Source organism: Arachis ipaensis, chromosome B07, assembly GCF_000816755.2.
Source record: "Arachis ipaensis cultivar K30076 chromosome B07, Araip1.1, whole genome shotgun sequence".
NCBI classification, from domain to species: Eukaryota; Viridiplantae; Streptophyta; class Magnoliopsida; order Fabales; family Fabaceae; genus Arachis; species Arachis ipaensis.
Window position 1 is genome coordinate 65,243,284 of NC_029791.2, and position 72,089 is coordinate 65,315,372.

Here is a 72,089-nt window from a genome sequence, read left to right on the forward strand (position 1 = left end):
AGGCGTCCTTATTGAGTTCCATTGAGTCCACGCTGAACTTGAAAATTTCCAAGTTCAGCGTGGAGGAGGCAGTAACAATTCCACGCTTTTCCTTTGAATCCACACTGAACTTGGAAATTTCCAAGTTCAGCGAGGAATGGTGCATGGTTCTCCCTTAGTGCGTGGATTCCACGCTGAACTTGGAGAATCCCAAGTTCAGCATGGACAAGGTCGAATTGACTGGATGGAGGATTAGTTCCACGCTGAACTTGGAAAATTCCAAGTTCAGCGTGGAGTGGTCAGCAATAATTCTTCGTTTTCTCCATTCTCTAGCCTTGACTTAAACTCTGTGAAATTCATCCAAAATGCTACCTGAAATAAATAGAATTACACACAGCTCAAAGTAGCATTCATAGTGGTTAAAATGTATTAATTCTTGATTAAACTTAACAATTCAAGTGCAAATTCACAATGAAAAGATAGATAAGATACTCATGCATCACAACACCAAACTTGAATTGTTGCTTGTCCTTAAGTAACCAAAATCAGTACATGATTAAGATGTGAATTTGCATGAGAAGTGGGAGTTTAGTTATGCTCATGTCTCTCCTTAAAGTGGGGTTTATCTATTGCAATACTGAATAGTTTTGGCATCTCACTCTCCATTGAATCAGAGGAATGTCATTGTCATTCGGAATTAGAATCCGGATAATATTATGAATTCTCTGATCTTTATACTTCAGTTTAATCCTTGAACACAGCAGATATCCTTCAATTCTCTTTTAATTGGTGCTTTGCACCTTGAGCCTAGCCGTGACTTTAAATGTTCTGTCTTAAGGGTTACTTGACACAAAAACACCACAAGCACTTAACTGGAGAACTCTCTTTAAGTTCTGATTTTTCTTTCAGTTACTCCCAAACAGTGGTGCTCAAAGCCTTTGGCATACTCTACTAAATGTATTTGGTCTCGACTCTAAATGTTTTGTCTCAAGGATTACTTGACACAAGAACACCACAAGCATATGACTAGGAAAATAACTCTTTGAGCGTTTAAACATGTCTGACCTCCTTAGTCATTGATGCTCAGAGCCTTGGACCTTGCTTTTATTTTTCTTTTGCTGTTTCTTTTGCTTCAAGGATTAAATGTTTGGTTACTTCAGAGAATTCATAATAGTTCTCTAAATTCTTGTTCCTCATATACCAACATCCTTTGATTCAAATTCAAATATGCACTGTTCATGTCATGCATTCAAAACCACAACAATCCCACCATATTTAAGTAACAAGACTAATCTTAAATATAAACTCACTTTCTCATGCATTACATGTTTTTCTTCTTTCTTTTCTTTCTGATTTCAAGCTTAGTGAGTAATACATGAGACACCCTTTCAGAATAAAATCAAATAACAAAAAAAATAGTAAATTAAACTAGAACCTAGGAATTGAAATAACAACTGATCATGCAATAACAAAAATAGCAGAAAACAGGAACCTAATCATAATAAGAATGGGAGAAAATATAGAATGAAAGGAACTTAACCACCTCAGTTATCCTAGTGGCCGTTTCATTCTTCAGGCTGTGCTCCTCCATGAAGATGATTCGTCTCCCTTTGGTGCCATAAAAATAAACAGAAAAGCCATAAACGAAGTGACAACACTAAACTTAAAAGTTTGCTTGTCCTCAAGCAAAGAAAATCTGAAAACAGAGAGAGACATAAAAAGTGCACGGAGGAGAAAAAACAAATATTATTGCAAAAGAAGGAGAAAATGATAAAAGAATAAGAGAAATTAAAATAATTAAAATATATATATATATATTGTATTTTTATTTATTTATTTATTTATTTTTGTTTTATATAATTACTCTTTAATTGGATAACTTTTACAACAATTTTTTTCTTTCTATGAGACGTCGTCGCAAGAAGGCAACTATCGTGAACACAAATCACAACACACTCTCTAACTCCCGTACTCATCATTCAAAGCAATATATGATATGTTATCTATGAGGCATTTATAAACTATGGTGTTATCATGTATGCATAAATAAATAAAATTCGTATTTAAACTTAAGTCATTTATCTGTTTGTGTGGTATATTGTAGTGTAAAATTACTTTCAATTTGTGTTGTGCAATGATATTATGGTTTAATTTAAGCTTTTACTTTAGAATTGTATTATAATTTTATTTCATCATTTTCTCTTAGATATCAAGTTGACGTATTTTTATTTATTATTATTGAAATGGATGTGATATAAAATTTACAAAAAAAAATTTCTCACACTCAATTTATTTTATTGTAGTCTTCTATCTCTTCTATTTCTTTTTATTTTCTCAATATACTAAAATTGTATTTTTCCCAATGGAAGTGAGGTGTCGATTCTTCATGAATCCATTTTCCCGCCAAGATGAATGCACTATTTTCTCTTCTAAGTTTATTTTATAAAAATATCTTTATTATAATTATACTCTAATTAGCTTTTAATGAATAATACATAATTATACTAATTTAGAAAAATATCTTTATTATAATTATATAAAATCAATATTTAATGCATTATTAAACTAATTATCAATCGAAAATATTTGTAAACATTTTAATTATATTCATTTTAATTATATTGATATCCTTCTAATTCTTATTCATTATCCAATGATTTTATTAGTGGCAAGTTGTTAACCCATTTATATTGATAATAATAATAATTTTATTAGGATAAATATCAAATTATATTCCTAATATAGAAATATAAAATTTAATTCCTTCCATTTTTATTTTACCACTATAAAAGACTATGTATGCTAGAAGAAAATATCATTCGTTTACTAATTACTCTTTCATTTGATAGCTTTTACAACAATTCCTTTTCTTCCTATGAGGCGTCGTTGCAAGAAGACAACTATCGTGGACACAAACTACCACACTCTCCAACTTTCGTGCTCATCATTCGGAGCTATATAAGATATGTTATCTGTTACGGATCCGGCCCACGGATCCTACACCCAGAACGGTCCCCGAACCCGGTTACCAGGGTCCGACCCCCTTCGCCCTTCCAAAAGGCCCGGAACCAGCCCACTAGAGCTCCTAACCAACTTTCGAATTCAAACGTCTCCCTTATCTTAGCCAAATAAGATAAGATAAGATATTCACCATCACCTATAAATAGAGGACCCAGGTCCCTCCAGGTATTCATTCATTCCTCACACCTTATACCTCTTAGATCCATTCTGACTTGAGCGTCGGAGTGTCTTTGCAGGTACCTCCCCCCATTGCTCCAGTCACGTGATCCGGCATCTGCCTCAACCCGCAAGTTCTCGATCCATCTCTCAACCCGTACCAGAGACATCTTGTACATTGGCGCCGTCTGTGGGGACTTTGCAACGTTGTGGCGGCATGACGGATAACCCAGAAGAGCAATCATCAAACTCAGATTTCTTGCAACTGAGAGCAAAAAGGAATAATGTTTCCTTAACTTGCATCACCTTTGCATGTTTATACATCCTTTCGCCCTACTCCAACGGCGAAATCCCAAAGGAATAATGTTTCCTTAACTTACATCACCTTTGCAGGTTTATGCACCCTTTCGCCCTACTCCAACGGCGAAATTCCAAAGGAATAATGTTTCCTTAACTTGCATCACCTTTGCAGGGATAACACGCCTTCGCCCTACTCCAACGGCGAAATCCCATAGGAATAATGTTTCTTTAACTTGCATCACCTTTGCATGTTTATGCACCCTTTCGCCCTACTCCAACGGCGAAATCCCAAAGGAATATGTTTCCTTAACTTACATCACCTTTGCAGCGATAACACACCTTCGCCCTATTCCAACGGCGAAATCCCAAAGGAACAATGTTACTTGCAATTACCTTCTTAGTGATAACACTCTTTATGCACCCTCGCCCTACTCCAACGGTGAAATTCCAAATCCTCTGAGCCCAAAGTCTCGCCTCCCTTTAGTGGGACACCTCCACCTCTTGGACCCTCTCATTCACCACTCCCTCATCCATCTCTCCAAGTGCCATGGCCCCATCTTCTCCCTCTACTTCGGCTCCATGCCCACCGAGGTTGCTTCTTCTTTTGAACTCCTCAAGCTCTTCCTCCAAACCCACGAGGTCACCTCTTTCAACACTAGTTTCCAAACCTCTGTCATCCGCCGCCTCACCTGTGACAACTCTGTCGCCATGACATCATGAACGACCTCCTTAAATGCTACCACCGTGGCCAAGCTCAAACCTCTCAGGAGCCAATAGATCAAGAAAGTTCTCAAGGTTCTTGCACAGATACGGGGGACAACCAAATCGTGGCGGCATGATGGAGAACCTCGAGGAGCAATCCTCCACCCGACACCCTAACTCAAACCCACAAAGTCCAACTCCCGAACTCCAAGATAACACTCCTCCCACCCACAGGAGGATAATAAACGCGGCACATCACCAACCAACCCCAACCCAGCAACAACCAAGAGAGGACAACTGTCCTCCCACTGAAACCCGGCCACCTGATGGCCTGGGAGAGAAGGCGGTCCAGATAATCCAAGAGTTGTGCCTCAGGGTGCAAAACCTCAAAGGCCGAGTCACACCCAAAGAACGGTACCACCCGGAGCATACAAGCCAAGCGACCTCCAGGACCTAATCTCATCGCGATACCAGGAACACCAGGCCCCCTGAGCAACAATACTGCAAACAGCACGATCGCAGCATTTTCCTAGACACGAAACACCGACGCGGAGAAAATGACCGACGGCACCATCGGGAGGCCAAAGGAGCAGGAAACATGCACGTGATAATGGAAGCCATCCCGTTCACAGAAAAATCCTTCAGAGCCAAACTCCTGAAGGACTTCAACAAGCCCACTGACATGAAATAGGACGGGACCAACGATCCCCGAGAACACCTAACGGCCTTCGAGGCCAGGATGAACCTGGAAGGAGCCGCCGACATGATCCGGTGTAAGGCCTTCTCGATAACCTTAGCTGGCCCTGCGATCAAATGGTTCAACACCCTCCCCAACGGATCCATAACTGGCTTCCATGATATCTCACGGAAGTTCATGGCCCAATTCACCACCAGAATCACCAAAGCTAAACACCCCATCAGCTTATTAGGGATCACACAGAAACAAGACGAATCCACACAAAAATACCTGGACCGCTTCAACGATGAATGCCTAACGATTGATGGACTCACGGATTCCAGGGCACAGGACACAAGACTGTTTTGACCTTAAAGACGCCCTCAAACAAGCTATAAGAGACGGCAAACCCCCAGAGTTCGCCAAAATCATCAGAGAACCAAAACGCGCGGAAAAAGACAGGTCACCTGAGAGGGAAGGACGCAACCTGAGAACACAAAAACAACCTCCCAGGGAAAGTCCAGAAGACGACCCGGCCATAGTAGTAAATGTCATCATGGGCAAGGATGTGTCAGGCAAGTCAAGATCAACACTAAAAAAGGACCTCAAAGTCTTGGCCGTCAGAGATCTAGCCCCAGCTACCACTGCCGACAAAACGATAACTTTCTTGCCCGAGGATTGCCAGCACAGCACCTCGGTCGAAGACGCACCTTTCGTCATCTCGGCGAGAATCGGAACAGGACTAGTTCGGAGAATACTGGTGGACACCGGCACAGACTCCAACATCCTCTTCCAAGGTGCCTTTGACAAGCTCGGGCTCCGCAACGAAAATCTCCAAACACACCGCAACGGTGTCACGGGACTCGGAGACAACTTCCTCAAGCCAGACAGTTCCATCATTCTTCCCCTTACCATAGGGACGGGAAGCCAGAGGAAGACAATCATGTCCAAGTTCGTGGTCCTCAAGAACTCCACCGCTTATAACGTCATCCTCAGAAGGAAAATAATCAACGACCTCTCTGCCGTCATCTTTACCAAATACCTTCTAATGAAGTTCACGGCAGAAGATGGCTCCGTCGGAACCATCCACGGAGACCGGGAAACCACGGTAGAATACGACAACATCAGCCTAGCCCTACGCAAGAGATCCCGAGACGCGGCAGGAATCTTCCTTTCCGATCTTGATGCACACCAAAATCCACGTAGAACCATGGGAGGAAACGACAAAGAAGCAAAGTAGGGCCTTGCAGACAAGGTCAGGAGTATAGCACACCTATGTGAGCTAGTCCTAAAATAGAGAATAAGCTTAAGGTATAATGGCAGCACGGTACGATGAGACTTCGGACCAGGAGACCTCGTCTTATGACAAAGCAACATCGGTCTACCCACTCCCAATAAAACGGATATCTAGATAATAAAACGGGTATCCAAATAACAAAAATAGCGGCCCGGGGATCGATCACTCCGAGGCCAATAAAATAGATATCCAAATAATAAAACGGATATCCAAATAAGTAAACGGCTACCCGGGAATCGATCACCCCGAGGCCAACAAAACGGATATCCAAATAATAAAACGAATATCCAAATAAGTAAACGGCTACCCGGGAATCGATCACCCCGAGGCCAACAAAACGGATATCCAAATAATAAACCGGATATCCAAATAAGCAAACGGCTACTCGGGAATCGATCACCCCGAAGCCAATAAAACGGATATCCAAATAATAAAACGGATATCCAAATAAGTAACGGCTACCCGGGAATCAATCACTCCGAAGCCAATAAAACGGATATCCAAATAATAAAATGGATATCCAAATAAGTAAACGGCTACCCGGGAATCGATCACCCCGAAGCCAATAAAACGGATATCCAAATAATAAAACGGATATCCAAATAAGTAAAGGGCTACCCGGGAATCGATCACCCGAGGCTAATAAAACGGATATCCAAATAACAAAACGGATATCCAAATAACAAAAATAGTGACTCGTGAATCGATCACCCGCAAAGCCAACAAAACGGGAATCCAAATAAGCTAAATAAACAAAGTCTTGAAATCGGCCCACCAAGAGGCCTAAAATAAGTTCACAATAACGTCCCAAAAAAGGCCACACAAAACAAGCATGAGCTGACGGTCTTCCAACTCGCGGAAAGCCATACTGACCAACATCCTACCAATTGGTGCATGATGATGTCACGCCTTTTTCAGGCCCCTTACAGTCTCCCGAACTACAGAGAATCGGACTCTCCAATGACTTAGCATTGAGACCAAGAAAGCATACTCTCATGCTCCGGGGGCAACTGTTCCAGACCCGATCTCCGGGCCCTTCTTCGGAACGGTCATCAAACCCGGCATGTGATGAGACGCCCAAACAACGCACTCCTGGCCTGACCATGAAACGGCTAGGAACTCCCCAAATCCTCGACCTCGATCAGAAAACCAAACAACGATCTCCTTGCCAAACCACAATGGCGAGGAAAATGTTTCTCCAGCGATGAGACCGAGCACCCTCACTCTCTCGCTCCGGGGGTAACTGTTACGGATCCGGCCCACGGATCTTACACCCAGAACGGTCCCCGAACCCGGTTACCAGGGACCGACCCCCTTCGCCCTTCTAGAAGGCCCGGAACCAGCCCACTAGAGCTCCTAACCAACTTTCGAATTCAAACGTCTCCCTTATCTTAGCCAAATAAGATAAGATAAGATAATTCAAACGTCTCCCTTATCTTAGCCAAATAAGATAAGATAGGATATTCACCATCACCTATAAATAGAGGACCCAGGTCCCTCCAGGTATTCATTCATTCCTCACACCTTATACCTCTTAGATCCATTCTGACTTGAGCGTCGGAGTGTCTTTGCAGGTACCTCCCCCCATTGCTCCAGTCAAGTGATCCGGCATCTGCCTCAACCCGCAAGTTCTCGATCCATCTCTCAACCCGTACCAGAGACATCTTGTACATTATCTATGAAGTATTTATAGACCATGGTATTATCATGTATGCATAAATAAAAAATATTTCATATTTAAATTTAAGTCATTTACCTGTTTGTGGTATATTGTAGTGTGAAATTACTTTCAATATGTGTTGTGTAATGATATTATGTTCTAATTTAAGCTTTTACTTTAGAACTGTATTATGATTTTATCTCATCATTTTTTCTTAGATATCAAGTTGACGTATTTTTATTTATTATTATTATTATTGAAACGGATGTGATATGAAATGTATCAAAAAAAATTCTCACATTCAATTTATTTTATTGTAGTCTTCTATCTATTCTATTTATTTTATTTTCTTCTTATTCATTTTATTTTTTTTAAATGTTATATAATTTATTATAATTTATACCAATCTCCTTAGTATACTAAAATTGGGTTTTCTCCCAACTTATGATGGTGAGGAATATAAAAATACAAAATTTTATTCCTTCCATTTTTATTTTACCACTATAAAAGACCATATATGCTAGAAGAAAATATCATTCATTTACCAATTACTCTTTCATTGGGTAGCTTTTACAACAATTCTTTTTCTTCCGATGAGGCGTCGTCACAAGAAGGCAACTATCATGGACACAAATCAGCACATACTCTTCAACTCCCGTGTTCATCATTCAGAGCAATATATGATATGTTATCCATTAAGCATTTATAGACCATGGTGTTATCATGTATGCATAAATAAAAAAAATCCATAATTAAGCTTAAGTCATTTACCAATTTGTGTGGTATATTATAGTGTGAAATTACTTTCAATTTGTGTTGTGCAATGATATTATAGTTTAATTTAAGCTTTTATTTTAGAATTGTGTTATGATTTTATCTTTTATAAAACTGTATACTAACATTGATATACTATTATTTCAGGTATATGTTTTACAGGCATCAAAGAAAAGTGTTGAGTTATTTTTTAGTAGATTTAAATTATTTATTGTTTATTAGAGAATTTTGTGCATTAGAATTTTTTAATAATTTATTATTTATTTTAAGCTAATTTTGATATGTCCTTACTTGACAGTAAAACAACATTTAAAAATTTGTTGGTGGGTCTAAGTATTATTAAGTTATTTATGGTCACATTGAGTATATATATTTGATTTATTGAAAAAAGTAGATTACTAAAACTAATTAATAACTATTTTAGAGTTAATATATTTAACACTAGATTAAGAAAAAACAAATAATACATAACATATTATATTTTTATTAATCAAATTATTATAATTTAAATTAATTTTAACAAAATAATTTAAAATTTTAATTTTAATCTTATCGCGTGCATGGCACGAGTTAATACACTTGTTAATATATAATAGGAGAGTAGTAGTAGGTTCAATGCTTGACAAGTGTATAAGCTAATTGATCAACAAGTGTTTTATTTAAATGATTGACAAGTGTCTTGCTAATTCAAAATTCAAAAATAAAATATAACAAGTATAATAATTCGTGTCATGCACGTGATAACACTTCTTTGAGTCCTTTTAATTGAGTCCTTGCACTAAATTTTTTTTAATTGGATCCCTACACTTTTTTTTTATTTAGGTCCCTATACCAATTCTTTTTTTTAGTTGGGTCCCTATAAAATTAAGCCAATTACTACTAAGAGGGACTTAATTAAAAAAAAATTAGTGCAGAGACCCAATTAAAAAGAAAAAAATATAGGGACCTAATTGAAAATTTCACGAAATTATAGGGACCAATAGAGTAATTAAACCATAAATAAAATATATAAATAAATGCTAAATCAATATGCTTACCAATGCTTTTGTTAAATTTTGTAAATTAGAAAATAATTATGTATTCGGTTGTTTAGTGATCACATAAATAATCAAGTAATTAGATTATAAATTGATTCTAAAGCGTGCATCTTATTTTTTTCTCATTTTTAAATGAAAGCGAGAATTAAAAAAAATAAGTAGTAGTACATTAAAAAAAAAGATTTTCCACCACAGCACATAATTATTACCAAAAGATATTTTTCATATTAAAATATTAAAATTTTACATACTGCAAATCATGAAGATCAATCACAATGTATTGGTCATTTCTCTTTATTTTTGACTATGATATAAATTTTTCTTTTCCAGTCAAGAGTCTAATAACATCTAATTGAACAAAAAAATTGAATTAAAAGTACCAAATTAAGGACAAATGAGTGAATAATATAACAAATTATAACTTTGTATGTGTGTAAAATAAAGAGAATTTACTCATTTATTTTATGTTAAACGATAAAACTAATAGTAGTATATTAATAAAAGGATATACCTTTAAAAAAAAGTCATAATATAATTTCAAATATTTTTATAAATATATTGTTAAAATTTTTGTTATCAATAAAATGATGCTATTATACAATTTCTCGACGAAACTTAAAATTAAAAGGAAAACAGTTTTGTGTGGGTTAATATAAACTAACTACGTACCAAATAAGTAGCATCGTTCATTTGTTTGTTTCAGTATATCAGTATGGGCAAGCGAATTAAAATGATTATCTAGAATTTTACAATTGTCGGCCGTATGTACTAGACATGACTCATTCTTAAAAGATATTTTGCACGTGTGTGCAGTCGGAAGATATATTCCACTTGATTCCTCAATCTCAAAATTTGGGAAGAAATAGCCTTTCTTTCTACCAATTCATTTTCAAATATTTTTATCAAATAAATCTTGATTGAACAATGAATTTTATCGTACTGCAAAACAAATTAAATATAAGTTATTAGCATCTACAAAGCTATTAAAAGGAATTGTCTTTGATATGTGGAATGGTGTACTTATAAAATTAACTTAAAATATGAACTACAAAGATTTATAAGAATTTAATGTTGATGCACTAATAGTGTAAAGTAGTTTTACACGTGCATCTAATTACGTAATGACATATCACTAAAAATAACTATTTTTCACATTGACCGCGTGAATGATCATCCAAAAGAACGGATGTGATTGCACGACTGTGTACGTAAAACACTTTTACACCATTAGTGTATCAAAATTAAACTCTATTTATAAATTGAATTTGGAAACAATTGCTCAACCAAATAAAAATAACAAATTAGAAAAAAAGAATGCTTTGACTCTTAGATTTAGACTCACAAATCGCAAAAAAAAACACTATATATATAGCCTTTAGTAGTATAAAATAATTATAGAAATTAATTATTGATATCAAATATCAATTTACCACTATTAACGTTAGTATCATATTTATGGCAATTAAAATTATAAATTTATATATCTTTAAAAATATTTCTGATTAATAATTGATAAGTAGTTTAATAATGCATTAAGTATTGATTTTATATAACTATAATAAAGATATTTTTTTAAATTATTATAATTATGCATTATTATTTAAATGCTAATTATAATATAATTATAATAAAGATTTTTTTTTAAAATAAACTTAGAAGAGAAAATAGTACATTTATTTTGGTGGAAAAATGAATTCATGAGGAAGTGATACCTCATTTCTATTAGATGGGAGAAAATTCAGTTTTAGTATATTAAGTGAATAGTTGTGCTTGAATCATTGTTAATATATATATGTAGCATTTAATAAATCCGATGAAATAATGTGTAGCAAAGTAAAATATATAGGAGTATATATGCGTTGTGATATGTTGTCAAAAGCAAAGAAGGAAAAAGAAAAAGAATGAAATGAGCAACTGCAGAAAAAAGGTAACACCATAAAAGGACTAAAAGCCAATCGTTCAGTTGAATCAATCTAAAATAATAGTGTTACATTTTTTTGCATCTTCGTTATATTATTTGCTGATAAATAAAATGCTCCTCATTTTTTCAAGTAACAATAGAGCACACGAGACAGAGATTCAAATACAAATAATTAAAAGAAAAAATTTTGTTGAGGGAAAAATTGAAAAAGAGAAAGATATTCATCAGCACATACATATATATTATTGGTCACAAATACAATAGGACAATTATTTGACCAAAAATTGATTTATTACACAACATTAATTTGTAAATATCGTTACGTGTTAGATAAGCATTGAGAATCGTAAAAAATGACCTCTTTTCTATTAGTGCTGCCGAAACAACAACGTTAATAATAAGACTGAAACCAAAGAAGAAAAGAAAGAAGAAGAGAAGATGGTGATGAGAATCGAAGAGTAAAATAAACAACTTTGTATGCAGCTATTATTATAGTTTGTGAAATTGTTTAGGACAAAGAAATAAAAAAAGTAAAACGGAAAACCACCTTCGAAAAAATATGAAGAACCACTGTTAGGAGGCTTTAGGTATTTATATGTTCGAGAATAAGAAGACCCATCAAAAAAATTTATTATTCACATTATAATCTCTTACCATAATTCTCGTATAATAATTTATTCTATTAAATTAGATTCATTATTCCCATGTCTTTTGTTTCTATTATTATTTACAAAAGTCAAATATAATTATGAATTTTTAGATAATTATGATATTTCAAAATATTATATCCCTGGTAAGTACTTGTAACATTATTACTATTTGCATTGCTCAACTTTAACTGAGAGACATGGCTGAGGCTCTATTACCAATTGATGAATAAAAAATCGGGACCATTTAATAGCCATCTCTTAATTAAAAGTAAAAAAGGATTGATGAATATATAGTTGTTTCCGTAGGATATTGTTTAGTTTGAAATATTAATTCATGTCTACTAAAATATATATAATAATTTACATTCTTACATGTAACGATGACGTTCTTGATTCCTTACTCTTGACAATTGAACTTCATACACATTTAGTAAGGAGTAAGGACTAATGCTTCCAACAAGTGCCAAATTATCATTATCATTATCTTGCAACTAAGATTGTCCATTCTCCGCCAATTTTTAAACCATGTGTGCAAATATAAATTCTAAAATTATGGGGAGCTCATTTGATATTTTGATTGACCTTATACTTGTTTTGTAATGATCCTTGTCAATATATTTCGGGTGTGCTGAATTTGAGTGTCATTACCACAGAAAATTTTTTTTGTCACTCAGTGTAATATTTAGATATAAAAAATCAATTTTATAATTTTCATTTCTTTTTAAAATTTGCTAGACATATTTTTATAATATAGGTGGTAACTAGGTATATCATATTTACCCTTGCTTAATTGATAATAATGTATGTGTATGTGAATCTGAATGTTGGACATTGTTTATAACTGTCTTGGTATTTTAAGTAGTACAATTTCATTAGTATGTAATATAAAACTGTTTTTTTTTTTTTTCAGATTTTAGGTCGTGTAGCAATTTAAACATTTCTAATGTACATATGCAGGTGGTGGCTCTTGCATAGCAGAAGTTCTACAAGCATTGCTCCTGTCGAAGAAAGCATATGAAAACGGTATGCACAAAATTTTGTTGTTTTGGATTTTTTGTTTGGATAATAGATCTTTGTGGTAGGCCAGATTTCAGAAAACGCTAATCATAAAGTATGAATTATTAGATAAAATACTCATTAGAGAACGCTGATCATTAGTAATGTGCTAATCGTCGATGTAACATAGACTTGTAGTATTTGTGTTGTTTAAATTTATATTATGTTTTATTATTTTTCAAGAGAAATTTGTGTATAAATATTTTAAATTTAATGAAATATTTTTTTGTAGTAATTAATTTTAGTATATTTGTATTATGTAGAATAATAATAATTGTTGGTAAAAATAATTTGAAATTAAAAAAAAAAGACAGGTTATTATTTCTAAAAGAGTGAGTATAATTTAAAAAGTCTTAAGATTTTAGTGGCAATAGTAATGGCAACTAAAAGTGAATAACATTACAATTTTAGAATTATTTTTAGCGGCTATATAAATTGCCGGTAAAATGGGTTTTGGCAGCAATAGTAATAGCCACTAAAAGTGAAGAACATTGCAATCTTAGAATTACTTTGGGTGGCCATATAAATTGCCAAAAAAATGGCCGCTAAAAATTATATACCTTTTGCGGCTATTAAAAATGTCTTTACCGGCAAATGTTATAATTGCCGCTAAAACCTTTTAGCGGCAAAGCATAAGACGGCTAATGTCTAATTGTCAGTAAATGTATTAGCGGGTATTTTTATTGCCACTAAAAATAACATAAATGACTGCTAAAAGTGATTTTTCTAGTAGCGGTCTCCAAACCCGGTTACCCGGGTCCGACCCGCTCCGCCCTTCTGGAAAGTCCAGAACCGACCCATTAGAGCTTCTAACCGTTAATCAAATTCAAATACTTCCCTTATCTTGGCCGAATAAGATAAGATAAGATAATCACCATCACCTATATAAAGGGGAGTCCCTGGCCCCCTCAGGTATGTCATTCACTCTACACACCTTATACCTCTCAGATCCATTCTGACTTGAGCGTCAGAGTGTCTTTGCAGGTACCACCCCCCATTGCTCCAGTCAAATAATCTGGCATCCGCCTCGACCCGCAAGTTCCTGATCCATCTCTCAACCTGTACCGGAGGCATCCAGTACATTAGCGCCGTTTGTGGGAAACTTGCAACATCATCGCGGAATGGCGGACACCTTCGTGGAGCGATCCCCAAGCCATCATTGGTAACTCCCGAACGAGGAACCCAACCTCTGAACACCAAGAGACTACAACCCATGGAAGGATAGCAAGCATTATTCGCCAGACCCCAGCGCGAAACAGGGAAAACAATCCCGAAATACCGATCGTCAAAAACCTGGGAGAAAAAGCAGCTTAGATAATCTAAAACCTCTGTCTCCGAGTGCAAGAACTCGAGGGACGAATCCCAGCTAAGGAAAAACACCACATCGAGGATGGAAGCCATGCGACCTCCCGATTAAGATCCCGCCACGAAGCCACACACAGCAGGTCGCTCGAACGGCGACACAACAGCAGAAACGATTGCAGCACCTCTCACGACCAAAGACACCAGCACGGCGCGAATGACAGAAGACACGCCTGGTCGTCCGAACGGCAACACGGCAAGAGGCATAACCGTAGCGTCTCTCGTGACCCGAGTCCTCGACACGACACCGACGACGACGACGACCGACGACACCGAGAAGCCAAACGCACAAGAAACGACCACATAATCATGGGAGCTACTCCCTTTACTAAAAGAATCCTGAAAGCAAAACTCCCCAAGGGTTTTGACAAACTCACGGACATGAAGTACGACGGAACTAAGGACCCCCAAGAACACCTAACGGCCTTCGAGGCCAAAATGAACCTGGAAGGAGCCCCCGACGCGGTTCGATGCAGGGCCTTCCCAGTAACCCTAGCCGGACTCGCGATTAAATGGTTTAACGCCTTTCCTAATGGATCCATAACTGGCTTCCACGATATCTTGCGGAAATTCATGGCCCAATTCACCACCAGAATCACCAAAGCTAAGCATCCCATCAGTTTGTTGGGAGTTACCCAGAGACAGGACGAATCCACGAGAAAATACCTTGACCGATTCAACGACCAGTGCTTGATGGTTGACAGACTCACGGACTCAGTCACAAGCCTCTGCCTAACCAACGGAATCATGAACGAAGACTTCCGGAAACACCTCACCACTAAACTGGTTTTGACCATGCACGAGATCCAAGGCGTCGCAAAGGAGTACATAAATGATGAAGAGGTAAGCCAAGTTGTAGCCGCCAATAAACGACAGCACGGCAACACACAGCATGACAACACTACACCTCGACATAACCCCCCACCAAGAGAAAACCAGAAGGAACATCCCAAACCAGCAAACATAAACCGACCTCCCAGAGTCAGAAAATTCTCCAACTACACACCCTGACGGCCCCGATCACCGAGATATACCACCAAATAGCAGACCGAGGTATCCTCCCAAAGGCCCAACAACTCAAGGAAAGAACTGGCGGCAACAAAACCTTACACTGCGACTATCACCGAGGTTACGGACATAGGACACAAGACTGTTTCGACTTAAAAGACGCTCTCGAACAACCAATAAGAGACAGAAAACTCCTCGAGTTCGCCAAAATTATTAGGGAACCAAAATGTGTAGAAAGAGACAGATCACCAGAGAGAGAAGGACGCACCCGAGGACGCAGAGACAAGCCCCCCAGGGAAAGCCCAGAGACAGACCTGACCATAATCGTAAACGTCATCACAGGCAAAGACACCCCGGGTAAATCAAAATCATCACTCAAGAAGGATCTCAAGGTCCTGGCAGTCAGAAACCAAACCCCAACTGCCACCACCGGTAAGGCGATAACATTCTCCCTCGAGGACTGCCAACATGGCACCTCGGCGGAAGACGCCCCCTTCTTCATTTCGGCGAAGATCGGAACCGGGCTGGTCAGAAGAATACTGGTGGATACAGGAGCAGACTCTAACATCCTTTTCAGAGGAGCCTTTGACAAACTCAGACTCCGCAACAACAATCTACAAACACACCGCAACAGAGTCACTGGATTCAGAGACAACTTCCTCAAACCAGACGGTTCCATCGTCCTTCCCCTCACCATAGGGACGGGAAACCAAAGGAAGACAATCCTATCCAAGTTCGTGGTCCTCAAAGACTCCACCGCCTACAACGTCATCCTCGGAAGAAAAACAATCAACGACCTCTCCGCCGTCATCTTCACCAAATACATTCTCATGAAGTTTATAGCAGAAGACGGCTCCATCGGAACCATCCACGGAGATCGGAAAATTGCAGTAGAATGTGACAACGCCAGCCTAGCCTTGCGAAAAAGATCACGCGATGCGGCCGACATATTCCTAGCCGACCTGGATGCCCGACAGGACAGACAACCCAGGCCAGAATCAGAATGAGACATGGAAAAACTGCAAATAGGGCAAGCCAAAGAAGAGTACACTTTCATCAACAGGAACCTCCCGTACAATCTTAAAGAAGATCTCTCACACCTCCTAAGGTAGAGGCAGAGACTTGTTCGCATTCACACCCGTCGGTATGCCAGGAATAGACCTCGACCTAATGTCTCACCGACTAGCCGTAGATCCCAAGGCTAAACCTGTGGCACAGAGGAGACGGAAAATATCCCCTGACCGAGCAGTCGAGGTCAACAAACAGGTTAAAGCCCTCCTCGAAGCGGGCTTTATCAGGGAACTACCTTATACGACCTGGTTGGCTAACATCGTGCTAGTCAAAAAAGCAAACGGGAAATGGCAGATGTGCGTCGACTACACAAACCTAAATAAAGTCTGTCCAAAAGACGCCTTCCCCCTACCAAATATTGACGGGCTGGTAGACGCCGCATCCGGCCACCAATATCTCAGCTTCATGGACGCGTATTCCGGGTACAACCAGATACCCATGCACCGACCTGACAAAGAGAAAACGGCCTTCATCACTCCCAACGGCACATACTACTACACAGTCATGCCCTTCGACTTTAAAAACGCCAGAGCCACTTACCAAAGGCTCGTCAACAAAATTTTCCAAGGCCTATCTAGTAACAAGCTAGAAGTTTACATAGACGACATGCTCGCAAAAACCGAATCTGGCGAATAGCTCATTAGCGACCTCAAGCTCGTAATGGATACTCTGAGGAGGCACCAAATGCGCCTCAACCCGACAAAATGTCATTCGGGATGGAAGCAAGGAAATTCTTGGGGTTCATGATCACACAACGCGGGGTAGAGGCAAACCCCGAAAAGTGTAAAGCCATACTCGAAATGGCAAGTCCAAAAAACCTCAAAGACATCCAGAAACTGACCGGCCGGCTAACCGCCCTATCTTGCTTTCTTGGCGCATCGGCACAAAAGGCGATCCCCTTCTTCAAACTTATGAAAAAAGGAACCCCCTTCAAATGGGATACGGAATGCGAAAAGGCATTCCAACACTTCAAAGCAGTATTGGCGGAACTCCCGTTCTCGCCAAACCCTAAACAGGGAAGGTCCTCTATCCATACATGTCCATAACGGAAGGTGCACTAGCCACGACACTGGTCCGAGAAGACGAAAACAAGGCCCAGCGACCTATCTACTTCATAAGCAAAGTCTTCCAAGTCATGGAATCACGCTATTCCCGCCTCGAGAAGCTCTCCTTCGCGCTCCTCACAGCTTCTCGACGCCTTCGCCAATACTTCTAGGCACACCCCATTACAGTCTGAACATACCAAGCAGTCAGACAAGTACTGCAGAAGCCTGACCTAGCGGGATGAATGCTAGCATGGTCCATCGAATTATCCCAATTCCAGATGACATTCGAACCCAGGACCGCGATCAAAGCACAGGCCCTGGCAGATTTCATCGCCGAGATGACACCAGGAAACCCCACCACGAAAACCTGGAAGCTATACGTAGACGGCTCATCCAACATCACCTCCAGCGGAGCTGGAGTGATACTCGAAAGCCAAAACGGGGTCATAATCGAACAATCCGTTCCGTACGAGTTCCCTGTCTCCAACAACCAAGCAGAATACGAGGCTCTCTTGGCTGGCTTAACTCTAGCCAAAGAGATCGGGGCAAAAGTCTTAGAGATATGTAGTGACTCACAGGTAGTCAGCTCCCAAGTCAACAGAGACTACCAAACACGAGACCCCCTACTCCAACAATACCTCACCAAGGTAAATAAGCTAAAAGAAGAATTCGATTGAGTAACCATACAGCACGTTCCCAGGGAACGAAATGCAAGAGCAGACCTACTCTCAAAACTGGCCAGCACCAAGCCAGGACAAGGCAACCGGTCGTTAATTCAGGAAGTCGTCCGAACGCCGTCCGTATCAACCACGACCGACACCGTTCTACCGATCTACGACCCGGAATCATGGACCTCCCCTATCCTACAATACCTCCTCGACGGAGTACTACCTGAAGACCCCAAAGAAGCAAATCGGGTGAAACGGGAAGCTGCCAACTACACCGTCATTTTAGGACAACTGTATAAACGAAGATTCTCGCAATCCCTACTCAAGTGCGTCGAGCCCGAAGACATGGAGTACATACTCCGCAAAATCCATGAAGGCAACTGCGGCCATCACATCGAGGGCAAAACCCTAGCCCAGAAGGTCGTCCGGGCTAGATACGTCTGGCCCTCGGTTATCAAGGTCTCCATGCAGCAGGTAAAAAACTGCAGCAAATGCCAGATACACGCCGACTTCCACCAGGCCGCCCCACACCAGCTCAACGTCATAACGGCGGAACGGCCATTCGACTACTACACCAAATGGACAGCTCCGGTATCTCATCATCGCCATAGACTACTACACCAAATGGATCGAGGCCAAGCCCTTGGCCTCCATCACGGTAACCCAATGCCGAAAGTTTTTTTGGAGACACATAATAACCCTGTTCGGGATCCCCAAGATCATAATTTCAGACAACGAAACCCAATTCACAGACAAAAAATTTCGAGAATTCCTGGAACGGCTTCGCATATCCCATAGTTTCAGCTCAGTAGAACACCCCCAGACAAACGGATAGGTGGAATCCGCAAACAAGATAATAGTTAAAGGACTCAAGAAACGACTCAACGGGGCCAAAGGACTATGGGCCGACGAACTCGGATCAGTCCTCTGGTCATACCGAACCACACCCCAAATCTCCATAGGGGAAACCCCGTTCCCCCTGACATACGGCATAGAAGCCGTTGTCCCAGTAGAGATTGGAGACCCAAGCCCCCGGAGAACAATCGAAAGTAACGACGAAGAGGCAGAACGGGACCTCACAGAGGAAGTGAGAAGCATAGCCCACATGCGAGAACTAGCCTTAAAGCAAAGAATCGGCTTAAGGTAATCTGACGGGAGTTCGCACCCGATGACCTCGTCCTACGACGAAACGATATCGGCGCCCCCACCCCCGGATAAGGGAAGCTCACCCCCAACTGGGAAGGCCCACACATAATCAAAGCAGCAGTAGGAAAGGGAGCATACAAGCTCGAAAGACTCAACGGCGCCGAGATCCCGAGGACTTGGAACGCCACCAACTTACAATGATATTACGCGTAGGCTCATTCCCTACCTCCAAGTTCCTATGTTACTTATTACGACGGAGGGTTTTAACAAGGCCCAACTTAAATAAAATTTCCTTAATACACCTGCCCCGCTTCTCCCCATACTTTCATAACGGCAAAAGAATGCACGGCCAACATCGAAGACCGATCACCCTCGAGGCCTAAAAATGGATATCCACACATGACTAAATGGCCTACCGACATCGAACGGCTAGCGAAAAGCCAAAACAAATGGCTAACAAACTCGAACGGCTACCAAAAAGCCAATACAAACGGCTTGCAAAATAAAAGGCCCGACCGACCCAAAAAGCAACTATCCACAAATATCTAAGAGCCAACAAACATGGCTCAATAAATATAAAACGACCCAACCGGCCCAGTCATCCAAAAAAGTCAACAATCCAGTGACACAACATGGCCACACGGCCAGCCAGATCTCAAAAAATTCACAAGTCATAAAATCAGCAGAACAAAAGAAAAAACCTACTTAAAGATCCACAATACGACCATCCTGAACAACCCTGAACGCCACCATGACGGACACATCGGCACTTAGAGCGAGCACCTGAGCCTGAGCTCTCATTGTCTCCTCGGCCACCGTCACCACCTCCTTCACATCCGCAAGAAGCTCCGTCTTCTCCCTCTTCAGCGCCTCCACCTCAGCCTTTGACCCCGTGATGCGTGAGCATCTTTCCTATCTTTTTCTAGTGAATTTGCATTTAATTTGTTGAGTTTAATCAAGAATTAATTATCTTTTAGCCACTATGGATGCTACTTTGAGTCTTGTGAAATTCTGTTTATTTTAGGTAGTATTTGGTTGGATTTGATGGAGCTTCCACAGAAAAAGAGAAGAAGGCTATATAGGGCAGGAATGGCTTAGAGGATGGAGATTTGGAGATTTGATGGAGATTTGATGGAGATTTTAGGCTATGCGTGCGCGTACCTGATGCGTGTGCGTGATTTGGAGCTTTTCATGGCGACGCGTGCGCGTACCTGACGCGTACGCGTGAAAAGCGAAGTTGCACAGCGACGCGTGCGCGTACCTGACGCGTACGCATGACTCGCAAAGAAGACCATCGACGCGTACGCGTGACTGACGCATACGCGTGACATGCGCTACATGCAGAAAACGCTGATTCCTATTAATTCTGATTTAAACTTTATTTTTTATTTTAAAATGGAAAAGATATTATTTTAGTTTTAGAAATAGATTTTAAATTAATTAGGATTAGATATAAAAGAGAAAAGAAACTTTTCTTCTGAGAATTCCATATTCCAACATTAGTTCAATTTTCATTCCACCTCAGTCCAATTTACAATCCTTATTTTCTCTCTGAACCATGAGCAACTAAACCTCCACTGTTAAGGTTAGGAGCTCTGTCTATTGTATGGATTGATACTATTATTTTTCTATTTTAATTCATGTACTGATTTATATTTCAAGAATTGTTTTCGTTCTTTATCTTATGAATTTGGGTGGAATGGAAGTATGACCCTCTTTCTAATTGAGTTCTTGTATAACTTGGAAAAGCTCTTTACTTGAACAACAGCTTGAAAACAATTTCTCCTAAATTCTAATTATCTGGACTTAACGGGATACGTGACATATAATCCTCTTATATTTGGGTAATTAGGATTTTTGTGTCATAATAACTAGAATTAAACTTCACCCCCTAATTGGAATTAATTGACCAAGGAATTGGCAGTTGATAAACCCTATTTTATGATTCATCTTGTACTCAATTAAGTGTTTTTATCAATTTTTCACCCACTTATTCATAAGATTTGCATGATTTTACAATTCCTTCCTTATTCCATGATATATGTGAAAACATGTTTCCTATGCTTTAAAAATATTAATTTTAATTATCCTTTATTACCATTCGATGCTGTGATCTGTGTGTTAAGTAATTTCAGGCTTCATAGGGCAGGAATGAATTAGAGGACAGAAAGAAAACATGCAAAAATGGAAGGAATGCACAAAATGGAGTTTTGGAGAAAATGCCAGCGACGCGCACGCATGGACGACGCGGACGCGTGCCTAGCGAAAAATGGCAGCGACGCGCACGCATAGACGACGCGGACGCGTGCCTAGGCGTAGAGCATAAACGACACGAACGCGTGACTGACGCGTACGCGTGACAAGGAAAATCTCCAAATGACGCACACGCGTGACCCACGCGCACGTGTGACGGACGCCACGTGCAGAAAACTGCAGAAGTCGCCCCCAGCGATTTCTAGACCCTTTAAATCCAAGCCCAGAAACACAGAATAGAAGCTGAAGAATGGGGGAATCAATAGAGACAATTCATACAACATTCATTATTCACAATTTTAGGTTTTAGATGTAGTTTTAGAGAGAGAGAGGCTCTCTCCTCTCTCTTAGGATTTAGGATTAGGATTTCTCTTAAAGGTTAGGTTTACTTCTTCTGCATTTCAGGTTCTATGTTCTTTTAAATTTAGTTTCTCTTATCTACTTTTATTTATTCTATTACTTTAGTTGCTCTATTTCTCTTGTTAATTACTTATTTAGCCAATTTGGCTTATGAACTCTTCATGTTAGATTTGAATTTATGTTTAAATGCAATTTGAGGTATTTCAGATTTATGATTGCTTTCTTCTATTTATGATATAAATAATTTGAATTTTCCCTTTTGGCTCTGGTTGAGTAATTGGTGATACTTGAGTTGTCAAATTCAGCAGTTGATTGAAAATTGGAAATTGCTGATTGATTTGGATCCTTCTAAAGCTAGTCTTTCCATAGGAGTTGACTAGGACTTGAGGAATCAAGTTAATTAGTCCACTTGACTTTCCTTTATTTAGTAAGGGTTAACTAAGTGGGAGGAATAAACAATTCTCATCACACCTGATAAGGATAACTAGGATGGGATTTTCAGTTCTCATACCTTGCCAAGAGTTTTTCTAATTATTAATTTATTTTTCTTGCCATTTAAATTACTTGTTTTCTATTTCAAAAACCCAAAAATACACCTTATTCCATAATCAATAATAAATCACACCTCCCTGCAATTCCTTGAGAGATGACCCGAGGTTTAAATACTTCAGTTATAAATTTTATTGGGTTTTGTTACTTGTGACAACCAAACTTTTGTATGAAAGGATTCTCTGTTGGTTTAGAAACTATACTTACAACACGATTATTTTTACAAAATTCTTTACTAGCAGAAATCCAGTTTCGTCAGCGGTTGATGAATTTTAGAGGAGACTAGAAAGGTCTAAGGAATTAGGGTCTAGTCATATATAGTTTGCCATGAATTAAATCTTGCTTGATTAAAATAAATTAATAAGAAAAGTCAATCCGGAAAATAGATAACTCTGAAGCCTTAACTGCCTTCTACATATTTTATTCCCAACTTATTTATTTGCCTGTCTTCTGTTTAATGCTTTTTGAACCCTTAAACACTATTTTCTGTTTGTCTAACTAAGTAAATCATTTAACCATTGTTGTTTAGTCCATCAATCCTCGTGGGATCGACCCTCACTCACCTGAGGTATTACTTAGTACGACCCGGTGCACTTGCCGGTTAGTTTGTGGTTATAAATTCCGCACCACCCTGCAACCTCAGCTTTCAGGGAGTTCGCTTCAGCAATGAGCACAGCAGCCTAAGATTCAGTGTCGGAAGCCCTCTTCCGCTCCTCGCCCAGCTGAGACAAAAGCAAAGTCTCGACCTCAAAAAGACGAAGGATCTCAGCCCCGGCCTCCTCGGACGACTTTACGGCTTTCTCCTTAGCCACCTCCGCAACCTCAAGCTGCTCCTTCAGCTTGGCTACCTCGGCCTGGGAATGGCGCAGCTTCTTGTCCAAAAGGCCAACTTGGGCCATCACGGGCTCAGCCTTCCGAACAATAACCGCAGATCGAAGGAGGGAGCGATAAACAGACTTGGCCCAGAAAGCCACGTCACAGTCATCAAAAAACCCCCCAGTACCATGCATCAGATGTTGGTCAATGAAAGCCGAAGCATCGAAGTGCCGATCCATCTCGGAAGGCACAACACCCTCCTCCTCTAGGTTCTCAATACTAATCTCCTCGAGCCTCTTTTGCTTCCGAGAAGCCTCGGCTGCTGAGACCACAATTACCTCTTCCTCGGGCGAGTTCATAAGACCCGGGGAAACCCGAGCTTCAACCCTCACCCCAGCTGAGATCACCTCTTGCGAATTAACCTAGGAGTCCGCAGCTGGATTGGACACCAGGGTGGAAGGAGAAGCCGATGACGCTTCCTCCCGATCCATAGCAGCCTTGAGTCTCGCCAGCGAGGTCAAACCACCAGCCATCTCAACTAAAAAGAGAAAGGAAAAATATAAGTCCCAAACTCAGCAAAACACCAAAAAAAAAACACACACCAATATACGACTGGTAGGCCATGGGATCCCCCATGACGTCCCGAGGATTCAATGGTCGTTCCCCAAACAAATGCCAGAGGACACTGGCAATATCCTTGTCCTCGAGAGACAAGCCATCATAGGTAACTCTCGTCAACACTGACGGCCCGGCACCAAAGTTCCAATAGGTCAAAAACTGACGTTCACCTTCCATCGTCAACCAAAAAGGATGATGTCCTCGAACAGGGTGCACCTTGAAATACTCCCTTCTGAATCCATGAAAGGAGTCCTCAAACAACCCGAATATACGTCGATGGGGTTGAGCCCTAAACGACATATACCCTTTCTCATGTTTCCCCTCCCTGGTCAGAGGAGTGCACAAGAAAAGGAAGAGGAAAACAGGAACGGAAACCGGAAGCTCAAGAAATTCACAAACAAGCTCAAAAGTACGAATAACCACCCAACTGTTCAGATGAAGCTGGGACGGCGCCATAGAACACCGACTCAGCAGTGCCTGAACAAAGGGCGAAAAGGGGAACCGCACACCGAGACGGGTGAACATTGATTCATAGACCCACATCCAGTTCGGAACGGTCCGAGAATCAAGTTTCAAATAACAAACCCTCTCGTCGGCATCGGAGAGGATGAGCTCGTAGAGACACTCGGCATCACCACCCCCATAAATCGTCCCCTGATCACGGAACCTCTGAAGATCCGTTTCCATCATCCGCGACGGAACCCCCTAAACGTCGCTGGTCACCCACGCGTAACGGGAAGGAACACCCCGAGAGGGAGCAACTGGAGCACCCACACCCTCATTCCTCTACCAATTCATACATAAAACAGGGAGGAGCACCACCATCAAGCCTAACAAAACTACGCAAAAATAGGAAAGACAGCCAAAAACCTACCACTCACTACAATCCACGCAGTGGTGCTCAGCCCCTTCAAAAGACAAAACCAATACCTCTACCCAAAACACACTAGAGAACAACAAGATAGAAATACACAAAAACAAGGGAAGAAAGTAAAGCAGAACACAGAGAAAAAAGGAAGAGAGAACACCAACTTGATAATTCAAGAAAAACTTGAAAGGCGCTTGAATAGGAAACAGAAGCACGACAGCAGAAGCACGACAGCAGAAGCACGGCAGTTGAGGAACGACAGCAACGAAGCAGAAGCGCAACAAAAACAACACAGAGAAAAAACCAGAAGGAAGAAAGTAAAGTCCACAAAGAAGAGCAAAAACTGAGAAATGAAAGGAAGGAGGGAAGTGAAGGCAAAAAACCAAAACGGTTTCAAAACTGGAAAAGGACAAAAACAGCCCTGGAAGCAAACAAAGCACAGAGGGCAAAATTGGAAAGCAAACCAAGCGTCCCCTCATAATAAATGCACCTCTTCGAAAAACGCAACTGATACACGCCCTAAAAAGTGAAACAGGCGTAGGAATATGGAAAGTTCACGTCAATCGAACGATGCGAACTCCAAAGAAGACGANGACGTGCCGACCCCCTGCAAGACCCGTCGACCTGGAACTCCGCTCCGATAGACCGAAGAAGGCCACCAACGGCCAAAGCCATATCCTCTAGCGACAGAGACTGACCCCGCTTGCTCTCCCGCTGCGGGGGCAACTGTTACGGATCCGGCCCATGGATCCCACACCCGGAACGGTCTCCAAACCCGGTTACTCGGATCCGACCTGTTCTGCCCTTCTGGAAAGTCCAGAACCGGCCCATTAGAGCTTCTAACCGATAATCAAATTCAAATACTTTCCTTATCTTGGCCGAATAAGATAAGATAAGATAATCACCATCACCTATATAAAGGGGAGCCCCTGGCCCCCTCAGGTATGTCATTCACTCTACACACCTTATACCTCTCAGATCCATTCTGACTTGAGCATCGGAGTGTCTTTGCAGGTACCACCCCCTGTTGCTCCAGTCAAATAATCCGGCATCCGCCTCGACTCACAAGTTCTCGATCCATCTCTCAACCCGTACCGGAGGCATCCAGTACATTAACCAAGTAAGCTCTAAAAATGGAATCATTCTCAAGTAAATCTTGCATATTTTATAATTAGTAATGATATAATTTTTTTATAATGGTAAAAATCAGTCATGAATTGAATTTCTTTCTCACATTTTTTTTTCATTATTTCTTATGCATGCATACATAATCATTTATGTATATGTGACATGAATTTGCGTTTCTGCAGTTATGTTTCATACATACATACATCACAGTTTGCATGTTATTCTAATTAATGCTCTATTTTGAATTCAAAGTAATGAGTAAAACTATAAAATATTGACTACTTGCACCAGCTCAAAATGGCATACGTGACATTTTGACAAAATCCTGGCTCATTTTTTCGATATTCCTCTCACTTGATGTTATATTCCTATTCAACCATGTGTCTTCTTGTGATGCTTTTTACTGGCATATGATGTCCTAATTAATGTTATTATGTGCCTTCAATTACTCTACTTCATTTCTTGGTTTGAATTTAAAGTATAGCAACATTACTAAAAGTATTTATAAACACTGATAAAAATATTTATAAATTAAAAAAAATTAGCATTATATTTATAAATGATGGATTTTGTACGATAAAAATATCTAAATCAGGAACAGATTTATATTGATTAGTGTGGGGCAAATGTCTCCACTAAATTTTAAAAATTTTATATGTAGTGTATAGTAAAAATATTTTTTGCCCCCATAAAGTAAATAAATTTGACCCATCTATATTTATTTTCTTGGTTCACAACATCTATATATAAATAAAAAGAAAAAAGAAAAAGAAAAAAAATTACATGATTTTATTATATTATAAAATATTATATTAATTATTTAATAAAAATAATTAAATAAATAATAATAAAAAAACTAATAATAGTAACCTAATCAATTTGAATCATTTCAATTTTTCAAAGTGTTGTTTAAAAATTATTCAAGTAATTTAGATATCTAATGTTGTCATTTGTTTCTTCTCTTGAACATTGTTTTGCTCCACTGACTGCGTGAATACGTGATTGTTGTCTCCATTTCTAAGAATAATATCTTCCGTTTAAATATATTAAGATGGAAATTCAGGTGCAATTAACTTTATGTAAAGTTGATAATTGAGAGTTACTAGATAAAAATTTAGTCAAATCAGTCAAATTATTTAACTATCCTCAACTAATAACTTTACTACCAATTCTGATTCATCTTTCTATATGATTTTATTTAAGATCTTTTTAATGAAGTGAGAATTAGTTCATATATGTGAAAAAAATTAAACTCATACCTTATTACATGTTTCTTTTTTTCTTATTCTTAATTTTACCACAAAATCAAAGAAAAATTATAGCCAAAGCAACAGTAGTGTGTTGTGTATATATGGTTTCACTACTATTTTTACGAGCGGTTTTTTATTTTGTTTCATGAATTGATTTTAAAATTATATTTGATTAGTGAATTTAATTTTAATTTTGTGATGTTGAATTATTAACAGATTATTGTTTAAATGATTATTTTATTATTTTAATTTATTTATGAGATAATTTGAAAATTAATTATATTTTATAATAATAAAATTTTCTGGATCTGTCACTGATCTAAATCATAATTTTTTGTTGACTTTTTAATAAAATTTCCAAACTACTCCTATCCTCAACTTTAACTCACTTTTTCAATTTTCCATAGCCCAATCTGCACCTTTAAAATCTTTGCTATGGAGTCCAAAACTACTCCTAGACGAGACTGAAATCAATAATGATGGTAGTGGTGGTAGAGAACCTCGATCAGTTCCTGGTAGAAAAATCTACAATGGTGAACTCTTTTCTATTTTCTTCACCACATCCCTTCACACAAAGAAAGACCCCAAATTAAGAAAGAAAAAAGAAGAAAATATCTAAAACGGTTAAAATTTATTCCTTTATGATTCTTCATCGGTATTGGTTGATTCTGTTGTTAATCTTGGTGCTGCAATCTTCTGTTGCATTACTATCCAGAGTTCCCACCATGAAGGTTCATCTCGTCGGTCCCCAAAAACGCAACATTACCATTCAATTAGGTGTTGCCACCGCAGCCGCCGCCGGAAAGAAGCTCTGTCCCAGCCGCACATTTTTAGTCGCATCCTGGAGCTCTTGTTTTGGTCTGATGCTGATGTTGCCATTGAGGAGGCCTCCGATTACTTTGTCACCGAGACCAAAGAGGAGGATGAAGAGGTTGGAGGCGGCAAAGGCGGGGCAACACTGGCAACGCAAGACAAAGGAGGGCCAATGAGGGAGGCTTGCGTGAGTGGGTGAGTGATGCTTTGCGGTGAGTTGGAGGTCTCTGAGGTGGCCGAAGAAAAGCATGAAAACGATGGAACGGGAGTAAAAAATGAAAGGTATAAGTGCGATGGGAAAGGCCATGAGAAAGAGAAATTTGAGTGTGATGAAAAAGGTTAGGGGAAGGTTAATAGAGCTGTGAGTAGAAAATGAAAAATTTGTGGCTGTGGAGTTAAGGTTGAGGGTGGGGTAATTTGAAAATTTTATTAAAAAGTCAACAAAAAAAAATTAGAATTTAGATACTTTTATCGTACGTAAAATCCATCTTCCATAGATACGTTAATTTTCTTAATTTATGAGTATTTTTATCAATATTTATAAATTTTATGAATATTTTTTGTGGTTTTTTCTTCCAAATAGTAAGTAATAGGTGTGGTGTTGTTAGTCATTTCATGATACTTTGAAGTCAGATTTTTAATTAATATACCCGTCTAAAAGCATTGAGTTGGATAGTGGTAAATGAAACAATAAAAGAGTGATATTTAGGAGCTTCACTGCATATAAGATATAACCCCATATCTATCTAGAGGTGATTTAAGAACATAGAATCTAAAAATAGAAGAAAAAAAATTCAAGTGAGTATAGCATAAACAACACAAGTTTAGCATTTAGCAGCGTGCTTCATATCTAAATAAATCTTTTTGGTCATCAAAATTTGTTTAGAAGGTCCTTTTTGAATTTTTTTTTTTCATTTGATTTCTTCAGTTCCTTTATTTTATCCTCCTCATTCTTCTTTTAGTATGTGCACTGCTATTGTTTCTTTTTATTTTTCTCCTCATTTTTTTCTTCCTCTTCCTCTTTTGATATAGTTCTCATCATTGTCATCACTATCACTACCACTACCACCACCTCCTCCTCCTCCTTCATTTTTCTCATTTGATTTTGTCAATTTCTTTTTCTTATCCTTTCTTCTCAGTATGTGCATCGCTACTACTTTTTTTTTCTTTTTCTCATTCTTTTTCTTCTTTCGTTATCATCGTCATCATTGTCGTCACTACCACTACCACTACTACTACCTCCTTCTCCTCCTCATTCTTTTTTCTCATTTGATTTCCTTTGTTCCTTTTTTTATCCCTCTCCTTCATCATCATCATCACCATCTTCTTCTTCTGGTGAGTAACACAAGAAATCTTTAAAGAACCACAAGTATATAAACCAATTCACTCAACTAACAATATATTTAAATGTGTTTTAAATTCAAAAGGCACATCAAATTGTTGCAAATAACGCATAAAAGGCTAAATCTCTTATATATTATTTGATATCATACAATTAATTTAGTGATAACAAAAACACATTATTTTGTTAGAAGCAACATAGAAATTTTTTGTAAATAACACAAGAAATCTTTACAAAATCACAGGTCCAAAGCCGTAACTCATTCAATTAACAAAATACATTCAAATGTGTTTTAGAACCAAAAAGTATATCAATTTGTTGCAAATGGCTGAAGAATATCTAAACCTATTATATGAGTTTAATACCACTCAACTAGTTCAATGATAAAAAAAAAGTACGTCATTTAGTTAGAAATGACACAGCTAAGAAATTTCTGTGTCACGATTAAGAAATTTCAGTGTCAAAATTACGAAGCTTCCTGCATCATGGTTAAAAAGTTTTGGTGCTATTTTTCTGATAAATTATGCACAGTTCAAAATTCTCCTTTCTCTTCCTTCTCTTTTTCTTCATCATCATCATCATCTCACACATTCTCATAATTCTTGTTTCACCCTTTTAACAAGAACCTATGTTACGGTGAAAAAAATTCGATGTCAAAATTAAGAAACTTCATGTGTTATGGTTAAAAAGTTTCGGTGCTATTTTTCTAATAAATTTTGCACAATTCAAAACTCTTTTTCTTCTTTCTTGTCTCACATTCTCATAATTCTTCTTGTGTCACCTTTTTAATAAGAATAAAAACAGAAAAAAAAAAAACAAACAAAGAGAAAATAAAAAATACGAGTAAAGTATCATTTTTGTCCCCAATGTTTGGGGTAAGTCCCAAAGTGGTCCCTAACATTTTAATCGTCCTATTTAAGTCCCTAACGTTTCAAAACTAACTCAATGTTGTCCTGCCGTTAGAGATCCGTTAATAGAATTGACGGCGGGACAAAATTGAGACGATTTTGAAACGTTAGGGACTTAAATAAGATGAAAACATTGGGGACAAAAATGATACATAGAAATAAATTTTAATTTTATCTTTTATTTTTATGTATCGTTTTTGTCCCTAATGTTTTCGTCCTATTTAAGTCCCTAACGTTTCAAAATCGTCTCAATTTTGTCCCGCCGTCAATTCTGTTAACGAATCCCTAACGGCAGAACAACATTGAGTCAATTTTGAAATGTTAGGGACTTAAATAGGACGATTGAAATGTTAGGAACAACTTTGGGACTTACCCCAAACGTTAGGGACAAAACCGATACATTATTCTAAAAAAATACTACAATAACCACTAGGACACTACAAGAAAAACAGTCTATTGCCACGCTTTTAAAGCGTGCCAAAAAGTGAAAAAAAGTATAGCATCAGCTTCTCACCATGCTTTCTGAGTTATCAAAACGCTTTTGAAAGGATCACATCTGCGAGTATACCAGTTGCTCTATCGACACACTTTTATTAAACTATGGCCACGGTTACTTTGTTGTCATGCTTTAAAAGTGTGGCTGTATATATAACCCTATAACCATGTTTTCTAAGTGCGCTCTCTGGTGGAGATTCAACCACACTTGGAAAGCGTACTAATAATTGAAGATATGACTACGTTTTTTAAATTGTGTGCCTATATGTGAACCTATTGCCACGCTTTTAAAGCGTGGCTATAGCTAAATCTAACTAAAAAAATCTTGATATATGCTTTTACATGTACTCTAATGCCCTCAAAAAACAATAAAAAACCTTGACAATAATTGCATCAAACATAAATTTTTTCCCTTAATAGTTTATAACAAAATGTAATAGAACAAATAGCTAAATTAGCAAATGATCAAAGAAAATAAAATAAAACAAATTAAAAATCCAATTTGTAAACACTCAAATTTATGTTCCTATACTTGGTAAAAGCCTACAACCATGTCATCTCTATACATGCAACGACCACCTACACGAAATTTACAAACATAAACAAAAAAGAATTTTTAAAAAGAGAATTAAGAAATGTGATATTGAATCACCCCAAACTTCACAAATAATCTGCAAGTATGATCATATAAACAACGAAAAAACAGAAGGTAAGCAAATTATAAAACAATTAGGGAAAATACAATAAATCCTGCACGATTTTTATATCAATCTCTTAAGACATTTATACTTACTGTATTAGGTTTGAAGGCCCCCTAGAATAATCTAGGAAGATTTGCTCCCTAGAATAAACAAGCAGATGACGATGATGAATATTGATGAATCAATAATATATTACGAACTATTTAAAGTTATATAGGTATTACCTGTTTTGTCCCCAAATCCAGAGCCTCCCAGTTGAAATGGTACCATCATTTTCACGAGGCTCTACAATGCAAGCAGAACAATGTGCTTCGTAGGACACAAATTTCATGAACTCTGACTCTAATTTCTTCACTTTCTTTGGATATTTCCTTCGCTCCTCAGTTCCATCACCCAGTTGACCAAAGTCATTAGCCACTGAAAAACATCATATGCATAGTGTTAGCCTCTTATCACTTCTATATTTATTGAACATTTTAAATTTGTCAATTATGAAAATAAGTTCTTTTAAAGCTGCATGATTTCTATGCAAACTGTTCCAGTTTTACAACGGAACAATATGCCATCGACTGATGCATGTAGCCATTATTTCTAGCAGAATAAAGCTTAGTGTTTTTGTTATCATTCATAGCTTATTGATTAGTCATCAAGTAAAAATTAATTGCAATTACTGGCCTCCCGATAAGGCAAGTTTTTCCTAGAAAAATAAAATCCAATCCCAAAATTAAAATACTTTTAGTTCCTTTATTTTGAAACATGGCTATAGAAATGAATGCACGATCCAATCAATTAATTAAATGAAAATGCTAGTGAGCAAGCATGTCCAATTAAAAAGTGGGATTTAGAATAGACGTGCAGTTAAGCAAAGTTGGGGCCATGTTTTATTTATCAAAGACATCTGAATAAAATCAATGTCCATGGTTTTATGTTTATCATTGTTTTAATTAAGGAAAACGCTTTCTTTGAAAGGATGTCTATAAATGATTGAGGGTAACACGAAACAAAACATAAGATACTCCATACCTTATTTTTTTCTCTTCCATTAATTTTTCTTTATGTTGATTCTTGCAAGTGTTGGTCCATGAATTAGGTCGCTTTTGGGCTAGCTTGCTTGAAAGCAACAGTGGGAGTTATTCTACAGCTCCTCCTCTGATTATCTTGGAAGAGTTCTCCAACGAACCAGTCAAGTTTCTCGAAATTACTTTGCTCGCCGATCCGCTTCCCTCCAAACAGCACTGACTCTACATTCTCCTGCTTCAACATCTCATTCGCCAACCCAATCAGCATTTTTACATTCTCAGGACTTGAATCTGTATCCACATTGGGTCAACATCGCCCCATCCTAGAGCTGTTTGCCTGTCCTCATTTTTTTAAATTGCTTAGAAAATCTTTCAAGTTGAAATTAAATACAGTACCCGAATTTAAGTACAAATGAATGAATGAAGTACACAGAAAAAACAGTTAAAGAAAAGTATTGAAAGATGAGAAACACACATCCATCATTAATCATGAAAGTAAAAGCAACCTAACAACTTCTTGTGGTGTTTAGAATATGATCGAAATTAGAATAGCCTTTATTAGTTTACCTAAACATTGAGTGGCTCATTGAAACCCCTGCAACCAAATCAATGTTCATAGATTTGAACATGAAAACCATATACTTCCCTATACATACACAGAGCTCTGAGCACCTAAACTGAAATCTTCCTAGAACTTTAAACACTTTAATGTTGAAAAAATGGAAACCTAGTTCTGAACTAATGAAACTTATCTCACATCATATACCAGATCAGTTGAGGTCAGTGAGGCAAGGAAAAGTATCGATACATTAAACAGCCAGATTTCATGGCAAGCATTTACGATGAGCATTAGCCAATGCAAATGAAACTCATCTTCTGGGGTTAGCAGTCCAATTTCTCATGCCTCCACCAATAGTTAAACTCAAAGCCATAGCAAAAATTTCCATGTAACTAAAACAGAGAAAGGGGAATCTCAGGAGGTGACGGAGTTGTGGCTCCAACAAACAAATTTGCATACATTGAAACAGACAGAGAATAAATCTGTAGCTTCTTGTGTTATGGTGAGGATTGAGCGTCGATTGAGGGTGGAGCAACGATTGAGGGAGGAGCGAGAGAGAGTGACCGCCGAGGGAGGCCTTGCGAGCGAGAGTGGCACCGACGGAGGGCGCACCAATGGAGGGTGCGCCGACGGAGGCAGCATCGATGGATGGTTGCGAGAGCGGGCCGCGAGAGAGGGCTGGTTGTTCTCAGCGATGAGGAGGGCTGCGAGGGTTTTTTCCCTTAGCTTAGTCAGGTTCTCTGAAAAAGAATTAAAAGTGTATTGGAGGAAAAATTGGTGGGAAATCTAAATCTTTCATGGGAATCTGATGTCCAAATAATTAGAGAATAGGGCGCGCTTTAAACGTGACTGTAGCGAAAAAAAAAAAAACTAGCTGCGCTTCAAAAATGTGCCTGTTTTTCTGTATGGTTGGTAAGCGTGAATGCGTGATATCTAAAAATTGTCAAATTACTGATGAATCGCTACTCTCATAAAATTATGATTGATTCTTTTCGGTCATGCTTTTAAAGCATAGCGCGGTAAGAAAAAGGGCAGCTAAATCTCTAATAAATTGCCATCTTCATGAAAATATGGCTATTAACTTCTTTTGTCCACGTTTTTGCAGTGTGACAAAATGCGTGGTGACATAATTTTTTTTGTAGTGAGAGGAGAAAGAAAAGGAGAAGAAATAAAAAAAATATACAGCAACATACAATAGCAATAAAAAAATGATAATGAAAAGAAAATACGTGAACAAAAAAAATAACACAATGAAAAATGGTGATTTGCGCATGTTATATAAATGACTTATGTTGGGTTTTGACTAATTTAATGGACAAATGACAAAAATGAGAAATGCTAGAGATAAAATACAAATGACAAAATAACTTTATAATAATTTAATTATTTTTATTATTTTATGTAAAGAGAATTTTGTTTATTAAGGTCTAAAAAATAATATTAAAATTAGTACTATCAAAAATATTTTAAATTTAATATTATAAAAGAAATTTATATAAGGACTAATTTGATTAATTTTTAAAATTTTAGAGATGAAAATGACTTACGTCTAGAATTTCAGAAACTATTTTTATTATAAATAACTTTTTACATGTCAAGTGACACGTGGCGTGTTAGGTGTCACTGGCCTGACACGTCAACCAATCATTTTGTGACACGTGGCATTAACCTACCACATCATTATGCCATGTAGCACTTAACGTGATACGTCATTATCTAACTAACAGAAGGACCAATTTGACTTATGTTTTATCTTTCATGGACTAATATGACTAAAAAAATTATTTGATGACTAATTTAAAAAATAAGTAATCTTTTAGAGACGAATTTGACTATTAATCCATTTCTCAACGTATAAAATTGCGGGTAACATTGGCCATGTTGGCTCTCCTAAGGCTAAATCTATTTATTGATACAAAGTTTGTTTATAAGATAAGTTTGCTTTTAGTTTTGAACAAATATAATTTTTTTCTATATAGTAAATGAAAGGTAGAAAATTAATTTTAATAATAAGTCTGTTATCTTTTACTTGAAAACAGAAAAAGGAAACTTATATTGGTCACACTTGTTTTTGCATCATTTTTATAACAAAAATACAATTATGTTAAAAAAAAATACAAATTGTTGTTAGTAAAGGCTTGCGATTGGCTACGAGCATCGTCCAAATTTATCCTGTATTGTGCTTCCTCTCTTTTCAATTTGAATGTTGATCTAAAAAACGGACGGTTGTATAGGCTTCCTATTCTTCCCCTTTCTTTTTTAATTTGTCTTTTGGCGGCTATGGAAGGTGGCAGTAATTCATTAAAATGAGGAATTAACGGGAGGAGCCGAAAATAGTTGCATGTTGAATGATTGAGAGGAAGTCTAGACAATAACGTGGTCTTAATCTTGTCTCTGTAAGTCTATATAGACCATACACAGCACTAGTTCCTATATGCATGATTAACTGTTTAGAGAATCCCAGAATTTATTGTGTCAATCTTTCTCTGCTAAATGGATCAAGAAATGGACACATTGATATTCAACATGGGTTCACTTGGAACCAATTTTCCACAAAAGTATTAAATAGATTTGCATGTTTGAATTTGTTTATTCAATAATTGATGCAAACGTAACTTGCGTGTAATGAGAGTATTGTGATCAATTTGCAGGAAGAGAGGATTGTCAAGGTATTACTCGGGTAAATCGAGATCATTTACATGCATTGCAGATGTTCATTCAGTGGAGGATTTGAAGAAGCCAGAGCATCCTGATGCAAAGAAAAGGAAGAAGCATTCACAAACACACCTCAACCTTCCTCCTTATTATCCATGTAGAAGGGCACCAAGTTGCACTCAATTAACGACACCTTATGTCAATCCCTAGAATATGAATTTTGCCCCCTCCAATACCTCCATCATCATCACATCACTCTCCTATCTATCTATCTATCAACATCCTTTACATTAACTGTACAGTAACATCAGTAGAGAACAGATCAAATAAAATTTTTGTAATTTTTTGAGTATATATAATAATCCTTATCCTTATGTATATATGCATGAGCCTATGACAAGAAATGAAATTGCACACTCTGAATCTCTCGCCAAGACTTCAGCCTATTTTAAAGCGTATGTATGTTGTTATTATCAATAGTAGTATTTTTTATATCAGACCTGCTTATGATTTCTATTACCATCACTCTCTAGACATGGAAGGTACGGTAGACATTTATTGCAATATTATTCTATTAATGGAGAACTGCACGGTAGATCGATAGAACAATAATGAATGCGTTAGTTTGCTTAAGCGATGGAACATGATAACGAAGAATCCAGAGAGAAGATGGAAGTGTGAAACTGGAACTAGTTAAGACTTAAGCCAGTTAAGCGTATCTGGAAAGAGGGAATGGGCAGCATGCTTGAACTAAACAAGAAAGATCGACGCTCCCAAGCGCCACGTGGACTCTAATTTGTAATTACCAAACTGCCCTCACGTCGTCGTCAACGTTCCGCTCCCACTCGAAATTGTTGGTTCAATTCCGCTCCACGCCACACCACACGACACCAAAACAGAAGACGTTGATAACGCTATCGGCGTACCCTTCCACCGTGTCCGCCCAACCACCGAAACATTCACCTCAATAAACAAAATCCACACCATAGAAATACCTTACCCGGTTTTTCTGTAATTTTCTTTTCTATTTTTATTTTTTTACCTCTCTCCTTTCCATTCTCTTTGTTTGTACCCTTTCCATGGCTAAACCCAAGGCTCCACGCCGAACCCTAGACTCATACACAGTCAAACATATTAACAAAACCTTTAGAGGTACCTTCTCTTCTTTCCAGAGAAAACGCTAAAATTTTCTTCGCTAACTTCAGTTTCCGATACATGTTTTTCAGTTTCAGCTAACCTGAATCTCTATGTGATTCTAATTCGTTGTTTGTACTGTTGTCAGCCGGGGATTGCGTGCTCATGCGACCCTCCGATCCGTCGAAACCGTCGTACGTGGCGAGGATCGAGCGGATCGAAGCTGACTCGCGAGGCGCCAACGTGAAGGTGCACGTGCGCTGGTACTACCGCCCGGAGGAGTCAATCGGCGGCCGCCGCCAGTTCCATGGCTCCAAGGAGGTTTTCCTCTCCGATCACTTCGACGTTCAGAGCGCCGACACCATCGAAGCCAAGTGTACGGTCCACAGCTTCAAGAGCTACACCAAGCTCGATGCTGTTGGAAACGACGATTTCTTCTGTCGTTTCGAGTACAATTCCTCCACCGGCGCCTTCAATCCTGACAGAGTTGCTGTGTTAGTTCATCCCTACTTGTTCTTCTCAATATTATTGTTATTATTATCATAGCCTAAAAAGCTGAAATAATGATCCTTTTCTTTTCAAGTCGCTGATATGATAAATGCGAAATATCTACTTTTTAAGTCGAATTCTTTGTTGGAATTGAGTTTCACTCTGTTTTATGTAGTTGCTTTCCACTAGTACTTAATTCAGACTTGTTTTGATTAATGGCCATTTTGGGATTCTCTTAGTCATTGCATTGGTCACACTTGGTTATTCTACTTGTCTAGTGCTTATTTGAATTATAAGCCTATTTTGGAAGAAATTGTTAAGCTTTGTTTATGTCACTAAGTATTTATTTGCTTGTTCGTTTGAAGAATTGTTTGAATCAAGTAGCTGTGTGACCTTATTTGGAATTAGGCTAACAGGATGTTCATTGTTTTATTTTTTTATTTTATTTTCTATTTTTGCAGGTATTGTAAATGTGAGATGCCCTATAACCCTGATGACCTAATGGTCCAGTGTGAGGGCTGCAGTGATTGGTAAGTTGAATACATGCGAAGGAGTTATATTTAGCCTTCATCTTCTTTACTATTTGCTTTTAGTTTCATTACCTGGTTGATTTCTTGATTCTGGTATGTCCAGTTCTGTAGATATTTGCATCTTCCTGATGGAATTCATTTTAAATTTCAGATTTTTAAGAATGTTTTACCTCTTTTCATCTGAATTCATGTGAGGAAAACCAGTTATTTATGTCAGCCTTTACCATATTGGCATTGTTTTTCCTTGTGTAAGAATCTCCAGTTAACTTAGACTATTCTTGCCATTGCTAATTTGGTACTCTTTGAAGATGATACATTCATCAGTAGCAGCTGGTGTGTTTGACTCTTCTATGTACCAACGATTGGTGTTTGCTTGTTTCATTGTTGAATTTTCTGCTTCTGACTATGCGGTGTCATCTAACACTCATAACCCCACCTAGCTTTCTTTAATCTGCTTCCACTTGTCTGCACATGCATTCATATGTCGTGTATCTTCTCTGAGTAGAATATGGACTTGTGGGAGTTATCCTCCATAGAATAGTTTCATTGAATATGCATACTTGTGATCATTCATGACCTTATAAGTAAATTCCAGATGGACACAAAAGCAATACGTTTGGCTAGTGTGTTATTCAGCTTTATAGGCATCACAGCAAGCCTAGGTACAGGAATCGAAACTTAACATGTATACACAGCGCCCGTGCCTTTTTATGTCAAATTTGTGGATTTAGGAAGGTAAATCTGCAAATTCGCAAATCCATTTGAAATTATCAAATATAAAATGGCACCCTGATATAATAGCTTATTGAATTGAAATTAAATACTATATGAGGAATTGCTAAGAAAGTAAGAATTGAATAAAGGTTCTTAATTTGCCATGACATTTATTCACCTATAGAGGTGTGTTATTTATTTCATACTTCTTTCTTCATTATAATTACTATCTCATGTAAATATTATAGTTATTACACTACATTATCTAAGAAATTTCATATTTTGTTATTGTATTTTAATGTTCTTCGCACCTTTGCATTTATTCTTGGAGTTGGGCTTTAATCTGCTTATGAAATTTGTGGCTTAGTTTGAGGTCCCACAAAAATATTTTTTCTAACTGAAATATAAGGATGGAGAAGATTCGAGGTTTCTGGGAAGATGATCCAAAAGCTTCTGGGATAAATCTTCTGTGTAAACTACTCTCGTCTCTAGATTATATGGAATGATGAACCTGACTCACTTGGCTAGCCCAACTTATTAAAGTGTTTAACACCTTATGAGTAATGAGTTAATGAAACAATCAATTTATAAGTTACAATGATTATTATTAATTGTAGAGTTCATAAATTTTGTTCTCCTGCAATTTTATGCATATTTCTGTTGTCATTCATAATGAAACTAGCTGAAGGCTTGCTTTGTGAATGTTGAGAATTTTTTTATTCAGCATAATATTCTTTATTCAGGTTTCACCCTGCTTGCATAGACATGACTGTGGAGGAAGCTAAGCGACTTGACCACTTCTTTTGTGAAAGTTGCTCTGCTGAAGGTCAAAAAAAGTTGCAAAATTCTCACTCTACTTCAAGACACTCAGATACAAAGGTATTACTGTTGGAGGATAGTCTGAGATTGTTGTTCAGCACTTAAATATATTCGTGTGCCTTAACTTTGAGACAGTTGATATCTATTCTTTCTTTAATTTTGTTAATTTGCTGACGAAGTAAAATACTATACTATTTTAGCGATAACTTTTTGCTTGGTTTTCAGGTGGAGACTAAACGTCGGCGAAGGTCATAAGAGTGATAATAGTATATATATGGCATAAAATGCAGTAGAGATCTATAATGGAGGTCTTAGAGACCTTGCTTTTCTGATCCTGCTAGCTACCAAACAAACACGGAGACGATGTTATCGAAAGTAAACTAATTTGGAAGTGTTTGTGATATCTATTTGGTTTGAGTATTCATAATCAGCCTGTTTGCTTTGGAAGTCGAGGAAATGTTTCCGTTGTCTATAATTATGTAATGTAGATTCTAACAACTCCCCCTTCCGGTCCTTGTTCTTACTCGGGCTTTGTATAGTATCCTTTACTTATTTATCAGCAGTAGACAGACACCGTTCTTTTTACTCAAACGTAGGTTTCGACTTTCGGTCATAGCTTCCTGCCAATTACACCCTGTTGACGCTGTGGCCGTGTGGCGTAAGCAATTTTATATTCATAAGATGTCATTAGGTAAAGGAAAAGAATAGTTAATTTTAACTTTCTTTGATTACCTGAAAAGAAGTTAAGATTCAACAAGGAAAGGCGCTATAATATTATTGTTCAGTTGAACTTAAAGGGTTCTTTTTTTTTTATAAAAAATTATATGTATTATTTTTGTATATATTTTATATTTTTATTGTTTATTTTTGGTATTAAAGTGATTAATAAAAAATGAAAAAGGTAAATATATATTATAAGTGGTATATTGTTTTATTTACAACGCTCAACTTAAAAGATACAAGAAATAATTCCCCTTGCACGTTTTCTCTCTCTCTAGGTCTCTACCGTCTTATATGATCAATATGATGATGGAATTAGAAAATACTACTTGATTTTGTTATTATTATTTTTCTTGGACAAGTGAACCTGAAAAATGTCACTATATTAACCAACATTGTTACGGGTATCATGTAAAAGAGGGAATGGATCATCCAAGTCAATACGATCTTATTTGATTTGTTTTATTTTGGTGAATCCTAATCCATCTTTGTGTGCAGCCATACCAATCACACTGTTGTGGCAAAGTTACATCTATAACATAGGAAAACTAAAACAGGAGAAATTTATTTTTTAAAGAAAAAAGAGCAAAAGGCCAAAGTTAAGCAAAGATAGCAAAGCCATCTTCTCAAGCGCACCCTATGATATCCGTAGCTAACTATGATCTTATTACTTTATTGAAGTTTAGAGATATAAGATATGGTGGAAACTCAGGTTAATTTTATGTAAAAATATTAACGAAGAGCAGTTAGATAACAATTTTGGATCAGTTTGGATTGATTTTTGAAAAAAGCACTTAATTTTTTTATTTTCTTTTAAAAAAATTTTTAATAAATAAAAATTATTTTATATTTAGATAGACTTTTAAAAAAGAATTTTCAAGTATTAAAAATGTCTTTTATTTTTGTTTTTTTTAAAGCAAGGTATTGTTAGCTTTTAGAAAAAGCAAATAATTTACTTTTTTTAATAAAAATATTTTTTTGAAAGACATATTCAAATAGGTTTTAAATTAAATAAAAGTACTTTATCCTTTAAGAAAAATATTTTTTCACTCAAAAAAGCCAATCCAAACTAACACTTAGTTAAATTTGTCAAATTATTTATTGCTTCATTCGATTTTTTTTTGTTATTTCGACAGGTTGTCAAATCGAGCTTGTATTAAGATCTCAGTTTGCGGAGTAAATACGACTCCTCTGAAAAAGAGTGAGCTCGACCCGGGAATTACTTAGCGTTCGTGTCGAAACGCACTATGTCGAACTATCAGTGGATAATCGTAGCAAATAAAATGAAAATGAAGTAAAATAGAACTTTGAATAAGTGAAAATGAATAAATGAAAATGTCAAAACGAAATAGAAATTATAAGAAAGTAAAATAACAAAGAAACATTTAAAATAAAGAAATTAAAACAAAGAAAAATAAAAGATAAAATAAAATGGGCTCCAACACTTACATGCACTTGCACTCCATGCTCTTCTGTTGCGTCGTTGAGACTGAGAATTTTTACAGAATTTATGTGATAACCTACTGTTGTTGATTGAAATCTCTATTTTTCTTCTGAATTTCTTCTATTTATATCTCAAAGGTGGACTTATTCCTGAAGAATTTTGACTACTACATTGGTTTTTCCATTTTCTTAGGCCATGATGTTACCATAATCCTGAAGAATCTTCATATGGTACCTCCACGTTCTGTCTTGCCTTGTTCTTTAAATCCGACGTTCTTGCATCGTGTTTGTATTTGACCACGGGGTATCGATCCTGATAGATGCTCGACTTACTTTAAACCAGCAATCCATTGACCTCAAATGTCTTTTGTTTCCGTAGTTGAAAGAGGATCTCTACAACCAAGTAACAATAATTTTAATTACATTTTGACTCCCTATGAATCAAATCTTTATGGGTCAAAATTTACATCAACAAATTGCCCTTTAAAACTTATCTTTTCAAAATATGAAATGATAAATTTTATCTAATTAATCCCATGCCATTCACGTGCCTTTTTTAATGTTCAAATTTCAAAAAATGGTTACAAGAAATGAAACGGTTCGTGCATTTCTAGGAATATGTAACGTTCCCAATGGGCTTTAATGGGCCTTTACTCCTTTAAAACCTTTACTCATTCAGTATTTTTCACCTTTCAGAGACCTTTCTTTTCCTAGAAATACTTTTTCTTCCCTCATCTTCTTCAAAACATTTCTTTTATTTGCAAATCCATCCTCTCATTCCTTCATAGATTCTCACTCTGGTCTTCATTCTAGTAGTACACCAGCTGTTACTGCTACATTATCATCATCCACCACCATCATTGTAACTACTACTACCACCATTCCTGTTACCACCTCTACTACAGGGGCTACCATGGCTTTTTTTCTACTTGCCTCTACTGCCGATGCTATAGCTGCTACGGCCGCTACCACTGCTCTAGGTGGAGCTTTTGGTGTTCCCACTTCTTCTTCCCAGGAGGATGATGACGACGTTCACGTCATAGGTTCTCCACCTTTGGTGGCCAACGTGTCACAATTTTACAATGATGATGGGATCTTAAGAGCTCTCAATCCTAATGTAGAGACCACCGCCTTATGGCATAGCCAGGTATTACTCTCTTTTCAAGTTTCTAATGTCTTATATTCATACTTAGAGCCAATCTCTACCCAGAAACAAATTGAGTCAATTTTCTCTTTCTTCCCTGCTCCTCCTGAGCATCTTCCTTTGATTTTTTGTGGAAATATTAAATCCACCTGTATTGCCAGTCGAGTATTTAGGACTGCACTTCCTAAGGAGTCGAGTTCCTCATTTTTGACATGGCTGTCGAGACTTTCTCCAATTTACAAATTTGTTTGAAAATCTTTAGGAATAGTATTTTCTCTTTAACTATCCACTCACGACTTGTCTTACACTGCCTTTTTTCTTGGGACTAGTTTATACTTTTGGTGCCCAGTCACAAATAACTTTCATCTCCCATATGGAATGATGGGTCCAACATTAATGGAGATTTCAGCCTTGACTGGCCTATCTCCCAATGAGGAAAATGTTTGCTGCGTAACTTCATGCCCTGATGACGTCTTTGATATCAACTTTGACTCGACTTCTGTGTCGGGTTTTATCCAGAATAACATGGGTACCAGGGAGACCCTATTAGCGACAGTGAGCATGTCGCTTTCCTGCTCTTATGGCTTAATGCTTTTGTTATCTTCCCCAAATCAATTCAAATCTAAAAAACGCAATTACCTTTCATTAGCTATCATGCTTCATCACAAGAAATACATCAATCTTTCCTCTCTTCTCTTGGGTCAACTGTATGAAACTCTTTCCTTGGTAGTTAGCAAAATTCGACGTGGAGAACTGTCGATCAACCCATTTGGTCCACTTTGGATTCTTAACTTATGGCTGAAGTCTGTGTTCGAACCTCAATTTACTGCTCCTTCTAAATTTCCCAAAACTCCACTTGAAGATATTTGTCTGTCTTCTTTTTCTTGGTCAAAACCAAAAGGCATGTCATCCATCGATGCTTTTATCATTTCATTAAACTTTTTCTTATCATAAAAGCAACGATGATTGACGGAGGATTTTCGTCAGTAAAGAATTTCTTAATAAAATCACGTTGCAAGTATAGTTCTAAACCGACAAGCAATCCTCGGTTAACGTTTAAATTGTTTGTCACTTAAGTAGACCCAATAAAATTAACCGAAGTATTTAAACCTCGGGTCGTCTCTCAAGGAATTGCAAGGAAGTGTATTTATGATTGGTTATAGGATTGTATATTTTTGGGGTTTTGAAATAAGGAACAAAAAAATATAAATTGCGAGAAAAATAAACTAACAACTAAGAATAGTCCTAGAAAAGATTGAGAATTAGAATTCCTATCCTCATTATCATCATCAATTATGATGGTAAGTGCAAATCGCTTTCACTTAGTTATCCTCTAACAAATGAAGGAAAGTCAAGCGAGCAAAATCGACTTAAGTTCACAAGTCCTAATCAAAGACTAGATTTAGCGAGGCTCAAGTCAACTAGCAACTTTCAATCACCAATTAACAAAAGAATTTTGATAACTCAAGACTCTAATTAATCAATCCAAGTTAAGATCATAAAAATCTATTTTAAAATCCAACCAAGCATTTTATCAAACACTTGGAAGGCACAAAATAAAAGCATAGAAAAGTAACAAGAAATAGTAAAATCTAAGACTGACAAATGCAAGGAATCAATAACCAATAATTAAAGAAAGAAGCAATAAACATGAAATACCTCAAATTGCATAAAAGGGAAATTGAATCTAACAAGAAGAGTTCATAAACTAAATTGGGAAAATAAAGAAACCAACAAGAGAAGATAAACTAAGATACTAGAACAATAAAAGGTAGAAGAAAACTAAATTAAAGCAAGATAAAATTCTGAAGCTAAGAAGAAATAAGACCAAAACCCCTAAAACCTAGAGAGAGGAGAGAGCCTCTCTCTTTAGAAACCTACATCTAAAACCTAATGTGTGTGAATAAATGAATGATGAATGATTTGTATGATCCACTCTCTAGCCTATTGTCTTCACTTTTAGGCCTGAAACTGGGTCAAAAGCAGCCCATAAATCGCCCCCAGCATTTTCCGTAACAGAGGCACGTGTCGCTTGTCACGCGTACGAGTCGTTTGAACTCTGCACTGGCCACGCATAGGCGTCAGCCACGCATGCGCGTCATTTGGTTATGGCTTGGTCACGCGTCCGCGTCAGCCATGCGTACGTGTGGACACCAACTTCTCAAATCTCCAAATTCTTGTGTTCCTTCCACTTTTGCATGCTACCTTTCCATCCTCTAAGCCATTCTTGCCCTATAAAACCTGAAAACACTTAACACACATATCACGACATCGAATGGTAATAAGAGAAGATTAAAAATTAGCAATTTTAAGGCCAAAGAAGCAAGTTTTCAATCATAGGACAAAATTAGGAAGGAATCTTAAAAGCATGCAATTTACATGAATAAGTGTGAGAATAATTGACAAAATCTACTTAATTCAATACAAAATAAACCATAAAATAGTGGTTTATCAATGATTCTTCCTACCATCCCAATCCTTTGGCCTGTTGAAAAAGTAATGTGGGATACCTTCATTCTTTAACAAGTTCTCAAACCTGAAAATCAAGAGGCTCTCAATGAACTGTGGTAAAAAACCCTGACTCCACAAATCCTCCCCGTAGGGCTTCCTCGTGAATCGACCATGGCTCTTAAAAATAAACTCATCACTTATTCCCCTCAATATGTGTCGAGGCAATTTGGTCTTACACAGGCATTACCTTCCCCTATTTCACTAGAAGTTGGGGCCCAAATAGTTTACTATGAAGTGTTAGACTTGAAAGAATTCGACCAAATTTTGGATTTAAATCACCAAAAAGTAACCTCTCAGTACCAGAGATATGTCATAAAATTCTACTTTCTCTCAACCCCTGACTTTCACGAATGGTGGTCGAACTATTATGATTCTCATTGTCCTTCAACTGAGCAAGCTCTCTCTAACTTGATTTTTCCTTCTACACAGACTGTTGTTGCATTGAAGAAAACCAAAGGTGATCATATCCATGAAATCATTGCCTTTGAGAAATATTATAAGGTAAAATGGTATTTTAGGAACATAAGGTATGTTTTTATCGAGGCTTCAAAGGTATAGGAAAAGAAAAAAGAAGCACATTTTCATAAATGTCTTGACCATTATTTTAAACCTTTAGCTCGAGATGCTTTTGTCCAGAAAAAAACATTTCATGAAAACGTTTAAATTGTCTTCTTTTCTCAATGCCCCTTTTGGCCTTGCTGATCGACTACCTAACCCTCCTAAAGGAGACTTAGGAGTGGATTATCGACTCCGAAGAGTAGAGCATCGTACCCTAGGCATAAACACAATTGATGCTATCTATTATCCAAGTGTCAGGGATAAAATTCATGGTCGAACGAGGATTGTTGGATATCCTCCAGGTACCATATTTTTTCTTAATACTTAAAAACCTTTAAGTCCTTACTCCTCTTATACTTTCTTTATGTTCCAACTACTCAACCAACAGACCTAGCGGGTATTGCCCCTAACCCTAAGCCAGTCAAAGAGGACTGGGAGTCAGGCGAAGAAACTGCCCCTAAGAAAACAAAATAAAAAAGGGGTCAAGGCAGAGGTCGATCGAGTGAAGCCACCCTATCTTCAAAGAAGCGCGGAGCCATTGACATCCTTATGGGTGACAAACCCAAAAAGATACAGAAATCTAATCTACCTCTTATCAAGGTACTTTTCAAAGTTTATTATCCTTAATAGTCGATCTTTGTCTAATACATGCTAAATAATTTTCTCACCTTTCCTTTTAGTCGAAACCTTCAAAGCGTAGCTCACACTCCCGAGCTGGACAACAAAGTCATTCTGAGCCAGGTGTCGACCCAGCAGGTGTCAAGGCTGAAATGACTCAACATCCTCAAAAGGTGATGACATCCTTGCCTTTTCTTAGTCCAATTCAAGCAACACCATCAATTGCTGCTTCCCAGGCCTTGATTGACTCTCCAGTGGTATTCATATTCAATTTTCTTTTCTTCTTCTTTTCTTCCAGATTCTTAGAGTCTCATTTTTTTCCTTATAGGCGAGTTAATGCCCCTGCCAACTGATGCCGAAACCCAACAAGAATCTGATCCTGTTTTGACATCAGCTGCAGCAACTTTGACCATCCATCCTACCAATAATCCTGCTGATGTCGAACACAACGAGTCTCCTATCAATGTCCCTACTCCTGAAGCTAAAGACCTGATCTTTGATGACCTTGATTTTGACCTTGCCAACATTCTCTCAGAAGCTCAATAAGTATACTCTTCTAAAGGAACAGGGGTTTTCTCTTCTTTAGGTCAAGAACCCGAAATCGCCCCATCAGTGCAAAAAATAGAAAAAATCATTCCGACTCACGAAGAAGAAGTCACATCTCCTGAGCCATAGCTTCCACCAAGCCCCCGATCCTTCGGTTGTCGAAACGGTCAGTATTGTTCTTGATTGTCTTAACCGTCCCTTGGAAGATATTAATAATAATACCGACCTGAAGGCTCGACTGTTGGCAGCCCTCAACTTATTAAATCAGAAAATCCCAACAGATTCCTTAACATCATTGGAAATTTTTATGGAAGATATTTTCAATCATATATCTAAAATCGACTATGTTGAGAAAGACTACAACACAGCAGTCGAGATTTTGGCTATCCATGATAGGCAGTTAAAGAAATGTGAAACAGCCAAGTTTCAAATTGAAGAAGTCATATCAAAAGGTTGAGCCAAGAAAAAGATCATAGCCACTAAAGTCGAGATTCTGGAAAAAGAGTTGGCTGAACTAAGATCAAGCAAGGCAAAGATCGAGGCTACTAATGCAATGCTCAATCAATGGCTTTAGAAAATAAATCAAGTTTATGCATCTAAGACTTTAGGTCATACTGCTCTTGTTAAAATAGTCAATTAAACCATCAAGGCCAAAGAGAAAACTGTCGAAGCTTTTGCCGCTTTGGGTCGAAAGCAGGAGGACCTTAAGCTTAAATTTAGAACCTTGTTTTAATTTATTGTGTTTTGTTGGAACTTATCACTAGATTTTACTTGTGTTTGATGAATGAATTTGAATAGTGACAATGATTTTAAATATTTTTCATTTATATGCCCTATATGTCGAGCATTTGTTATATTCCTTAATTCATAGGCATTGCTATAAAAAAAATTTTTTGACTTTGAAAGGTCCTTCCTACGAAGGAGACCATTTTTCTTTAACTTGCTCAGTTGGAAGGACTAACTTTAACACTAAGTCACCAACGGTAAATGTTCTCTTTTTTACTTTCTTGTTGTATGACTTCGCGATACTTTCTTTTTGTCTAATCATTTGATCAAAAGCAATTAGTCGAGATTGGTCTAATTGGTCTAATTCATCAATCATACTCGACCAATATTGTTCGACTGGTAAGGCATTCTGTTTCACCACTCTAACTATTTGCAAATTTATTTCAAGCGGCAATACAACTTTATGACCATATACCAACTCATAGGGAGTCGAACCTATGGCTTTTCGAGGGGAACACCTATATGCCCATTATTATACTTGACTTAACATAATATTCCAATTCCGAGACTGTCTTCCTATATGTTTCTTAATCAAACTAATTAAAGTTTTATTAACAGCTTCAATTTGGCCATTTGCTTGTGCATAATATGGAGTCAAATGTATCAATTTAATCCCTCTTGATTGCGTATATCCTTTGACTTGTCGACCTGTAAATATGGTTTTCTGATATGTAGTCAAAGTTAGTTTAAGGAATGCCAAATCTATGAATAATTGACTCTTCAATGAAATCAATTATTTTGGATTGTGTGACCTCTTTTATGGGCACAACTTCCAACCACTTAGTAAAGTAATCAACCGCAACCAAAATGAATTTGTGCCCCTTAGTCGAAAGGGGATGAATCATTCCTATTAAATCCAGAGCCCATCATTTGAATGACCAGGGTTTAATTATGGCATGCAAATTTGTAGCAGGGACTCTCTGAATTGGTGCATGTTGACATTGATCACAATGTCAAGTAAAATTGATACAGTCCTTCATCATTGAAGGCCAATATAGTACTTGTTAACATAAAGTCCAATGTATTTTCTGACCCACTTGGTGGGCTCCACAAATACCTTCATGCACATCTGCCATAGTTAAATATGCATCTTGCATACTTAAGCATTAGAGTAAAAAACCATCGACACTTTTCTTATAAAGATCCCTCAAACTAATACAAATCTTAGTGCCAAATATTTAACCTTTCGATCTACTCTTTGATTGGGGTGTTTGAGGAAATCAATGATCTTATATCTCTAATCATTTAGATCGAGAGTGTTTGCACAACAAACCACTCTTACTTCTAAAGAGGTTAAGTTAATTTCAATTCCACTAAACTCCTTTATCAATTTGGGAGATATTTTAGAAGCCATTTGAGCTAACTCATTAGCGTCCTGATTCAAATCTCTAGAACATGCTTAATCGAAACTAAGTCAAACTCAGCTAAGAGTCGAACGACTACTACAAAATAATTGGCAAAATTCTGACTAATACCCCGATAGTTTCTAGCCATTTGTTGAATTACCATTTGTGAATCTCCCAATGTTTTGAATGTACACCCTACCATACAGAGCTTTACACCTAGGTTGTAAACCAAAGGTGGTGAGGCACTACGACCTCTAAAAACAAAAATGCGTACGTAAATATATATGAAAGATAGTTTAACTAGGAGCCTTAAAGAAAAAGTTAGACAAAACAGAAACAAAAAATCACATCACACTCGTATGGTTAAGAATAAAAAACGTAGATAACAGTGAAACAGAAGAGACATAATATACATGGATAAAGAATTCCAAAGGAAATACATATCAAGCATATATATATATAAAAAGAGACAAAATACAAATTCTGATTCTCCGAAGTCAACTTCTAAGAAGGACAAAAGAAGTTTTATACAAAAGTGGAGAATGTACACACACACACACAAACTAAATACATAATATGAAAACCCCAAAATATAAATCTTCGCTTCCATGAATCATCTAGCACGCTTAGCGAGGTGCCTCACATCCCGCATCAGAAAATAAATATGTATGGAATGAGAACCGAGAGTTCTTAGTATGGTAATAGTGCCCAAAGAGATAAAATATAAGGCTTCGGGAAGTCAAAAGCAATCCTAAACTCCATTGTCCCAGATCAAAGCCTAAAGTTCTCACTAAACCAAAAATAGCATAATTCTGTCTAGGGATTCTAATATATCTCCTCATTTTTAGTTTACTGCAAATCTCCCAATCACCAATGTGGAATGATGCCAAGGCATCTTAGGCTAGTTTCACTAGCATTTTTCTGTTAGTTTTAGTTGTTTTATGCATTTTCTTGAGCTTAAAGTTGATTTCCATCTTCTCTTTACATTCTGCAACTCAATTCATGCAATCACCCCCATTCCTTTTTAATTTCAGCAATTTACATTCTGCTCTTTAATTCATGCAATTTAAGATTCCGCCATTTCAATTCCTTGTCATTTACTTTTCCCGCCAATTTTACATTCCGCAATTCTCATCTAAATCTTGATTCCGCTCAACTAGAACACACTTCCAATCCGAATTTCTCACTCAACCAATCCTTGTGGGATTCGACCTCACTCTATTGTGAGTTTTTACTTGACGATAACCGGTGCACTTGCCGGAAGGAATTTTGCCGATCGTGCAATTTCCTAAATCGTAGCATAACTAGTTTATGCGCATCATGGAACAACCCTCAGCATCACCCCCACCAGCATAAGGAGTCTCTCAAAAGCAAACATATACAAGGCATACAAGTAATACACAATTAAGAAAATAAGTAAAGCATTTAAGTCATGTAGCATATAGGTACAAATAATTCAATTAGGCAAACCGAATCACAAAGTGCATACTCAAACAAATAATACAAATGCTCATGATGCATGTCTGTCCTGTGGCCAATGAACTCATCTGTCAGTTATACAGGAAAACCCGATATGTTCGGTAGTGAACCCTGGACAGTCCCTGTGTACGCACATCCCTGAGAGTTATTCACATACATATTCATTCATTTACCATCTCATTAAGAAAATAATCTGGAAATTTAAAGTGTCTTGCTAAATTTTGCGATGGAGGATCAACAGAGTATCGAGTCTCGACCTGGAGCAAGTGAGGGCGAACTACTACATCTACCCAGGGAAACTTGTATCTCAGATATTTAAATGCACATGCTATTTAGATCTTTAGATCATAATTCATCAATATCACATCTCCATCAATCATATCTCATTCAGCATTATCATTGCCTCATTAATTCAATTGTTCACTTTGCAAATCTCCCTCAATATCAATCTAACTCCCTCCATATGTTTGCTCTTATTCGGAAGCCTAAAAACTAGCTATCAGATCTTAAACAGGGGATTATAGAGATGAAAAATCAGGCTAGATAAGAAAAAATAGTTGAAAACAACATTTATTGAAAAACAGGGAATTCGTGCATACACATGCTTCGTGCATACGCGTGAAATGTGCACGAAAAAGATACATTTCTGAAATGCAAGTTGTGCGTACACATGACATTGATTTTGTGCATACACATGGTATGCGCACAAGACTCGCACAAGGCTCTTTCACTCTTGTAACACCCATCATATGTACGCATGACCTTAATTTTCTACAACTTTTGCGGAATTCAGTTTTTAACCATAAACTTCAAACGCACATAACTTTTTCGTTAAAAATTATTTTCTGTCCATTTTTCAATCGTCATAAACTACTCGAACCCAAGTTTTATTTAAGACAAGTTCCACAAAATTTGAGGGTTCGTAAAATTCTAGTTTCACCTAATTATGCAAACACTCACTTTTAACCAATTCAACAATTCAAATCAATTCAAACCACTCCCTTACCATTTTTAGGCCTTTTAAACATTCAATCATCAATTTTTAACTATTACAAGCCTAATCAAACCAATTCCAATTCATTTATCACATTCATTATCAAGCAAACCATGACAAAAACCATACTCCAATTCAATTCAACTCTCCAATTCAATTCTCATCAATATTTAATATCAACAATCCCCCACAAACTCAATTCCATAATTTTACCACCAACTAGATCATACATACATATACATATATTCATTCACTAACCACATCAATCAACCAATTCATACCATTCAAACCTATCTTAAGGGCAACTAGCCTTAGTTTCATACAATATTACATATTATCTACAAGAAACCTAAACCATACTTTGGCCGATTTTTCCCAAAACACCACAATTCAAGTTTCAAAGATTCCCTATCAAATTCAATAAGTTCCAGCTACCAAAGCTTTATTCCAAGTACTCTAATTCACCAATTTAACTCCAATCAACAAGAAATTCAATCTAGTTCATAAAATTTACCACAAACTAACACTAGAGTTCACTAATTCAATAATTTACAATGGTTTAGTGGTTTCTTACCTTGCCCACTGATGATTGAGGCAAAACCCAACAATCACCCAATGCTAGATAACACTTAAATAACCAAAGACACAAAATTTCTCAATACTCAACCAAAAATATGAATCAGAATGAAAGAGAGAACTGACCAAGAAATTCAGATATCCTTACCACTTTGTTTAGATAGAATTGAAGAACTGATCACGTGGCCACCAACGGTACATCGATTAGAGCTCCAGATCAAAAGTTATGAGGAATTCAGGATTTGATTGAGTTAGGGTTTTGGTTCTTCATTCTCTCTTCTCTCAACATGTTTCACTTCCAAATGATGGGTGATGTGCTGAAGCTTTGGCTGAATGGGTTGTTAGTAAGTGGGCCCTAGGCCCCATTGGGCCCGATTCACTCGTTTTAGTCTGTTGGCCCAATTTTGGGCCAAAATCTTTAAGATTAGCATTTTAATTTGTATCCTAAATGTTTTTTTCTTCTTCAAATTATAAAATTTAATTTTCTAATTTCCTTCGCTCATAATTAATTGATTAGTTAATTATTTATTAAATAACTGGGGTTTACATCCTACCCACCTAATTAGGAATTTTTTCCCCAAAATTCAATCACTTGAAAATAAATGCGGGTAGTCCTTCCTCATCTTTGATTCGAGCTCCCACATATGTTCTTCTACTCCAACTCGGTGATGCGTGAGCATCTTATACCCTTTTTCTAGTTATTTTTATATTGTTTTTAGTTAGATTTTATTTATTTTCACTTGATTTTAGTACAAAATTTACCTTTGGATGATACTTTGAGTTTTTTTGTGTTTTTATGATTTTAGGTAAAATTCGGAGCAGTTTGGAGAAGTTTGAAGCAAGAAAGGAAAATGCTGGCAGCATCCCCACTGGGCGCTGAATGCCCACCCGGCGTTTCATGCCAGCAAGGGGCACAAACCAGAGACATGTGCTTCCTCCTTGGGCGTTTAACGCCCAAACTGGCGTTAAACTCCAGTAGCATCCTGTTTCACACCTCTTTGAGCCTCCAAGTGGATTTTTCACCTCTTAGTTTTATTTTATTTTCTGTTTGTAATTTTTATTTACAAAATAATATCTTTTAGGTCTAGAATTTATTATTAGGTTAGTATTTAAAGGAAAAGATCACTTAGGTTTAGGATGATCTTCCTTTCGCACTTTTTAAAAAACCTATTTTCTCTATAAGTTATGAGCAACTAAGCCTCTTGGTTAAAGTTAGGAGCTCTATTTATTTCTATGGATTAAGATTATTCTTCTTCTATTTTAATATATGTTTGATTCAATTCTAAGGTGTTATTTTCATTCTTAATCTTATGAATTGGGTGGAACAGGAGCATGACCCTTTTCTACATGAGTTCTTGTGATTCTCGAGAGAGTTATCTCGCTTGAACTACAGCTTTAAAACACTCCTCCTAGACGGCTAATCACACAACTTGATGGGGATAAGCAACATCTATTCAGCCAAGATTGGGGTGATTAGGGCCTTTGTGTTATAAACTAGTTTTCTGAACTTCACCCTCCAATTTGAATTGAATGACCACGGGAGTGGTGTTTGATGAGGGTTATAGGAGATTAAATCACTAAGGGATTAGGGTTTAATCACTTACGATTTGCCATAGAATGAATCATTCATTGTTAAAATAGTTAGCATGAAGTTTTAATCCGAAAAGATAAACATCTCCGAGACCTTAACTAATTTCTCATCATTGTTTTTCACTAAACCTTTAACTGCTTTTCTTTACTTGCTTGTTTATTATTTTTATGTGTTTACAACGATAACAACTTTCTTTTACTGTTTGCCTGACTAAATCCAACAGGATAACCATTGCTTGCTCAGTCCGACAATCCTCGTGGGATCGACCCTCACTCACCTGAGGTATTACTTAGACGACTCAGTGCACTTGCCGGTTCAGTTGTGGTTATTCCAAAAATCCGCACCAAGTTTTTGGCGCCATTGCCGGGGATTGTTCGTGATTGACAACCACCAGTTGTTTTGTTACTTAGATTAGGTATTTTTAGTTTTGTTCCATTACTTTTTTTTTAATTTTCGAATTTTTCTTATTTAATTATTTTTCTTTATTTTCAAATTTTTGTTTTAATAATTTTCTTTTTAATTTCAAATTTTAAGTTTGGTGTCCCTTTAGTATTTTTTCCTTTCTTTCTGAATTTCAAAAATTTTTAAATCCTTTTCTTTTTAATTTACGAAAATTTTTAGGTTAAAATTTATATTATTATTTTCAAATTCCTTTGTTAATTATTTTATTTTGTTTTATTTTTATTTTTTTTGGATAATTTCACTGGGATTCTCTATACTCTGACATAGAGACTCCCACTTTTTCTTTGTTTCTTGTTATTTATGAGTAGGAACAGGGACAAAGAACCCCTTCTCGAGTTTGATTCTGAACCTGAAAGAACCTTGAGGTGACATTTGCAATAAACTAAAGCCTACAAAGCCGGAGAGAATCTCAAGGAAACTTTTGAGAAGGAAGTTGAAGAGAGCACTATGGCAGCTAATAGAGGGAATCCAAACGCTGAAGAGCAAGCACGAAAGGTGCTTGGCTCATACACTGCACCCACACCTGACTTCTATGGGCGCAGTATATCTGTACCTGCCATTGGTGCCATAATTTTGAGCTTAAGCCTCAACTGGTCACTGATGAGCGGATAATTTATACGCTTTTTGACATTGTTTTTAATATGTTTTTAGTAGGATCTAGTTACTTTTAGGGATGTTTTTAAGGCCATCTTGGCCATGCCTGGACCTTTCACTTATGTATTTTCAACGGTAGAGTTTCTACACTCCATAGATTAAGGTGTGGAGTTCTGCTGTTCCTCAAAGATTAATGCAAGTACTACTGTTTTCTATTCAATTCCTCTTATTTCGCTTCTAAGATATCCATTCGCACCCAAGAACGTGATGAAGGTGATGATTATGTGTGATGCTCATCAGTTCAGAGGAACGAAAAGCATCTCCATTCGCTTATCTGAAATTCCTGCCAATGAATCTACATAAGTATCTCTATCCCTTTTATTGTTTATTTTAATCTAATAAAGTATCATGTTTAAATCCGCCTGACTGAGATTTACAAGGTGACCATAGCTTGCTTCATACCAACAATCTCTGTGGGATTCGACCCTTACTCACGTAAGGTATTACTTGGACGACCCAGTGCACTTGCTGGTTAGTTGTATCGAAGTTGTGACAATTATGAATTAAGATCAGAGCACCAAGCTTTGGAGCCATTACCAGGATTTGTTAGAACCTGGAGATCACAATTTCGTGCACCAGTCACTCTGGTGCAGCAGAACTATCAGTTTCATGGACTCTTGTAGGAGGAACCTAATAAATTCATATCTGACTTCCTGCAGATTTGTGACACAGTTAAGACGAATGGAGTAAACCCTAAGGTTTACAAGCTCATGCTCTTCCCTTTTGCTGTAAGGGATAGAGCAAAGCAGTGGCTTGATTCTCAACCCAATGAGAGCTTGGACACATGGGAGAAGGTGTTCATTGGATTTCTGACCAAGTTCTTTCCACCTCAGAAGCTGAGTAAGCTTAGGGTAGATGTCCATACCTTCAGACAGAAAGATGGAGAATCCCTCTATGAGGCATGTGAGAAATACAAGCAGATGATCAGGAGGTGCCCTCTTGACATGGTTTCGGATTAGACCAGGTTGTAGATATTTTATGATGGCCTCTCTGAGATGGCCAAAATGTCATTGGATCACTCTGCAAGTGGTTCTCTACACATGAAGAAGACGTCTGAAGAGGCAGATGAGCTTATTGAGATGGTGCCAACAACCAGTACCTGTACACCTCTAAGAGGAACCTTGTGAACACTGGGACTACTCAAAAGAGACGAGTCATGGAGGTGGACACACTGGATGCCATTTTGGCTCAAAACAAGCTCATGTCCTAGCAAATCAGTATTATCTCTCAGCACTTGGCCGGGATGCAGGTTTTAGCTTTCAACACTCAAGATGCATCCTATGGCCTGACTGGAAGCTACACTCAAGGGGACGTTTGTGACATTGCTCAGCTCATGATAGCGAGAATCGTGTTGGTTAGGAATTTTTCTTATAGAAAGAAGAACTTCATTGTAAGCATAGCTCCAAACTAACAAACAACTCTCACATCAAATTAAATTTTGGTTTTGTCACAAGTACAAATCCCAATTAAAAATTTATCGAAGTATTTAAACTCCGGATCATCTCACAAGGAATTGCAATGAAATGGTCAATTATTGGCTATGAGGAACAAAGGCGGTTTGATTGATAAGGGGCAAGAAAGTAAAGGGGCAAGAATTAAATGACAAGAAGAATAAATCAATCAAGTAACTAAAGAAAGCAAGTAATAAAGAGAGACATTCATGGCAAGGTTTGAGATCATAGGCTTTCTATCCTAGTCATTAATCATAACAATAATTAACAAGAATTTATCTTATTTCGTCATCCCCAATGCTGAAAGAAGGTATAAGTTATCATCCATTAGAGAAAGTCAAACAAGACTAGTTAATCTCAAATAAAAAATCCTAATCAACTCACTAATTGAATTAGCAAGAGATTAGAGTCATTTAAAATGATATTAACTAACAACTCTAGATCACCAATCTAAATTGGGTATTAATGACTCAAGATTGACCAATTACTCTTCCCAAGCCAAGAATGCTCAAAATCTACTCTAAAGTCCAACCAAGCATTTTATCAAACACATGGAAGGCATGAAAGAAAAGCATAGTAAAAATGCAAGAATAATAAATCTACCAACTACCAATTGTAAGGAAAGTAAACCAACAACTCAAATCAACAATTATAAGACATAAAACATTAAATTTCATTAAAAGACATCTAAATCCAACATGAGCATCCATGAACATAAAAGAGAGCATAAAAGGAAAATTAACAAGAAAACTAAGAGAATCAAAGTGTAGAAGCATGAAATTGTAGAAAAAATAAGATGAGAACAATAATCAAAACCTAGATCTAAGATGGAATTAAGCCTAAGAACCCTAATTCTAGAGAGAAGAGGGAGCTTCTCTCTCTAGAAACTAACTTAGCCCAAGCTTGAATTTTGCATGAAATAGCATCAGGAATGAGTTGGATTGGGCCCAAAGTGCTTCAGAAATCGCCCCCCAGTGATTTCATCTTTAGTGGGCCATGTGCAGCATTAGTGTGCACACGTACAGTGCGTGTGCACGCCCCTAAATGCGAAACAACTATAGAAAATTTTATATTATTTTGAAGTCCCAGATGTTATCTTTCCAACGCAACTAAAACTGTCTCATTTGGACCTCTGTAGCTCAAGTTATGGTTGATTGAGTACGAAGAGGTCAGGCTTGACAGCTTTGCGGTTCCTTCATTTCTTCATGAGTTCTCCCACTTTGCATGCTTTTCTCCTCACTTCTTCCATTCAATACTTGCCTTATGAACCTGAAACCACTCAACAAACATATCAAGGCATCGAATGGAATTAAATTGAATTGAATTTAGCTATTTTAAGGCCTAAAAAGCATGTTTTCACACTTAAGCACAAATCAAGAGAGAATTGCAAAACCATGCTATTTCATTGAATAAATGTGAGAAAAGGTGATAAAATTCCCCAAATTAAGCACAAGATAAACCACAAAATTGGGGTTTATCAGCCCACTATGGAGGAAGTAAATTACATAGAAAATTTCTTTAGAAATCCCAATAATGATCCCTATGCAAATACTTTCAATCAGGGATGGAGGAATCATCCTAACCTTGGGTGGAGGGAGCAGCAACAGAAGCCCCAACAAAGCTTCAACAACAATCAGGGTGGAACTAATCAAAATAGGTTCAACAACAGGTAGTTCCAACCCTCTCAATAGCAGACGAAGACCTTAAAACACAGCCTCACCGACTTGGCCACAATAGTTTCTGACCTTTCAAGGACCACCCATAGCGTTATGCAAGAAGCTCGGTCTTCAATTCAGAACTTGAAAGTGCAAGTAGGTCAGTTGAGCAATAGGATACCTGAGAGACCTCCCAACACTCTTCCAAGTAACACAGAGGGAAATCCAAGGAAAGAGTATAAGACCCTTACCATGGGCAAGGAGGCCTTGCCTAAAGAAGAGTATGTTGCTGAGGATTTAAAGGAGAAAAAAGCTTAAGAGGAGACTGGCAGTACACTTGTACATGCCTTGGTGGTGATGAAAGAGCCTGAAGTACAACACCTTCAGAACGTGCAAGAGGAGACCAAAGATGAGCAACTTGCTCAATTCTTGGTAATCTTTAAGAAGTTACAAATCAATATTCTTTTTGCTAAGGTGTTAGAGAAGAAGCCTCCCTATATGGCCTGTCTGAAAAGCATATTCTCTAAGAAGAAGGCCCTGAGGGGAGATGAAACTGTTGTGCTGACCAAGAAGTGCAGTGCACTAGTACAAAAGAAGCTACCTCAGAAATCGCCAGATCCTGAAAGCTTCTTGATTCCCTGTACTATAGGGACCATCACATTTGAGAAGGCATTATGCGACCTTGGATCTAGCATAAATTTGATACCTCTCTATGATGAAGAAGCTGGGGATCCAAGAGGCGCATCCCATAAGGATCTGAAGCAGGCATATGGATTGGTGGAGAACGTTCTAGTAATGGTTGAAGACCTTTATCTCCCTGCAGACTTCGTGATACTTGATACGAAATAGGAGAAGGATGAATCCATCATCCTAGGAAGGCCATTCCTAGCCACTGGGAGAGCTTTGATTGATGTAAAGAGAGGAGAGTTAGTCCTGAGGATGCATGAGAACTATATGCTGTTCAAGATTTTTAAACCTCAACCTCTCTCAGACAAAGGTGGCCCAATTCTTGGTAGTTTTCATAACCAATAACGAGAACACTTTATTGCAATTCCTAAGGAGAACGACCCGAGGTTTAAATACTTCAAATATTATTTTTATTAGGGGTTTGTACTTGTGACAAACAAATTTTTGTATGAAAGGATTATTGTTGGTTTAGAGACTATACTTGCAATGGGATTTCATTTGTAAAATTCTACACCATCAAAAATCCGTTCATCAAAATGGCGCCACGCGTACGCGTCGCGTTCATTTCACCTCAATCCACGCGCACGCATGTCAGACGCGTACGCGTGGATGCCCTTCCTTCACTACACTTCTTTTCTTCTCTTCTTTCCATTTCTTTCCTTCTCTTCTTTCTTCTTCCCTTCTCCTACCCCTCATCCAACACTTCCAAACACCATTTTTAACCACTTCTTTTAGTTAGTTAGTTAACTAGTTGTTTAATTAGTTAAAATTTCATTTCATTTTCTCTTTTTCATACTAAGTGTTAGATTATTAATCTTGTTTACCATTCATTGCTGCTAATCATTGATAAGATGTTATTTTAACATCATTGTTGTTTATCATCTTTGTTGGATTCGTTGATTGAGGTTATGTCTTGCTACTTCGTTTTGAGTTCTTCATGCTTAATTTTGTAAACACCAAGTGAATGAGAATTGCCCTCAAGCACTCTAAGTCTTTTTGAATTGCATGATTTGGCCACCATGTGATTTGAATTCTTTTCTTTGATTATGCAATTTCTTGATATTGGATGTTGTGCATTTACCTTAATGCATTGTGCTTCTTGATCATATGCATCCATATGTTATATATTTGGCTTGAATACTTTCATGCTTCTTTATTGCTTGCTTGGTTGTTTTAGCCTACAAGTTTTGAGTATTTCAAGCACATTAGGATGAGGGAAGTGCATGCTCCTTTTTGTGTAATTGTGACATAGTTCTTTTCATGCTAGTATGTGTTCTAAACCGTGCACAATTTAGAATTCACACACCTATTTTCCATTAATGTCACATTAATTCACTCACCCCATTCTAGTGATTTACCTCATTCCAACAATTTACGCTTCCTTGCTTTTGTATTCTCTTATCTTATGGTGTTATTTTCTGTTTTTCATGATTCCTGCACCACAAGCAAAAACGAAAGCGGAAGAAGAACATGCAGCAACCGGTTGATCCACCAGCTGGAGGTGGCAATCTGAAGAGTCGCCGTACCCCCTTGCTCATCTTTGAGTGCACCGAGGACAGTGCAAACTTTTAAGTGTGGGGAGGTCGTCCGACCAGTCGATGTTTTTGGGTGACAAGTTTCTAATCCCAACACTTTTGCATTTCATTTTTAGGTCTCTTAGGATTTTTAGTTTCATTTTCTTAATTTTGCATATGTATACATAATAAGCTTAGTCAAAATAATGAAATTTTTCGAGAAAATTATCTATAGGGCATTGACATTCCAATTGATTTGAGTGAAAACTTTTCATTGAACTTGCTTGAATTATATATATATATATATATTGTGGAACATGTTTTGAGCTAAGAACACAAGCTTGTGAGATTTGAGCCTTAATTGCGTGGTTACATTTTATAACCACTTATTTTCCTTCTTGTGTGCATTATTCTCTTCCTATGATTGTAATCCTTGATTTGTTTGATTCTATATGTCCATTATTCCATGTATACATGCATTTACATGATTGAGGCCATCATTTCATTAGCTCACTCACCCAAATAGTCTACCTTTTATCTTCCATTATTTGCCAATTTGAGCATATGATTAACCCACTTGTTCATAATTTTAGCACATTACAAGCCTTGAAGCGAAAAACAATAAATGTCCTTAATTTTGATCTTTGATTAGCTTAGGCTAGTGTGTGTGTCATTCAAGTGTGGGGAAACTTGGGACATTGGTTGAGAGAAAATGGTATTTTTGTTTTGTATTTCTATATTTGGGAATTGGGTACATACTCATGTGTTAATTAAACGTAAAACCATATGCATTGATGCTCTTGTATATACTTTATTGCAAAAAGAAAGAAAAAAAATGAAAAATTGAGAAAATAAAAAGAAAAAAAATATATGAAAAGAAAAAAAAATATGGAAAAAGAAAAAAAAGAAAAAAAAAGAAATAAAAAGGGGACAAAATGCCCCAAAGCAAAGTGAAGCTCAATAATAATCAATGCATATGAGTTGTGATCAAGAAAAGAATGCATGAGTATGTGAAAAAGTGAAAAATGGGTAGCTAGGTTAGCTTTGAGGATGTCATAGGTTAGGTGGGAAGTCTAAGCTTATCAAGGATTCAAATTTCAAGTCCACTTGACCAAATATGCATCCTACCTTGACCTTAGCCCCATTACAACCTATGAAAAGACCTCATGATAATTGTATGCATGCACGAAATATTTGTTGATTGTTAGAAGAAGAACAAATCTTGGAAAGCATGATTAGGGGAGAATTGAGAGAATCAACCATAAACACTTGAGTGACTAGAGCAGATACACATCCGGTGAGGGTTCGATTGCTCAATTACATGTTTTCACCTATGATCATCTCTTCTTGCAAGTTTATAAAAATATTTAATAACTCAATTCAATTGTGGATTAGATTTGCTATTGCCTTAGCCCTTGTGCTTATATATGTTCTCTTGGAAATCGATTTATTTTGACCAAGTAGTTGCATTCATTTAGATAGTTGCATGTAGATAGGTTGCATTTAGTAAGTTGTTACATTGAATAAATGTTGATACCCTTTGTTTCCTTCTTGATTTAGCATGAGGACATGCTATGGTTTAAGTGTGGGGAGGTTGATAAACCCCATTTTTAGGGTTTATCTTGTGCTTAATTTAGGGGATTTTATTACCTTTTACCCACATTTATTCAATGAAATAGCATGGTTTCATGATTGTCTCCTAATTTGTGCTTAAGTGTGAAAACATGCTTTTTAGGCCCTTAATTGCTAATTTTGATTCACCTTTGATTCCACTAGATGCCTTGATATGTTTGTTAGTGAATTCAGATTGGAAAGGCTAGGAATGGGTCAAAGGAATGAAGAGAAAAGCATGCAAAGTGGAGAAATCATGGAAAATCAAGGATTTGGGATGCATTCATCGACGCGCACGCGTAGTAGACGTGCACGCATGAAACGATGAGGTTGCATGGTGACGCGTACGCGTACATAACGCGTACGCGTCAACGTTCGCACGTGACTTCATTAAAGGCAAACCGCTGGGGGCGATTTCTGGGCTTTCCAGGCCCAAATCCAACTCATCTCTAATGCTATTTAACCCAAGGATTGAAGGGGAATCAACACACATTAGACATTACATCACATTAGTTTAGTTTAGTTTAGTTTTGGAGGGAAAGTTAGTTTCTAGAGAGAGAAGCTCTCTCTTTTCTCTAGAATTAGGATTAGGTTTAGGTTAATTTCTTAGATCTAGATCTACTTCTTCTCTTGCTTCAATTTTCCTTTTGCTTTATGAATTCTTATGTAGATCTCTATTTCTCTTTCAATGCAATTTATGATTTCCATGTCTTTTCATGTTGATTTGGTTTTCTATTATTGATCTCTTGCCATTGTAGTTAGATCTCTCTTTAATTCTTGCAATTCATGTTGTTTACCTTTGTTGCCTTCTATGTGTTTGTTGAAATGCCTCTTTTAGTTGAGTTAGATTTTGTTCCTCTTGGCCTAGGTAGAGTAACTGGTGACTCTTGAGTTATCAAACTCATTTGTTGATTGATAATTAGAAGTTGCTAATTAACTTGAATGTCACTGGTGCACGAAATCACAATCACACTTTTGTAATTCCGCACAACTAACCAGCAAGTGCATTGGGTCGTCCAAGTAATACCTTACGTGAGTAAGGGTCGATCCCACAGAGATTGTCGGCTTAAAGCAAGCTATGGTTATTTTGTAATACTTAGTCAGGATATCAGTAATGATTCTTAGTTTAATTGGAATGAGTAAAAGAACATGGATTAAACAATACTTGTTATGCAGTAATGGAGAACAGGTTGAGGTTTTAGAGATGCTCTGTCCTCTGAATCTTTGCGTTCCTACTGTCTTCTTCTTCATGCACGCAAGACTCCTTCCATGGCAAGCTGTATGTTGGTGGATCACCGTTGTCAATGGCTACCATCCGTCCTCTCAGTGAAAATGGTCCAAATGCGCTGTTACCGCACGGCTAATCATCTATCGGTTCTCACTCCTGTTGGAATAGGATCCATTGATCCTTTTGCGTTTGTCACTACGCCCAACACTCGCGAGTTTGAAGCTCGTCACGGTCATCCCATCCCAGATCCTACTCGGAATACCACAGACAAGGTTTAGACTTTTCGGATCTCAAGAATGGCCGCCAATAATTCTAGCCTATACCACGAAGGTTCTAATCTTAGATTAGAAACCCAAGAGATATGCACTCAAGCTATTGCAGATAGAATGGAGGTGGTTGTCTGGCACGTGTTCATAGGTGAGAATGATGATGAGTGTCACGAATCATCACATTCATCAGGTTGAAGTGCGAGTGAATATCTTAGAATAGAAATTAGCGTGATTGAATGAAAAATAGTAGTAATTGCATTAATTCATCGAAACACAGCAGAGCTCCTCACCCCCAACCATGGAGTTTAGAGACTCATGCCGTCAGAAATACAATGTGAAGTGTAAAAATTTCATGAGATACATAGCAAGTCTCTAAAAGTTGTCTTTATACTAAACTAGTAGCTAGGGTTATAGAAAATAAGTAACTAAGTGCAGATAGTGCAGAAATCCACTTTCGGGGCCCACTTGGTGTGTGCTTGGGCTGAGCATTGAGCTTTACACATGTAGAGGCTTCTCTTGGAGTTAAATGCCAGGTTGCAGCCTGTTTGTGGCGTTTAACTTTGGTTTGTAACCTGTTTCTGGCGTTTAACTTCAGAATAGGGCAGGAAGTTGGCGTTTGAACGCCAGTTTGCATCGTCAAAACATGGGCAAAGTATAAACTATTATATATTGCTGGAAAGCCCTGGATGTCCACTTTCCAACGCAATTAAGAGCAAGTCAATTGGCCTTTTGTAGCTCTAGAAAATCTATTTCGAGTGTAGGGAGGTCAGAATCCAACAGCATCTGCAGTCCTTTTTCAGCCTCTGAATCAGATTTTTGCTCAGGTCCCTCAATTTCAGCCAGAAAATACCTGAAATCACAGAAAAACACACAAACTCATATTAAAGTCAAGAAATGTGATTTTTTCTTAAAAACTAATAAAATTATACTAAAAATTAACTAAAACATACTAAAAACTATGTAAAAACAATGCCAAAAAGCGTATAAATTATCCGCTCATCACAACACCAAACTTAAATTGTTGCTTGTCCCCAAGAAACTAAAAAGAAAGTAGGATAAAAAAAGAGAATATACAATGAATTCCAAAAACATCTATGAAGATCAGTCTTAATTAGTTGAGCGGGGCTATTAGCTTTTTGCTTCTGAACAGTTTTGGCATCTCACTTTATCCTTTGAAGTTCAGAATGATTGGCATCTATAGGAACTCAGAATTCAGATAGTGTTATTGATTCTCCTAGTTCAGTATGTTGATTCTTGAACACAGTTACATTATGAATCTTGGCCGTGACCCTAAGCATTTTGTTTTCCAGTATTACCATCGGATACATAAATGCCACAGACACATAACTGGGTGAACCTTTTCAGATTGTGACTCAGCTTTGCTAAAGTCCCCAGTTAGAGGTGTCTAGAGCTCTTAAGCACACTCTTTTTGCTTTGGACCACGACTTTAACCGCTCAGTCTCAAGCTTCTCGCTTGACACCTTCACACCACAAGCATATGGTTAGGGACAGCTTAGTTTCGCCGCTTAGGCCAGGATTTTATTCCTGTAGGCCCTCCTATCCACTGATGCTCAAAGCCTTGGATCCTTTTTATTTTACCCTTGCCTTTTGGTTTAAAGGGATATTGGCTTTTTCTGCTTGCTTTTTTTCTTTTTCTTTCTTTTTCTTAATTTTTTTTGCCTTTTTTTTTGCAAGCTTTCTATTCACTGCTTTTTCTTGCTTCAAGAATCATTTTTATGATTTTTCAGATTATCAATAACATTTTTCCTTTTCCATTATTCTTTCAAGAGCCAACAATTTTAACATTCATAAACAACAAATTCAAAAATATGCACTGCTCAAGCATTCATTCAGAAAATAAAAAGTATTGCCACCACATCAAAATAATTAAACTATTTTAAAATTTGAAATTCATGTACTTCTTTTTCTTTTTCAGAAAACATTTTTCATTTAAGAAAGGTGATGGATTCATAGGACATTCATATCTTTAAGACATAGACACTAGACACTAATGATCATGTAATAAAGACATAAACATAGATAAAACATAAAGCATATAAATCAAAAAACAGAAAAACAAATAGACAAGGAGATTAAGGAACGGGTCCACCTTAGTGAGGGTGGCATCTTCTTCCTCTTGAAGAACCAATGGTTCTCTTGAGCTCCTCTATGTCTCTTCCTTGCCTTTGTTGCTCCTCCCTCATGGCTCTTTGATCTGTAGTCAAATGCTCTACCACTGAACTATGGACCCTTGAGATGAACCTCTCCATCTCTCATGACTCAGGGATGGAAGCAACCGCCTTCTTTTTCCTCTTTTTAGAGGTTTTTTCGGCCTTGGTGCCATAAATGGTTATGAAAAAACAAAAAGCCACGCTTTTTTTCCACACCAAACTAAAAAGGTTTGCTCGTCCTCGAGCAAAAGAAGATAGAAGGGAGTAGAAGGAGAAGTGGAGGAGATGGAGGTGTGTGAATGGGTCGGTTTGGAGGGGAATGGTTTGAATTTGAATGGTGAGGTAGGTGGGGATCCTGGGGGAGAGAAAATGAGTTGAGGTTGGTGGGGATCCTGTGGGTCTACAGATTCTGAGGGGTTAAGGACTTCTCATCCCTGCTCTATTTAGGCATGCAAAACGCCCTTAGAGTGCAATTCTGGCGTTAAACGCCAGGTTGCAACCTGTTTCTGGCATTTAATGCCAACTTGGTGCTCTGTTCTGGCATTAAATGCCAGCTTGTTGCTTCTTTCTGGCGTTAAACGCCAGCTTGTTGCATTTTTCTGGCGTTAAACGCCAGCTTGTTGCTTCTTTCTGGCGTTAAAACACCAGTAAGTCTGTCCTCCAGGGTGTGCTATTTTTGATGTTGTTTTTGATTCTGCTTTAATTCTGCAGCTATTTTTATGACTCCACATGATCATCAACCTAAAGAAAACATAAAATAATAATGGAAAATAAAATAAAAAAGTAATTAACATAGATAAATAAGATTGGGTTGCCTCCAAATAAGCACTTCTTTACTGTCAATAGCTTGACATTACTGAGCCTTATAGTTTGCAATGTTTGCAAACCACGGAGCTTCCTGAATGGTAAACAATTGCTCATCCGGAAAGGTTTCAGAGATCTCAGTAGGAGGGAGGGATACTCCTGCTACTGGTTCTATCCGGGACAGGTGATCAGCTACTTGATTCTCTGTCCCTTTTCTGTCTCTTATTTCTATATCAAACTCTTGCAAAAGCAACACCCATCTTATGAGTCTGGGTTTTGAATCCTGCTTTGTGAGGAGATATTTTAGAGCAGCATGGTCAGTGTACACAATCACTTTTGATCCTACTAAGTAAGATCTAAACTTGTCAATGGCATAAACCACTGCAAGTAATTTCTTTTCTGTGGTTGTGTAATTTTTTTGCGCATCATTTAAAACACGGCTAGCATAGTAAATAACGTGCAGAAGCTTGTCATGCCTCTGTTCCAATACTGTACCAATAGCATGGTTACTGGCATCACACATTAATTCGAATGGTAATGTCCAGTCTGGTACAGAAATGACAGGTGCTGTGACCAACTTAGCTTTCAGAGTCTCAAATGCCTGCAGACACTCTGTGTCAAAGACTAATGGCATGGAAGCAGCTAGCAGATTGCTCAGAGGTTTTGCAATTTTTTAAAAATCCTTTATAAATCTCCTATAGAATCCTGCATGCCCCAGAAAGCTTCTGATTGCCTTAACATTGGCAGGTAGTGGTAATTTTTCAATTACCTCTACCTTAGCTTGATCCACCTCTATTCCCTTGTTCGAAATTTTGTGCCCAAGGACAATTCCTTCAGTCACCATAAAGTGACATTTCTCCCAGTTTAAAATTAGGTTAGTCTCTTGGCACCTTTTCAGAACAAGTGCTAGATGGTCAAGACAGGAGCCGAATGAGTCTCCAAATACTGAGAAGTCATCCATGAAAACTTCCAGAAATTTTTCTACCATGTCAGAGAAAATAGATAGCATGCACCTCTGAAAGGTTGCAGGTGCATTACACAGACCAAATGGCATCCTCCTGTAGGCAAATACTTCAGATGGACATGTGAATGCTGTTTTCTCTTGGTCCTGAAGATCTACTGTAATTTGGTTGTAACCTGAATAGCCATCCAAAAAGTAGTAGTATTCATGACCTGCTAGTCTCTTTAGCATCTGGTCTATGAATGGTAAAGGAAAATGATCCTTTTTGGTGGCTGTATTGAGCCTTCTGTAGTCAATACACATACGCCACCCTGTAACTGTTCTTGTAGGAACCAGTTCATTCTTTTCATTATGAACCATTGTCATGCCTCCCTTCTTGGGGACAACGTGAACAGGGCTCACCCAGGGGCTATTAGAAATAGGATAAATAATCCTAGCCTCTAGTAACTTAGTGACCTCTTTCTGCACCACCTCCTTCATGGCTAGATTTAGCCGCGTCTGTGGTTGAACCACTGGCTTAGCATCATCCTCCAATAGGATCTTGTGCATGCATCTTGCTGGGCTAATGCCCTTAAGATCACTTATGGACCACCCAAGAGCTGTCTTGTGTGTCCTCGGCACCTGAATTAGTGCTTTCTCTTCATGTGGATTTAAAGCAGAGCTTATGATCACTGGAAAAGTGTCACCTTCTCCCAAGGAATATGTCATTTTTCAGGGATGGTGGTAGTAGTTTGAGCTCGGGTTTAGGAGGCTTATCCTCTTCCTGAGGAATTTTCAGAGGTTCTTTTATTTCCTCTGGTTCCTCCAGATCAGGCTGAACATCTTTAAAGATGTCCTCTAGCTCTGATTCGAGACTCTCAGTCATATTGATCTCTTCCACCAAGGAGTCAATAATATCAATGCTCACGCAGTCATTTGATGTGTCTGGATGCTGCATAGCTTTGACAATATTTAACTTGAACTGATCCTCATTGACTCTCAGGGTCACTTCCCCTTTTTGGACATCAATGAGAGTTTGTCCAGTTGCTAGGAAGGGTCTTCCTAGAATGAGAGTTGCACTCTTGTGCTCCTCCATTTCCAACACTACAAAGTCAGTGGGAAAGGAAAATGTCCCAACCTTAACAATCATGTCCTCAATTATACCTGATGGATATTTAATGGAGCCATCAGCAAGTTGAAGACATATCCGGGTTGGTTTGACCTCTTCAGTCAAGCCAAGCTTTCTGATAGTGGATGCAGGGATTAGATTGATACTTGCCCCAAGGTCACATACAGCTGTCTTGGTACAAGTACCCTCTAATGTGCATGGTATCATAAAGCTTCCGGGATCCTTAAGCTTTTCTGGTAAGCTTGTTAGAATGACTGCACTGCATTCTTCAGTGAGAAAAACTTTTTCAGTTTCTCTCCAATCCTTCTTATGACTTAAGATCTCTTTCATGAACTTAGCATAAGAGGGTATTTGCTCAAGTGCCTCTGCAAACGGAATCTTTATTTCAAGAGTCTTGAGATAGTCTGCAAAGTGGGCAAATTATTTATCCTGTTCCGCTTGGCGGAGTTTCTGAGGATAAGGCATTTTGGCTTTATATTCTTCAATTTTAGTTACTGCAGGTTTATTTCCTACAGAGGCAGGTTGAGAAGCCTTCTTGAGGGAGTTATTATCAGCACTTGCAGGTGTCTGATCCCTCACTGGCATTTGAACGCCAGAACTAGACATGGATTGGGCGTTTAACGCCAGATTCCAACCCTTTTTTGGCATTTGAATGCCAGAACTGGACATGGATTGGGCGTTTAACGCCAGTTTTTCACCCGTTTCTGGCGTTTGAACGTCAGATTTATTCCTCTCTGGGCTCTTACTGTCCTCAGAGGGATTTTGGGTAGCAGGTTGCTCATCCTCTGTTAACTATTCCTTTCTTGGCTTTTTTGCTGCTTTGAGTTGAGATATTTAATGTTTTTCCACTTCTTAATTGAACTGCTTGGCACTCCTCTATTATCTGTTTTGATAGCTGCTGTTTTGTCTGATTCAATTGTGATTCCATATCCTTGTTAGCATTTTTGGTTTCTTGTAGTATCTCCTTAAATTTTGCTAACTGCCTTGTTATAGAAGATAGTTGCTGATTGAATTCAGCTACTTGTTCCTGAGGACTAAAATCAGTTGATACTGCCTTAGCTTCTTCTTTCATGGAGGACTCATTACTTATGTACAGATGCTGATTTCTAGCAACTATATCAATAAGCTCTTGAGCCTCTTCAATAGTCTTTCTCATGTGCATAGATCCACCAGCTTAGTGGTCTAGAGATATCTGAGCTTTTTCTGTAAGCCCGTAGTAGAAGATGTCTAATTGCACCCACTCTGAAAACATTTTAGAGGGGCATTTCCTTAGCATCCCTCTGTACCTCTCCCAGGCGTTATAAAGGGATTCATCATCCTCTTGTTTAAAGCCTTGGATGTCCAGCCTTAGCTGTGTCATCCTTTTTGGAGGGAAATATTGATTCAGGAATTTGTTTGATAACTTTTTCCATGTTCTTATGCTTGCTGTAGGTTGGTTATTTAACCACCTCTTAGCTTGATCTTTTACAGCAAATGGAAATAGTAATAATCTGTAGACATCCTGATCTACTTCCTTGTCACGTACTGTGTCAGTAATTTGCAAGAACTGTGCCAGAAATTCAGTAGGTTCTTCCTGTGGAAGACCAGAATACTGACAATTTTGCTGCACCATAACAATGAGCTGAGGATTTAGCTCAAAACTGCTTGCTTTGATGGGAGGTATACAGATGCTGCTCCCATATGCAGCAGTAATGGGATTAGCATATGACCTCAGAGTCCTTCTGGACTGTTCATTTCCATTTAGGTCCATGATGGATAAAAGGGAATTGATATGAATTACAAATAAAATATATTTTTGTTTTTATTTTAATTGAGTAAAAATAATAAGATAAAATAAAATAATTAGAAATTAAAATATGAATTTCGAAAACTAAGAGAAAAATAAATTTAAAAACTAAAATAATTACTTAATTAAGAAGATTTGAAAAACTTTGGATATGATTTTTGAAAAAGATTTTGAATTTTGAAATTTCAAAACTAAGATAAGATAGAATAAAAAGTTTTAAAATAAAAATCTGAATTTTTAAAGGAGAATTCAAAAATTAATTAAAATAAAGAGAAAAGATATTTTTGAATTTAATGAAGAAAGAGAAAAACAGTAAAAATGACACCAAACTTAAATTTTTAGATCAAAACAAAGGAAACAAACAGGAAAACTTTGAATATCACGATAAACGCTAAGAACAACTTTTGAAAATTTTTTAAGAAAACAAAAACACAAAGGACACCAAACTTAAAAAATTTTTTATATTCTAATCACTAATAATTCAAAAAAAAATTGAAAGAAAAATATAATCATGCAATTGACACCAAACTTAAAATATGAAACTAAACTCAAACAGAAAAACTCAATTATTAGTTTATAAAAAATTTTTGAAAAATTTAAAAAGAGAAAATAAAGATTTAAAAAAAGTTTCAACCAAAAACATTAATAGAAGATGCAATTTTAGTGACTCTAAACTAAAAAGATAAATTTTTTCTAATCTAAGCAACAAAATAAACCGTCAGTTGTCGAAACTCGAACAATCCCCGGCAACGACGCCAAAAACATGGTGCACGAAATCACAATCACACTTTTGTAATTCCGCATAACTAACCAGCAAGTGCACTGGGTCGTCCAAGTAATACCTTACGTGAGTAAGAGTCGATCCCACGGAGATTGTCGGCTTGAAGCAAGCTATGGTTATTTTGTAATTCTTAGTCAGGATATCAGTAATGATTCTCAGTTTAATTGGAACGAGTAAAAGAACATGGATTAAACAATACTTGTTATGCAGTAATGGAGAACAGGTTGAGGTTTTGGAGATGCTCTGTCCTCTGAATCTCTGCGTTCCTACTGTCTTCTTCTTCATGCACGCAAGGTTCCTTCCATGGCAAGCTGTATGTTGGTGGATCACCGTTGTCAATGGCTACCATCCATCCTCTCAGTGAAAATAGTCCAAATGCGCTGTCACCGCACGGCTAATCATCTGTCAGTTCTCACTCACGTTGGAATAGGATCCATTGATCCTTTTGCGTCTGTCATTACGCCCAACACTCGTGAGTTTGAAGCTCGTCACAGTCATTCCATACCAGATCCTACTTGGAATACCACAGACAAGGTTTAGACTTTCCAGATCTCAAGATTGGCCGCCAATAATTCTAGCCTATACCACGAAGGTTCTAATCTTAGATTAGAAACCCAAGAGATATGCACTCAAGCTATTATAGATAGAACGGAGGTGGTTGTCAGGCAAGCATTCATAGGTGAGAATGATGATGAGTGTCACGAATCATCACATTCATCTGGTTGAAGTGCGAGTGAATATCTTAGAATAGAAATAAGCGTGATTGAATGAAAAACAGTAGTAATTGCATTAATTCATCGAAACACAGCAGAGCTCCTCACCCCCAACCATGGGGTTTAGAGACTCATGCCGTCAGAAATACAATGTGAAGTGTAAAAATATCATGAGATACATAGCAAGTCTCTAAAAGTTGTTTTTATACTAAACTAGTAGCTAGGGTTACAAAAAATAAGTAACTAAGTGCAGATAGTGCAGAAATCTACTTTCGGGGCCCACTTGGTGTGTGTTTGGGCTGAGGATTAAGCTTTACACGTGTAGAGGCTTCTCTTGGAGTTAAACACCAGGTTGCAGCGTGTTTGTGGCGT

At 37.4% G+C, this 72,089-nt stretch overlaps 3 protein-coding genes and 1 long non-coding RNA gene across 9 annotated transcripts; 3 read left to right on the forward strand and 1 right to left on the reverse strand.

The window, feature by feature from the left end:
- Nucleotides 10,962–34,248, reverse strand: LOC110264237. Of its 6 annotated transcripts, none has more exons than XM_021105949.1 (5): nt 33,408–34,248; nt 32,655–32,987; nt 31,856–32,050; nt 31,724–31,771; nt 31,394–31,601 (listed from the first exon to the last, which is right to left on the reverse strand). In XM_021105949.1, the coding sequence occupies exons 2-5, from the start codon at nt 32,672–32,674 to the stop codon at nt 31,559–31,561; spliced, it is 306 nt and encodes a 101-aa protein (XP_020961608.1). In that variant the 5' UTR covers nt 32,675–32,987; nt 33,408–34,248; the 3' UTR covers nt 31,394–31,558. The 6 variants fall into 6 exon arrangements, 2 of the variants coding, with proteins under 2 accessions (XP_020961608.1, XP_020961609.1); XM_021105950.1 differs by having other exon boundaries at nt 33,669–34,245; XR_002350004.1 differs by lacking the exons at nt 31,394–31,601; nt 31,724–31,771; nt 31,856–32,050 and adding exons at nt 10,962–10,975; nt 22,708–22,714 and having other exon boundaries at nt 32,648–32,987; nt 33,408–34,190.
- LOC107609327 (chromatin remodeling protein SHL) lies at nt 36,659–40,157 on the forward strand. The gene is made up of 5 exons (XM_016311241.2): nt 36,659–37,016; nt 37,147–37,492; nt 37,949–38,017; nt 39,475–39,610; nt 39,776–40,157. The coding sequence occupies exons 1-5, from the start codon at nt 36,944–36,946 to the stop codon at nt 39,803–39,805; spliced, it is 654 nt and encodes a 217-aa protein (XP_016166727.1). The 5' UTR covers nt 36,659–36,943; the 3' UTR covers nt 39,806–40,157.
- On the forward strand, nt 46,305–47,166 carry LOC110264238. The gene is made up of 2 exons (XR_002350005.1): nt 46,305–46,526; nt 46,607–47,166. It is a non-coding gene; the product is annotated as an uncharacterized LOC110264238 (long non-coding RNA).
- Nucleotides 58,442–58,933, forward strand: LOC107607272. The gene has a single exon (XM_016309245.1). The coding sequence runs from the start codon at nt 58,442–58,444 to the stop codon at nt 58,931–58,933; it is 492 nt and encodes a 163-aa protein (XP_016164731.1).

Coding starts and splice junctions, on each gene's coding strand:
- LOC107609327 (XM_016311241.2), top strand. CDS start 36,944: ATGGCTAAACCCAAGGCTCCACGCCGAACCCTAGACTCATACACAGTC. Junction 37,017..37,146: donor TATTAACAAAACCTTTAGAG/GTACCTTCTCTT, acceptor TACTGTTGTCAG/CCGGGGATTGCGTGCTCATG. Junction 37,493..37,948: donor AATCCTGACAGAGTTGCTGT/GTTAGTTCATCC, acceptor CTATTTTTGCAG/GTATTGTAAATGTGAGATGC.
- LOC107607272 (XM_016309245.1), top strand. CDS start 58,442: ATGAAAGAGCCTGAAGTACAACACCTTCAGAACGTGCAAGAGGAGACC.
- LOC110264237 (XM_021105949.1), bottom strand. CDS start 32,674: ATGGAAGAGAAAAAAATAAG. Junction 32,051..32,654: donor ATGGAAGAGAAAAAAATAAG/GTATGGAGTATC, acceptor ATGATGTTTTTC/AGTGGCTAATGACTTTGGTC. Junction 31,772..31,855: donor TGGATTTGGGGACAAAACAG/GTAATACCTATA, acceptor TGTTTATTCTAG/GGAGCAAATCTTCCTAGATT.